Source organism: Rattus rattus, chromosome 7 (genome assembly GCF_011064425.1).
Source record: "Rattus rattus isolate New Zealand chromosome 7, Rrattus_CSIRO_v1, whole genome shotgun sequence".
Lineage (NCBI taxonomy): Eukaryota > Metazoa > Chordata > Mammalia > Rodentia > Muridae > Rattus > Rattus rattus.
The window spans coordinates 121,163,391-121,235,479 of NC_046160.1; the positions used below are offsets into that span (position 1 = coordinate 121,163,391).

A 72,089-nucleotide genomic window follows, 5' to 3' on the forward strand; every position below is an offset into this window, starting at 1 on the left:
GATTTATCATGAGCTCATACTTTTCCTAATGACTTTTTCCTAGTAACTTCATTGTCCAGAGATTTATGGAAAAACAGCATTATGGGACAGAATAGGGACACAGATTATCTCTGAAGTAAACAAAGACAAAAACACATGAATAAGTGGACTTACATCACATTCTCCAATATAGTATAGAAAGGTGCATTTATTTCTATGATAATCCCTTCCAAATTTTTGTACCCACAATGGAAATATCAGACAAACCCAAGAGGAGAGCTACTGTGAATAATGTCTGAAAAATATTCTCCTAACAATCAGAGTATCAGAACTAGAGGAACGCAGCACTAATACTGTTAATGACCATTAAATGGATGGCTTCTACCTAATGTGACTGGTCTACACCACAGCTGCTCACAGTACAAAGACTCTGGACAAAGTAATAAGAAAAAATTGCAGGGACTCCAAGGTCAAGTAATAGATCCACATTTTCAGATTCCTAGTGAAGAGATTGGGACAGCTCTGCACTTCTCTTCCCTGGTGTTTCCATTACCAATTCATGAGGAGAAGCTCTCCAGTCTCTTACTCTCTATGGTGATCAACACCTCAACGCACAAGGTCCCTCATGTTCATGCCTGCCCTCTGCTCCACTTTGTCTCATCACTCAGTGATCTCTGGATTACCCTTTACTTCAATTCACATAACAACCTGGTGTCAGTCTACTGATTTTTATGAATTGTTATAAACAGTTGACCTTCCCTTCACTCACCAATGCATAATCATATTTAGTACACATTGTTTATGTGCTACAAGCTGAAACAAGAGACAAACAGAGAGCTGTAAAAGTACATTGATACAGAGAAACTGATATAAATCAAGAGGTGCAAAGTCTAGGTCCCAACTACACTGCCCCTAAAGAGGAAGATTATGTCACTCAGCCAACTTACATAGGACCACACCAGTTTCTTCTGTTGACTCTCAGATAAACGTTTGAAACAAAATGGACTAAATATTTGTGAACTGCTTCCTTAAAAGGTATTTCTTCAGAAGTGATGAGACTAAGGTGAGTCCACAGAAAGTGTTTTTTAAACAGTTGATTCCTCATATATAAAAAAGTATAAATATGTAGTTGGAAAACAATTTCATGACTATTCCCTAAGTAATAATTATACTGATTTTTGCACACAATTGAATAATCCTCACTTCTACATTTTATACTAAAATAAATGCAAATACTATGTACTTATACTACTGATATTTGTGGTTGTCAATTTCTGTGCAGATAACTTGAAAATCAATTGCAATACAGGGCTATTTAACGTCTGTGGTTTTGCCTCCTCATTCCCAAACAACCCGGTTTAAAGAGGTGCCACTAATGCTGTTCTGAAGGGAATAATGAAATATAAAAAGCTAAAAAAATAATAAAAACTAATCCAAGAGAAAAAAATTCTGGGAAAAGACAATCACCAATTCCATCCTACATCCTCTAGTGCAATTTACAATGATATACAATTGCATTGAAGATAAGGTAACCTGTTCTACTTGTAGTGCATGAATAAAGATTCACCTAGATAAACCTCCTATATCCCCTCCCTCCCTTTTTTTTCTTTGTGCAATGTGACTAATTTCTTTTTTTTAAAATTGGAATTGGAAATCCAAACATTACTAGGGAAAAGTTCCTGAATTTTCAGCTCCATTTTTTTTTCTAAGCACAAAGGTACTCTCAGGCACATGGAGAGGAAACTAGAAATGCTGCCCTGCACTTCCTTTTATATTCTCAGGATCCTCCCCCAATGCAAAGTAGCCCTCAGGCTCAGAATGAAAGCCCAGGCCTAGCTGAGGAGCCACATCTCCTTCTCACTAGAGCCTCCATCACAGCATGGCTGTCCTGGTGCTGTTGCTCTGCCTGGTGACATTTCCAAGCTGTAAGTGTTTCAGAGTTTCAGGAGAGGGACTCAGGCACTTAATCTATAGGATGAATGACTAATGGTGATGTTGCTTGTCCCCAGGTGTCCTGTCCCAGGTGCAGCTGAAGGAGTCAGGACCTGGCCTGGTGCAGCCCTCACAGACCCTGTCCCTCACCTGCACTGTCTCTGGGTTCTCACTTACCAGCTATGATGTACACTGGATTCGACAGACTCTAGGAAAAGGGCTGGAGTGGATTGGAGCAATAGCGAGTGGTGGAAGCACACATTATAATTCAGGTCTCAAATCCCGACTGAGCATCAGCAGGGACACCGCCAAGAGCCAACATTTCTTAAAAATGAACAGTCTGCAAACTGATGACACAGCCATCTACTTCTGTGCCAAAGACACAGTGAGAGTGGCCCAGTGTGAACTTGCACAAAATCTTCCCTACGGGGATTCTCAGGACCAGCAGAGGGCAATGAGGATCAACAAGTCCTTTCAAAGATCACTTCAGAATCTAGGAAATTCTGGTCTATGCTGTTTGAGCATGGGTTTTTAGTGTTAAAAGACAAGATGGACTCTTCTTCCAGGTTGACATGGAATGTATTCTCTAGAACATCATTTTCAGTGTCATATTCTATTAAACTTCTTGTTTCTTCAACAATAGAAAGAATCAATAAAGGACTGGTTCTATAATTGAGACCCCATATAAAATAAGAACAAATTATTGAGTTAATGACCATTTATCCAGAAGAAAACTCAGTGGAAACACTGTGGTTGAAGGAACCACAGTGAGATTTTTGGTAATGTATTGTTTTTCTCATGACTGCAGTTTTAGGGGATGTTTCTACTTTTTTCTTAAATGATAAGTTTGAAAAAAATTGCAAAAAAAAAAAGATTCCTTTCTCTAACATAACAGTTTTCAAAATTTCATGTCCAATAAATTTAATGATAATCTAATAATATAAAATTAGCATTTTTATAAAAAAGCTAACTCATCAGTATCTTCTTTGTTTCTTCATATATAAAACACATAATACATGGCTATTAACAAATACATGTCCATAATTTAATGATGAAAACATCCATACATATTATTTTTGAAATAATCCTTTTCTTCTAATTGACTAGTCTTCTCATTCTACACTGTCCATCTAATTGACTATGATCTACCCCATCTACTGGATCTGGCTGTGGGCAATGAGAGAAAATCTTGTAAGGTTGAGTTAAGGCTAGAAACCCCAGAGATCCTGAAGGGATGGTAGGAGCTTTTTTTGCTCCTAGCATCAGTTCCCTGTCACTAAACCATAGCCTTTCCCAGCCACACCCACACCACCACCCCCACCCCCAGAGAGTTTTGTGGCCATCAGTCACTTAGAGACAACACTCAAGCCCTTCCCCATGTAGATGAGACATCCCCAAACCTCTCAGACAAAGCCAATCAGAAGCACCCACTGTCAGACCCCAATCCCACCCCAGAAATTTATACAGAGATCCATCCAGAAAGAATAAAAGGTGTGTGAGAATTACTTTGTCTTCTGAGAGATTCTGTCATAAGAGCTGTAACATCACCACCAAGGGAAGAGAACTTCTCTCAAAACACTGCCAGGAGCTCCCTGCAACCCAGTGCAGCATCTTGGAAAACAGCAGCTACAGACGCAGTGGAGAGCAGCAGCAGCAGAGGCATGGAGCCCAAGGAGGCTGTTCCCCCCCCTGCTCATGCAGTTTCCCTTTGTTTGAACCCTCCCATCTGCCTGGCTGGAAATCTCTGTGGAGAGCCTCCAGTACACAGGCCCACAATCAGCCTGACTTAGTTTTATTTTGCTTCAGATCAGTTTGGGGTTTCCATTTGACAAGATGTTTTGTTCCCGTGAAGCTACTACACCTGGTGATTTTTCCAAGTTGTAAGTGTTTCAGGCTTTCAGTAGAGGAAAGACATGCTTGACTCCTATGACATGTATGACTGCTGGTGATGTTATACGATATGGGTGCCCTGTAGAGATTCAACTGAAGTAGTCAGGACCTGACCTGCTGCAACCCTCAGAGAGCCTGTCTCTCAACTGCCCTCTCTCTGACTTCTCATTAACCATCAATGATGTAAACTGGGTCCTCCAGCCTCTAGGAAAGGGTCTGCAGTGGATGCTAGCAATATGAAGTAATGAAATCACATTATATAATTCAGTTCTCAAAACCTGAATCAGAGTCACCAGGGATATATCAAAAAGTCATGTTTTCTTGAAACTGAACAAAGTTCGAACTTAGGACACAGCCATCTATCTCTTTGCCAGAGAAACACTGAGAGAAATTCAGTATGAACCTAAACAATATTCCTCTCTATGAAAAATGTTGTATCAAACAATTTGACAAAAGCTTGAAATGGCAAACACTACCTCTTTCTTTCATATGCAGAAAAATCATTAAATTTCAGGGGCTCCAGCTAAGATTCCATTTACACGCAGGCAAATTACTAGACCAAAACCCAAAGTCATAGCACATGCTGACAAGGACTTGGAGCAAGAAGAAGACTCTCCATTTCAGGTGGTAGTGAAAACTAGTACAACCTCTCTCAAATTACATTTGATTGTTTTACAAAATCTGGGAATAATTATAACTCAATACCGAGCTATAACATCCCTGGGCATATACCCCAAAACTACCCACTATACCACAGGGACACTTGCTCAAGAATGTTCATAGCAACTTTATTCATAATAGCCAGAAACTTGAAACAGCATAGGTGTCCCTCCACTGAAAAATGGATAGGAAATGTGAAAAATCTAGATAGTGGAATACTATTCCTATTAAAAACAAAGACATCGTGAAATTTGCAGGCAAATTATTGGAACTTGAAAATATAGTGCTGAATAAGGTAACACAGAACCATAAAGCATATATGGTATGTACTCACTTATAAGTATACACTAGTCATAATGTGCAGGACAATCACACCACAATCCAAAAGCACAAATAACTGGATAGTAAGTTAGTCCCAAGGGATGATGCATGAATCTCACTAAGAATGGGAAATTAAATACTCCGTGGAGGTAGACAGAGAGAGGGAACTGGGTAGAGAGAATAGAGGAGGAGGGGACAGAGGATGCCAATCAGTTTTAGGAAGATAGAGGCAAGAGATGGCTGAGAATGAGAATTAAAATATGCACAGTGGTGTTGGGGGCATCTTTTTTTTCCTAACTAGAGCCCTAGGACAGAAGATCACATGGGAAGTCTATGATGGTAACCCCAGCTGAGATTCCTACCAGCCAGGATATAGTGACTGAAGTGGCCACCTCTTGTATCATGACAGGACTTCAAAAGGAAGGATGGAGACTTCATTAACCCATAAAAATTCTCTTTCCATTAAGATTACAAAATTGTTTCCTGAGAGGCTTCCTCCAGCTGGATATTGAGGCAGATGCAAGGCCAAACAGACTGGGCAACCAACAACAGAGCAAGCAGGAGACAGACCTAGACCCTCTAAATATCTGTAGCAAATGCACAGTTTGGTCCTCATGTGGGTCCCCTAACAAGTGGAAGAGTCACTGTTATGGTCTCTATTCTCTATCATTGGATTCCTTTCCCCACACCCGAACTGCCTTGTTGAGCCTAGGGAGGAGAAGATGTGTCAAGTCCTGCAGAGATAAGGCACTCTATGTTGGGGTAGTATCCCAGGGTGACTCCCCTTATCAGAGGAGAAGGGGGAATGACCATGTGTGGAGAGATTTCTAAAGCAAGACTTGGAAGAGGGGAAAAGGGGGGCTGTGATTGAGATGTAAAGTGAAAATAAATAAATAAGCAAGTAAACAATCAAATAAATAATGCAGACAGCGATGCTTGTCTGTAGTAGAATAGAAGAGCCAATAGAATGGAGATGCCCTCAAAATTCTCTTCTCTTAAATATGTCATGTGATTATATTTTATTTGAAAAACTGAAAGTACTCTAACACAGTAGTTGTGTTTATAAAAGATAAAGGGTGAGAGAAGGAATATGTTTTGGTGGATGAATGGTAACGTATAGGGTAAGGGGGTAACACCTCAGGCAAATACTGAGGCATTCTTTCCCTCTGAGGGACAGCCAAATAAGGCATAGTATAGAATAGAATTAATTCAGGGCATGGGGTGGGTACTAAAAGAGGGTAGTAGAAACAAAAAGTCAGAGAGAGAGAGAGAGAGAGAGAGAGAGAGAGAGAGAGAGAGAGAGACAGAGAGAGAGACAGAGAGACAGAGAGACAGAGAGAGAGACAGAGAGAGACAGACAGACAGACAGACAGACACAGAGACACAGAAACAGAGACACACAGAGAGAGTAGAAGAATGGAGGAGTAAAGGATGGCCTTGAGCACTGGAAAGGAGGGTGCTAAGCGACGAGAAAATGGGGTGGATTAGAAGGACAGAGTGGGAGGAAGAAGTCAACAGCAAGAGAGAGCAGAGTGGGCAAGCAGCCCCTTTTACAGTGATTCAGGCATACCTGGCCGTTATCAGGTAACTCTATGGCAGAGCTTAGACAAACTGCCAACAGTTGTCATATTTTTCTTTTAAAGAAAAACTGATTTTTATCCCTTTTCTGAGATGTGAATCTCCAGGATAAAACATAGACTACAAAAAGCAGAAGACAGACATAATATTTTCTTGGGCATACAACTTTCTGCTTTCTTTCCTCCTGTAAATAACTGGGATCCTTCCTTTTAGTCAGTAAATGTGGACAAAAGAGGTTTCATAAAGTCAACATCTCCAATTACAACAGAAATGGAATTTAAATTCTAAATGAAACACTTCTGATAACCAATGATATGAGAACATTTCAAAAAAATTAATGAAAAGAAGAGTTGCCTGCTTGGAGAGAAAGGGGCCCCTGTTCCCTATGAACATGAGCATGATCCTGTTCAACTTTGGCATTTAATATGCAGGATCCCATGGATTTAGAAATAGCGATCACATGACCCAGAAATCTCCTGTATATTTGTACACTGATGGCAGGTAGTGACATTTTCATTTGAAATAAATTTTTACATGTCAGGGTTGATGTCTTGATCTCACAGTTGCACTGTCTCTCTGTCAGGAATCTCTGTCAGGAGGCATGAGGTGTGAAGTCATAGGAAGACACTCTCACTGAATGTTGCTTGTAGCTCACACATGCCTATCTTCCTCTTCCTATGTGATATTGGCATAGAACATTATGATCAGAAGCAACGGGGGAAGGAAAGAGTTTCTGCCATCTTTATTCTTATGAAATATCACAGAGGAAAATTAGAACATGAAGTCAAGGAAAGAACTTGAAAGTGAGAACTGAATGAGACACCGTGAAGAAACTCATCTGAACAACTGTGTCTCCATGGTGGTTCTACATCCTTTCTAAGACAACTCAGGAACACAGTACCACAGTGGCACCAACCACATCTGCCTGGGATTTCCCTTATTGTCATTTATAAGAATACCTCCACAGACTTGCCTGTAGACCAGTCTGATGGATAGGTTGGTTGTTTTGTTGTTGTTGTTGTTGTTGTTGTTTGTTTGTTTTGTTTTGTTTTTTCAATTGAGGTTCCTTGTTTGCTGATGACTATAGTTTGTATTGGATTGATAAAATCCTAGTCACCACAAAAACAAAAACAGTCTGGTATTGTCCTAGCAACATAACCAAATAAATGATTATCGATGTAAACATGTGACTAAAGGAAGACATCAGCAAGGATCCAACTCTGAAATTTAAGACGATTACAAATAGTGTGTGGCTTTATAATGAACTCAGGCTTTTGCTAACGACTTTTTCCTAGTAACTTTATTGTAGGTAGATTTATGGAAAGCAGCATTGTGGGACAGAATAGGGACACAGATTATCTCTGAAGTAACCAAAGACAAAAACACATAAATACGTGGACTTACATCACATTCTCCAATATAGTATAGAAAGGTGCATTTATTTCTATGATCCTCCTTTCCCAACTTTTGTAACCACAATGAAACTATCAGACAAACCCAAGATGAGATCTACTGAGAATAATGTCTGAAAAATATCCTCCTAACACTCAGAGTATCAGAACAAGAGGAACACATCACTGATACTGTTAATGACCATTAAATGGATGACTTTCTCCCTAATGGGACTGGTCTGCACCACAGCTGCTCACAGTACAAAGATTATGCACAGAGAAATAAGAAAAACAAAATGTGGGGACTCCAAGGCCAAGTAATAGATCCACATTCTTGGAGTCCTAGCTAAGAGATTGTGATAGCTCTGTACTTCTCTTCCCTGGTGTTTCCATTACCAAGGCATGAGGAGAAGCTGTCCAGTCTCATACTCTCTATGCTGATCAACACCCCAAGGCACAAGATTCCTCATTTTCATGCCTGCCCTCTGCTCCACTTTGTCTCATCACTCAATGATCTCTGGATTAACTTTCACTTCAGTTAACATAACAAGCTGGTGTCATGCTACTGATTTTTATGAGTTGTTATGAACAGTTAATGTTCCCTACATTCACCAATGGATAATCATGTTTAGAACATGTTTATGTGCTACAAGCTGAAACAAGAGACAAACAGAGATATATAAATGTACATTGATACAGAAAAACTGACGTAAATTAAGAGATACAAAGACTAGGTCCCAACTACAGTGTCCCTAAAGAGGAAGGCTAAGACACTCAGCCAAATGACATAAACACACATCAGTCACTTGGATCTACTCTCAGATAAACCTTTGAAACAAAATGGACTAAATTTTGTGAACTGCTTTCTTAAAAATTATTTCTTCTTCTTCAGAAGTGATAAGACTAAGAATGGTCCACAGAAAGTGTTTTCTTTTTTAAAACATTTGATACCTCATATATCAAAAAGTATAAATATATAGTTGGAAAACAATTTGATGACTATTTGTCAGGTAATAATCATACAGTTTTTGCACACAATTAAATAATCATCACTTCTATATTTTTATACTAAAAAATCAAATAATACGTACTTATCATACCGATATTTATCGTTGTCAACTTATGTGAAGATAACTTGAAAAGCAATCACAATAAAAGACTATTTAAAGTCTGTGGTTTTGTATCTTTATTCTCAAACCACCTGGTGAAGCAGGTGTCATTAATGCTGTTCTGAAGGCAATAATGAAATATAAAAATCTAAAATAAAAAGAAAGAAATGAATCCAAGGGAAAGAATTCCTGAGGGAAAAAACAAACCCCAAATACATCCTACATCCTCTACTGCAACTTACAATAATATACGATTGCATTGAAGATAAAGTAACCAGTTTTACTTGTACTGTACGAAAAAGGATTCACCCATAAACCTACCCATCTCCCTGCCCCTTTCATTGCTTCCAAGGCCTGCACAATGTGACTAATACTTTCTGTCTTTTATTTAGAATTGGAAATCCAAACATTAACAGGGAAAAATTCCTGAGTTTTTAGCTCCATTTTTTCTAAGCACAAAGGTAATCTCAAGCACATGGAGAGGAAACTAGAAATTCTGCCCTGCACTTCCTTTTATATTTTCAGGATCCTCCCTCAATGCAAAGCAGCCCTCAGGCTCAGACTGAAAGCCCAGGCCTAGCTGAGGAGCCACATCTCCTTCTCACTAGAGCCTCCTTCACAGCATGGCTGTCCTGGTGCTGTTGCTCTGCCTGGTGACATTTCCAAGCTGTAAGTGTTTCAGAGTTTCAGGAGAGGGACTCAGGCACTTAATCTATAGGATGAATGACTAATGGTGATGTTGCTTGTCCCCAGGTGCCCTGTCCCAGGTACAGCTGAAGGAGTCAGGACCTGGCCTGGTGCAGCCCTCACAGACCCTGTCCCTCACCTGCACTGTCTCTGGATTCTCATTAACCAGCAATAGTGTACACTGGGTTCGCCAGCCTCCAGGAAAGGGTCTGGAGTGGATGGGAAGAATGTGGAGTGATGGAAGCACAGCATATAATTCAGCTCTCAAATCCAGACTGAGCATCAGCAGGGACACCTCCAAGAACCAAGTTTTCTTAAAAATGAACAGTCTGCAAACTGATGACACAGGCACTTACTACTGTGCCAAACACACAGTGAGGGAAGTCCAGTGTGAACTTGCACAAAAACTTCCTACAGGGATTCTTAGGACCAGCAGGGGGCGCAGAGGATCAACAAGTTCTTTCCAGGATCACTTCAGAATCTAGGAAGCTCTGCCCTATGATGTCTAAGCATGGCTTTTAGGGTTAAAGATATGACTCTTCTTCCAGCCATGGAAATTCTCTAGAACATGATCTTCAGTGTCATATTCTATTAAACTTCTTGTTTCTTCACACAATAGAAGAATCACTAAGTGGTTCTATAATCTAGCAGTGTAAAATAAGAACAAATTATTAAGTTGATGTTTTGAAGAAACTCAGTAAAACACTGTGGATGAGAAAAGCCAGTGAGATTTGGTAATGTATTGTTTCTCCTATGACTTCAGTTTTAGTAACATTTGTACTGTTTACTTAAATGATATTTGAAAACAATTGCCTTCTTCTTCTCTAACATAAAGTTTTCAAGTACATGTCCAAAATTTAGAGATGATACAATTAGCATTTTTAATACTAACTGACAGTATCTTCTTTCCATACATAAGGAACATAATACATGGCTATTAAATGTGGCCAACATCCATACATATTATTATTGAGATTATCCTTTTCTTCTGATTGACTAGTCTTCTCATTCTACACTGTCTGAGCTATGATCTACTGCATGGCTGTGGGCACTGAGAGAAAATCTGCTAAGGTTGAGTTAAGGTTAGCAGCTACGGATGGTAGGAGCTTTCCTTGTTCCTAGAACCAGGCCCCCTTCACTTACCTGCATCCTTCCACATCCCCCTCCCCATAGGGATATTTGGAGCAGTCAGTCACTTAGAGGCAATACCTCCAAGCACTTCCCCAGGTAAATGAGACACCACAAACATCTCAGACCAAGCCAATCAGAAGTACCCACTGTCAGACCCCAGTCCACCCCGGAAAGGTACACAAAGATCCTATCCAGAAAAAATAAACTGTGTGAGAATTACTTTGTCTTTTGAGAGATTCTGTCATAAGAGTTGTAACATCACCACCAAGAAAGAGAATTTCTCTCCTAAAATGCCGGCAGGAGCTCCCCTGCACTACAGTGTCCAGTGCAGCATCTTGGAACAACAGCAGCTACAGTAGCAGTGGAGACAGCAGCAGCAGAGACCACAGAGTCCAAATAGGCTGTTCCCCTTCCTTGCTCAGGAAATTTCACCTGTGCTTGAACCCTTCCATCTGGCATGGCTGGAAATCTCTGTGGAGAGCCTCCAGTACACAGGCACATAATCAGCCTGCCTTAGTTTTATTTTTCCTCAGATCAGTTTGGGGGTTCCATTTGAAAAGATGTTTTACTCTCTTGCAGCTCCTGTACCTGCTGACTTTTCCAAGTTGTGTTTCAGGCTTTCAGGAGAGGAAAACATGATTGACCCCTTTGACATGTATGACTGCTGGTGATGTTATACAACCCTGGGTGCCCTGTAGAGATTCAACTGAAGTAGTCAGGACCCGACTTGCTACATCCCTCACAGAGCCTGTCTCTCAACTGCCCTATCTCTGACTTCTCATTAACCATCAAAGATGTAAACTGGGCCATCCAGCCTCTAGGAAAGGTCTGCAGTGGATGCTAGCAATGTGAAGTAATGAAATCACATTATATAATTCAGATCTCAAATCCTGAATCAGCATCATCAGGGAAACAACAAATAGTCAAGTTTTACTTGAAACTGAACAAAGTTTAAACTTAGGACACAGCCATCTATCTCTTTGCCAGAGAAACACTGAGTGGACTTCAGTATGAGCCTAAACAAAAAATCTCCTCTCTATGGAAAATGTTGTATCAAACAATTTGACAAAAGCTTGAAATGGCAAACACTACCTCTTTCTTTCATATGCAGAAAAATCATTAAATTTCAGGGGCTCTAGCTAAGATTCCATTTATACACAGGCAAATTACTAAGACCAAATCCCAAAGTGATAGCACATGCTGACAAGGACTTGGAGCAAGAAGAAGACTCTCCAATTCAGGTGGGAGTGAAAACATGCAATCATGTGACCTAGAAATCTCCTGTATGGTTGTACACTGATGACAGGTAGTAATATTTTCATTTGAAATATATTTTTGCATTTCAAAGATCATTTCTTGATCTCTCAGTCGCACTGTGTCTCACTGCTAGAATCTCTGTCAAGAGGCATGAGGTGTGAAGTCAAAGAAAGACACTCTCACTGAATGGTGCTTGTATCTCACCTATACCTATGGTCCTCTTCCTATGTGATATTGTCATAGAACTAGTCCTTGAGGGACAGAAGTTACCTCAGTCAGATTGTTAAAGATTATTTAATGAGGTACTATGTGAATTCAAGGATGTCTATTTACTAGCATGTATTTTATTGGTTTTATTTTATGAGTTTACATGTGGGCAAACGTGAGGAAACCACTATACTGCAAGAGAGAAAAACATTCATTGCTTTCCTGAAGTTCCTGTCAAGGGGTTGAGGATTTAGCTCAGTGGTAGAGCACTTGCCTACCAAGTGCAAGGCCCTGGGTTCGGTCCTCAGCCCCATAAAAAAAATGAAAAATAAAAAAATAAAAAAAAACCATTAGGCTGAAGTTCCTGTCAATATTTCCATATGTGATCATGTGACTCTGTATGCAGAAAAGATACTGACAATCTTTATTTATTTATTATATGTCAGGATGAGTTCTCCTGACATTTTCCCCTGACCTAGGATAGAGGTTGAATGTATTTTTCTAATGGAAGAAAAACTTTCTTGTTTCTTTGTTTTCTAAACTCAAGATTTATTGCCTCATACCTTTGATTTCAGAAGGCCTGTGTCTTCAAGGTTTGGGAATACATGGTATGTAACGTCTTTGTATCCTACAACCTTTAATAATTAAAAGATTTTAACACATGCACTTGAGAAAAACAGTTATGGTTGTTGTTATCTTCCCCAACAGAAATCCTACAATTGTCCTATAGCCCTTTAAAACCCAGTGAATGCCCTGGATCCTCTTCAGTAGCTGTACCAATAGTGGTTCCCGAAATCTTCATTCAATGTCTGCTCAGTGTCTTCTATTTCTGTTCCTGGTCCCCATTCATTTAGGAATCCAGATCACATACAGACATTGTCAAAGGTCCTCTACTTATCCCACTAATCCAGGAAACACAAAATAAAAGACCTTGGTCTTTAGCTCCCAGCACTTTTTCTCTAAGGTTCTCACACAGCCCCACGTACCACAGCCACACATGCCAAAGCTGCACATACCACACCCCAATATTCTGTACCTTATTTCACAACCCTTCTCTGTTTAGAGTATCTGTAGTTATGTTTTCACCATTCAGGGACCCTTCACTTGCCCCTTGGGGTGAGAAAATCCAAGAGGTAAATTGGCACCTCCTCCTGGTTCCTATCCTGTTCTCCAAAACAAGAAATGAACCCAACTACTACCTACACCTCTTACACTGGTTCATTATTGTTCCTTGGCATGTTCACAAAAACCATATACAACCTCAGGTCTCTGTACCTCTTTTTCCAGACACTCTCTCTCTCTCTCTCTCTCTCTCTCTCTCTCTCTCTCTCTCTCTCTCTCTCTCTCTCTCTTTGTTTGTATATGTGCAACTGCAATGTTGGTTCTATTATCATGGTTTCAAACTGTTCCTTGAAATGTGGTGTAATAAAATTTAAAAAAGAAAAAAGAAAACCTTCTTTAACATTGCCTTTACTGAGGGTTGCCTTACCTATCCAACCTTATATTTTGCAGCATATATCTTAAAATTTTCTTTGGGGATTTATTGTCTTTAGACAATTCAGCCATCTAGTAGGCACCTTTTTTCTAAATTTTGAAGAATTGTATACTCCACGTGTATAAGTTTAATATGTTTATGTCTCTATCCTATTTTCCCCTTCAACATCCCCATATCTTTGCCAACAGCATATCTCAACTCAACCACTCTCAACATCATGGCATTTTTCTCCCAAAAATGCTGCCCATATGTGCATGTGTGTAAAGGCAAGCATTGCAGCATAGAAAATCGACCAATGACCACATTGTGCTCTTCTCCATGAAATATCTATATAAAGCAGTGCCTCACTAAGACAGAAGACCTGGAAAATACTTACAAAGTCTATATTAGGTTATGATTGGCTTGGTTTCAGGTGGGGCTTACACAGAAAACAGTCATCATCAGTGCATGGATTGATAGGCAGGTCCTGTTCACAAGACATTATTTCACAGTACTCAACCCAAAGTTTCACATGTTTCATTTTCTCTACGTCCTCCTAATTCATGTCCTCTTAGCCTTGGAGGAATTCAAGTGTGACTGTAAAATTTACCTCAAACAATAAAACAAAGCCTTGAGAAGACAAAAACAGCCTGTTTCATATTCAAAACATTCTTTGGGTGCCTGCAGTTGTGAATTACATTTTGTAGCATTTGGAACTAGAAACCTAAGAAAGGGACACATCTTATGCATAGGACATGGATGACCAAGGACAAGGGAATATTGGTGATATGAAAGCAAAATTGAAGTGTGGTATGCGGAACCGAATTGGGAGGACTGAAACAAGAGAACTGATTAAATATGAAAAAGGCACCCTAAAAGATAATTAAAAGCCACAGGTATATGGAGTATGCTAACTGGAGAAAATAAAAACTAATATAATACAATATAAAACAGTCACACATTAACTGGTATACAGATGCAGAGAGAAAATGTTGGAGGGGGGACTTTAAATGAATAAATTAATAACTTCAGAATGAAAAATTAGTGAGTTTGCTGCAAATATACATCTGTCTACATGGCCAATTTTGAGTCTTAGACAGTCTCCACAATGTCTATTTTACAAATATATATATATAAAGTCTAAGAACAGTATTCTATCATGAAGAAGTAACTTTCAGAAAAAACCCAGTGTTCTTGTCACAAAAACAAGTTCTGCTACCTTACAAGAGTAACTGTTTCCAAAAATCACAGTTGGGAGAAGCCATGTCCTGCTCAGGTATTGGAAAAGACTGAGCACATATGTAGAAACACAAGTATGTATGGTGCTGTTTAGTTACATATTTATACTAAAGAATCCTGACTATGAAAACAAAACTTCTGTGCACAAGGACAAAAGAAAACTAAATGTAATATGGTGAATCTTTAGAAAAAAAATTTGAATATGAAACCACAACACTTAGTCAAACTCTGCAACTGACATCCATATCCTTAATATCATATATCTGCTAAGAGCACTGTTTTCAGCTCAGGTGTAATGCCATAGCATGTTTTAGCAGTAAGATATGCAAATAATTCTTCTCTATGCCCATGAAAACCAGCCTGTCCTGACCCTGCAGCTCTGACGGAGGAGCCCAGTCCTGGACTCTGAGGTTCTCCACTCAGCAATCAGTACTGCAGCACTGCACAGATCCTCACCATGGACATCAGGCTCAGCTTGGCTTTCCTTGTCCTTTTCATAAAAGGTAATTGATAAAATGTGATTATCTCTGTTGTGTGCACATGAGAATAAGAAAGTTTATTTTGTTTTGTTGTGTTAGTGATGGTTTTCTAACCAGTATTCTCTGTTTGCAGGTGTCCAGTGTGAGGTGCAGCTGGTGGAGTCTGGGGGAGGCTTAGTGCAGCCTGGAAGGTCCCTGAAACTCTCCTGTGCAGCCTCAGGATTCACTTTCAGTAACTATGCCATGGCCTGGGTCTGCCAGGCTCCAAAGAAGGGTCTGGAGTGGGTCGCATCCATTAATACTGGTGGTGGTAACACTTACTATCCAGACTCCGTGAAGGGCCGATTCACTATCTCCAGAGATAATGCAAAAAGCACCCTATACCTGCAAATGGACAGTCTGAGATCTGAGGACACGGCCACTTATTACTGTACAAGAGACACAGTGAGTGAATGTTACTGTGAGCTTAAACACAAACCTCTTGCAGGATATTAGTGACCAGCAGGGGGCACAAGGAGCACAGAAAGCATCCAGTTACTGAGTGTTAGTTTATGTAGAAAGACCTGGAACAAAGTAAGGCTGGGACTCCTTAGTGTCTAAGTTTGCCTCTCTACAAGGATTCTCTCTCCAAGTGATCTTGTAATAACCCTTGTAGTAGACAAATGTTTATTTGATTTTTTTGTTACCCTGTTTAATATGTGCTTTGTATTCATTGTATTCATTTATTTATATGTTATTTAGTTTCTTTGTCTCTGTTTTCCTCTCTGTCTCTTCAAGGCTCTGTTCATGTATTTCTGATGCTTCTCTCTCTCTCTCTCTCTCTCTCTCTCTCTCTCTCTCTCTCTCTCTCTCTGTGTGTGTGTGTGTGTGTGTGTGTGTGTGTGTGTGTGTGTTGAGATGTTGAAATGTCTTTTTCTCTCCATCCACACAATAACATTGAAATAAAGTCCATCACTAAGCTTGTATTTCATCACTAGACATGGATTACAGTATATAGCTAGACTGCTTGGTTACGGAGTCCCAATATCACACAGTCTTCACATCTGAGAAGTAGGCTTTCTGATTGGCTACCTGCCAAACTGAACTATTTTGTAGTTATGGAGACTAAACACAAATCTTCCTGCTGGTGTGGTAAGAACTTAAAGCACAAAATTATACCTATACTCCCATTAAAGATGACTTTCAATGTAGGATAAACTGTGGCTTGAACAAAAGGCAGAACATCACGTAAGGAAGACAAGAATCTGTTTGAGGACCCTGGTTCAGATCCCCAAAAAATAAGGAACACATGAGAGTGTGGAAATAGAGAGTCTGTAACATTCCCTTCACAGTACACTATGTGGTCTTCAAGATAGAGTCAACATGGGAAACAAACAGGGCCTGTGACCATGAAGAAGATGACTTTGTGTCTCTCCATAAATATCACAAATATCATATGACACGGACCCAACACAGACCCAGCTTGTGGTGTCAGTAATAAAAATGTGTGTGAGGCTCCAGAATTGAGACATGAGGTCAATGTAAATAGTAATACTTACTGAGCTTCAGAAAGTTCTACACAGGTCCTATTCCACCCAAAGAGTAACATTTCTTAGTTCTTTCTCTGTACTTGTTACAGGTTGGTTTGTATAGTTCACCAAGAATTTAATAGAACAGATAATTTTTTGTGTTTAACACATTAATCTACTCTCCTTCCCTCAGGTTTCTAAGGATTTTCTTTTATGCTATTGTCCAAGAAACATGATGTAAATGACGATTGGTTCATTCTGAGTTGGTTTTCCTCATCAGAAGTCAGGTGTGGCATTTAGAATCTAAATATAACATACTTGTCAATGGCATTCTGGTCATATGCTTGGTGTCACCATAAAAGAAAAGTAGGTTCTGTGGTCATACCACCCTGAAACATTAGATCCCTGAGAGAGTAGGAAAGCATTAGACACCAGGGAATGATTATTGTTCTTGTCCAGACAAGACAAAACCTTTTTCATACTAAGGAGATAGAATATATATTAAATTAAGTTCTATGAACATGCACAAGAGAAAAGGAAATGCAGTGTGTTGTATGCTTAACAAAGAAAATGTGACTATGAAACTGCGGTACTGTGTTAAATTCTGTAACTGTCATCATTTTATTTGATATTTTATATCTTCTCTGAGCAGTGTGTCCTGCCAACCATCCAACTGTAGAACTTGCAATAGAAAGAGCAAGAAGACAGGTAAATATCACTTCCCTGAGTCCATGAAAACCAGCCCTGCCCTAACGCTGCTTGAGGAGAGAGGCCCAGGCCTAGGTAACCATCTCTTGACATTCCCTGATCAGCATTGAACACAGATTATTCTCTGTGTACATGGTGCTCTGCTTGATTTTCCTTGTATTTATTTTATGGTTATTTAAATGTACTTGACGGAGATGAGATTTTGTATTGTATTGTCAGGAAAAAGGCAAAAATTGCTTTTCATGACAGTTTTCTGACCAGCGTTCTGTGTGTTTGCAGGTAGTGTAAATTGCAGTCAGAGGAGTATGGGGAGGCTTAGTGAACAAAAAAAGACCCTCAACCTCTACTGTGCTACATCTGGTTTCACCTTTGGGGACTGCAATTGGCTGTCTGCATACCTGATGTGATCAGCAGGGATCTGAAGAGCTCTGGCTCAGATACAGCAGCCAAAGAGTGGCTCTAATGCAGCCGCCACTGTCAGGCAGCAAGATGCAGTGGGCAGCTAAGAGCCAAGGCCAACTTCACTGAGCAGGAAGTGGCTGCAGTAGGCTTGAGCAACTTCTAGCAACAAAAGCTTCAGGAGACAATAGTCTTCCCTGGAGTGGTACAGTTCGATAAGACAAACACTCTCAAACAATCTTTGGTGAAATGACCAGTATACTTTCTTCCTTGTAGAGAAGATCTTTTAAGCCTTTGGTGTAGATTGGGATCTTAAAGCAGATGTTTCCTGGAGGCTTTGTATTAGATGTTATGGATGATGCATCATCATGTGGAAGGACGTCAGATATTGTCCCGATGTGACTGATTGTCTCATTCCTCTCCTTGGGGTGTAGAGGTCATCTGTTCTAAGACAGGGACCTAGACAGGTATATGTTTTAATGCTTACAATCCTCAATTATGATAATTGCTGGAGTTCCTGAATTCACTCAACGTTACCAGGTTTTCTGTCTTGTGACACAGTCCACTGCCCCACATGACATGGCCTGGGTCCTCCAAGGTCCAGGAAAGGGCTGGGATGTGAAACATACATTAATAGTACTAGTACTTGCATCAACTATGCCAGAAACCTTGAAGGGACACTATCCCCAAGAAGCACTGCCAAGAACACCTTGTATCTGGAAATTAGCAGTCTGAGATTTGATGACATGGCCATGTATTATTGTGTGAGAGACATAGTGAGTGAATGTCACTGAGAATCTAGAAACAGACCTCCCTGCAGGGAGCTCAGGATGGGCAGGAGCCTCCGAGAGCACGTCGAGTGTTGCTGTAACCTCCCCAATCTGAATATGTCCATGCAAAGAAAATACAACTTGATTACTATGAATACTAGCTCATGCCTAGACTGGGAAGATCTCCCACTACACTATCCTATTCCCGAGCTGTGAAATCCCTCATAACTTGCGGTTTCTTTATGCTATGTGCTTCAGCTCCATCTTTCCTCCTTCTCAGAACTCCTCTCTCCCTCCTCTCCTGCTTCCCTGCCCCTGCCCAATCACTGACTCTCGTGTTTATTTTACAAATTAAGTGGGGAGAATGTTCTGATGAGGTCACCTGAGTCCTGAATAGAGACTAGGCAGCCATCCTCCTTACAGCAGAATTACCATCAAAATACAGATAACTCCTGGGCAAACCACACAGCCGAACTCTGAGTTACAGAAAGTTCGAAGTTCAGACAGGCATTAAAGAATGGACTCCTTTGTTTCTGGATTCACTCTACACATACACTGTGCAGTATTCCTGGAAGTATCTAAAATCTTATTGAAATATGCATTTTTCAACTGTGGTATACATTTTCATATTAATTCATTATACTGCCTTTTTTTTAGAGCCTCCCTTTCCCCCTCAGTGTGTATGTGTGTATGGGTATTTGTGCACACTCTGTCCATCTGCACCATATATTTTAAGACAAGTTCTATCACTGAGCCTGAAAAATCACACACTGACTAGGATAGTGGGACAGCAAGCTCCTGTGATTGCTCTGTCCTCACACGTCATGGATTGGATAACTGGTTGGCTGCCACACCCAACTCTTTGTGTAGGCATAGAGAACTAAGTTCAAAGATAAGATCCCATGCAATGTTCCTTGTTTAACAAGAACTTGAACCATGGATATTTTCACAGCTCCATTATACTTGATTTTAACTATAAGATGTGCTCTGACATGAACAAAATGGAGATCATCACACAGGTCAGAGGTGATTCCATGATGTGACCAGCATCAGTTCCAGAAGAAGCAAAAGAAACCAGAGATGGTAAACCCTAAACACAGAGCTGCTCAAACACACATCAGTCTGCAGGACAAAGTGCCCTCTGTTTGATTCCTCATTCAGTACTGGGAGTTAGGCTAATGGTAGAGCTCTTGTGTAGCATTGGTAAGACCTTAATTCAAATGGTAATGTTGCAAAAATGCATCTCTCATTTTAATTGATAAATATAACTTTAGAAAAATCACTACTCTATGTTAAAGATGAGGCCTCTGTTTCATCCAAGAGATCAGGCTATTTTTCATATCCATAGACTTAAATGAGTTGATCTCATGGCATGAGAGGGAATAGCTGTCCCTAGGTTAGGAAGTACAGATATAAAGTGTTTGAGATGAAACAAAGTGAGATGGATCACAAGAGTCCAGATCATGTGATAAACCATCCCACCAGCTTCTCAGCTAAGTGCTGAAGGTCAATTCAGATACTCATTCTAGGAGCAGGTGCCATACACCTGAGTTAACATCAACCTTAGATTTTATTATTACACCTTGTACCTACTAATAAGAATTGTAATCTATAACACAAATATATACATTATAATGATTTTTATAACTGAAAATGTACTGACCATTACAGATTTTTAAATCTCTCTTTGTCAATATGAATGAATGCCATGAAACTAATCCCTTGAATATTTATAAAAGAGTGTAGGTTAAGTAATTGAGCAAGTTTGGGGAGAGGAAGGATTTGGGAAGGGATGAAGAAAGCAAAAATTATGATCACAACGTATTGTATAAAAAGTTATCCTTAAATTTATTTAATTTTTTGTTAATTGTGATTAATTTTATTCTTTTGTTTTTGTAACAATTACATTTATTTTTTATCTTTATTAACTTGAGTATTTCTTATTTACATTTCAATTATTATTCTGCTTCCCGGTTTCTGGGCCAACATCCCCCTAACACCTACCTCTCCCCTCCAATATGGGCATGCCCTCCCCATCCTCCCCCCATTATCAACCTCCTCCCAACAATTACATTCACTGGGGGTTCAGTCTTGGCAGAACCAAGGCATTACCCTTCCACTGGTGCTCTTACTAGGCTGTTCATTGCTACCTATGAGGTTGGAGCCCAGGGTCAGTCCATGTATAGTCTTTAGGTAGTGGCTTAGTCCCTGGAAGCTCTGGTTGGTTGGCATTGTTGTTCATATGAGGTCTCGAGCCCCTTCAAGCTCTTCCAGACCTTTCTCTGATTCCTTCAACGGGGGTCCTATTCTCAGTTCAGTGATTTGCTGCTGGAATTCGCCTATGAATTTGCTGTATTCTGGCTGTGTCTCTCAGGAGAGAGATCTACATCCGATTCCTGTCAGCCTGCACTTCTTTGCTTCATCCATCTTATCTAATTGGGTGGCTGTAAATGTATGGGCCACTTGTGGGGCAGGCTCTGAATGGGTGTACCTTCTGCCTCTGTTCTAAACTTTGCCACCCTATTGCCTGGCAAGGGTTTCTTGTTCCCCTTTTAAAGAAGGAGTGAAGCATTCACATTTTGGTCATCCTTCTTTAGTTTCATGTGTTCTGTGCATCTAGGCTAATTCAAGCATTTAGGCTACTAGCCACTTATAAATGAGTGCATACCATGTGTGTTTTTCTGTGACTGGTTTACCTCATTCAGGATGATATTTTCCAGTTTCATCCATTTGCCTATGAATTTCATAAAGTCATTGTATTTGATAGGTGAATAATAATCCACTGTGTAGATATACCACATTTTCTGTATCCATTCCTTTGTTGAAGGGCATCGGGGTTCTTTCAAGGTTCTGGCTATTATAAATAAGGCTGCTATGAACATATTGGAGCATATGTCTTTGTTATATGTTGGAGACTTTTGGGTATATGCCCAAGAGAGGTATAGCTGGGTCCTCACATAGTTCAATGTCCAATTTTCTGAGGAACCTCCAGACTGATTTGCAGAATGGTTGTACCAGTTTGCAATCCCACCAGCAATGGAGGAGTGTTGCTTTTTCTCCTCATCCTCGCAAGCATTTGCTGTCATGTGAGTTTTTGATCTTAGCCATTCTCACTGGTGTGAGGTGAAATCCCAGGGTTGTTTTGATTTGCATTTCCCTATGACTAAAGATGTTGAACATTTCTTTAGGTGTTTCTCAGCCATATGGCTTTCCTCAGCTGTGAATTTTCTGTTTAGCTCTGAACCCCATTTTTAATAGGGTTATTTGTCTCCCTGCAGTCTAACTTCTTGAGTTCTTTGTATATTTTGTATATAAGCCCTCTATCTGTTGTCGGACTGGTAAAGATCTTTTCCCAATCTGTTGGTTTCCATTTTGTCCTAACAACAGTGTCCTTTGCCTTACAGAAGCTTTGCAGTTTTATGAGATCCCATTTGTCGATTCTTGATCTTAGAGCACAGGCCATTGGTGTTTTATTCAGGAAATTTTTTCCAGTGCCCATGTGTTCCAGATGCTTCCCTAGTTTTTCTTCTATTAGTTTGAGTGCATCTGGTTTGATGCAGAGGTCCTTGATCCACTTGGACTTAAGCTTTGTACAGTGTAATAAGCATGGATCGATCTGCATTCTTCTACATGTTGACCTCCTGTTGAACCAGCACCATTTGCTGAAAATGCTATCTTTTTTCCATTGGATGGTTTAAGCTCCTCTGTCAAAAATCAAGTGACCATAGGTGTGTGGGTTCATGTCTGGGCCTTTAATTCTATTCCACTGGTCTATCTGTCGGTCTCTGTACCAATACCATGCAGTTTTTATCACTATTGCTCTGCAATATTGCTTGAGTTCAGGGATAGTGATTCCCCCAGAAGTCCTTTTATTGTTGAGGATAGTTTTAGCTATCCTGGGATTTTTTTTATTCCAGATGAATTTGCAAAATGTTCTGTCTAGCCTCCAAAGAATTGGATTGGTATTTTGATGGGGATTGCATTGAATCTGTAGATCGCTTTTGGTAAATGGCCATTTTTACTATATTAATCCTGCCAATCCATGAGCATGGGAGATCTTTCAATCTTCTGAGTTCTTCTTCAATTTCTTTCTTCAGGGGCTTGAAGTTCTTATCATACAGATCTTTTACTTGCTTGGTTAAAGTCACACCGAGGTATTTGATATTATTTGGGACTATTATGAAGGGTGTCGTTTCACTAATTTATTTCTCGGCTTGTTTCTCTTTTTCGTAGAAGGCTACTTACTTATTTGAGTTAATTTTATACCCAGCCAATTTGCTGAAGTTGTTTACAGGTTTAATAGTTCTCTGGTGGAACTTTTGGGATCGCTTAAATATACTATCATATCATCTGCAAATAGTGATATTTTGACTTCTTATTTTCCACTCTGTATTCCGTTGATCTCCTTTTGTTGTCTGATTGCTCTGGCTAGAACTTCAAGAACTATATTGAATAAGTAGGGAGAGAGTGGGCAGCTTTGTCTAGTCCCGATTTTAGTGGGATTGCTTCAAGTTTCTCTCCATTTAGTTTAATGTTAGCTACCGGTTTGCTGTATAAGGCTTTTACTATATTTTGGTATGGGCCTTCAATTGCTATTCTTTCCAGGACTTTTATCATGAAGGGATGTTGAATTTTGTCAAATGCTTTCTCAGCATCTAATGAAATGATCATGTGGTTTTGTTCTTTCAGTTTGTTTATATAGTGAATCACGTTGATGGTTTTCCATATATTGAACCCTCCCTGCATGCCTGGGATGAAGCCCCCTTGATCATGGTGATAGATCATTTTCACGTGCTCTTGGATTCGGTTTGCCAGAATTTTATTGAGTATTTTTGCATCGATATTCATAAGGGAAATTGGTCTGAAGTTCTCTTTCTTTATTGGGTCTTTGTATGGTTTAGGTATAAGAGTAATTGTGGCTTCACAGAAGGAGTTCGGTAGCGCTCCATCTGTTTCAAAATGTGGAATAGTTTGGATAGTATTGGTATGAGGTCTTCTATGAAGGTCTGATAGAATTGTGCACTGAACCTTTCTGGACCTTGGCTCTCTTTGGTTGGGAGACCTTTAATGACTGCTTCTATTTCGTTAGGAGTTATGGGGTTGTTTAAATGGTTTATCCGTTCCTGATTTAACTTCGGTACCTGGTATCTTCCTAGGAAATTGTCCATTTCCTGCAGATTTTTAAGTTTTGTTGAATATAGGTTTTTGTAATAAGATCTGATGATTCTTTGAATTTCCTCTAATTCTGCAGTTATGTCTCCCTTTTCATTTCTGATTTCGTTAATTTGGACACACACTCTGTGTCCTCTTGTTAGTCTGGCTAAGGGTTTATCTATCTTGTTGATTTTCTCAAAGAACCAACTTTTGGTTCTGTTGATTCTTTCTATGGTCCTTTTTGTTTCTACTTGGTTGATTTCAGCTCTGAGTTTGATTATTTCCTGCCTTCTACTCCTCCTGGGTGTATTTGGGTGTATTTGCTTCTTTTTGTTCTAGAGCCTTTAGGTGTGCTGTCAAGCTGCTGATATATGCTTTCTCCTGTTTCTTTCTGCAGGCACTCAGAGCTATGAGTTTTCCTCTTAGCACAGCTTTCATTTTTTCCCATATTTTTGGGTATGTTGTACCTTCATTTTCATTAAATTCTAAGAAGTCTTTAATTTCTTTCTTTATTTCTTCCTTGACCAGGGTATCATTGAGTACATCATTTTCAACTTCCATTTATATGTGGGCGTTCTTCCCTTATTATTATTGAAGACCAGCTTTAGTCCGTGGTGGTCTGACAGGACGCATGGAATTATTTCTATCTTTCTGTATTTGTTGAGGCCTGTTTTATGACCAATTATATGGCCAATTTTGGAGAAAGAACCATGAGGTGGTTAGACGATGGTATAACATTTTGTTTTAGGATATAATGTTATATAAATACCTCTTAAGTCCATTTGGTTCATGATTTCTCTGAGTCTGTTTATGTCTCTGTTTAATTTCTTTTTCCATGATCTGTCCATTGATGAGAGTGGGGTGTAGAAATCTCCTACTATTATTGTGTGAGGTGCAATATGTGCTTTGAGCTTTAGTAAGGTTTCTTTTATGTAGGTGCCCTTGTATTTGGAGCACAGATATTTAGGATTGAGAGATCATCTTGGTGGATTTTTCCTTTGATGAATATGAAGTAACCTTCCTTATCTTTTTTGATGACTTTTAGTTGAAAATCGATTTTATTCAGTATTAGAATGGCTACTCCAGCTTGCTTCTTCAGACCATTTGCTTGGAATGTTGTTTTCCAGCCTTTCACTCTGAGGTAGTGTCTGTCTTTGTCTCTGAGGTGTATTTCCTGTAGGCAGCAGAATGCAGGGTCCTCATTGCATATCCAGTTTGTTAATCTATGTCTTTTTATTGGGGAGTTGAGACCATTGATGTCGAGAGATATTAAGGAATAGTGATTATTGCTTCCTGGTATATTCATATTTGGATGTGAGATTATGTTTGTGTGCTTTTCTTCTCTTTGTTTTGTTGTGAAGACGATTAGTTTCTTGCTTTTTCTAGGGTGTAGCTTGCCTCCTTATGTTGGGCTTTACCATTTATTATCCTTTGTAGCTCTGGATTTGTAGAAAGATATTGTGTTAATTTGTTTTTGTCATGGAATATCTTGGTTTCTCCATCTATGTTAATTGAGAGTTTTGCAGGTTATAGTAACCTGGGCTGGCATTTGTGTTCTCTTAGGGTCTGTATGACATCTGTCCAGGATCTTCTGGCTTTCATAGTCTCCGGCGAGAAGTCTAGTGTGATTCTGATAGCTCTGCCTTTATATGTAACTTGACCATTTTCCCTTACTGCTTTTATTCTTCTTTGTTTAGTTGTTGCATTTGCTGTTTTTATTATTATGTTGCGGGAGGAGTTTCTTTTCTGGTCCAATCTATTTGGAGTTCTGTTGCCTACTTGTATGTTTATGTCTTTTCTTTAGGTTAGGAAGCTTTCTTCTATGATTTTGTTGAAGATATTTACTGGTCCTTTGAGCTGGGAGTCTTCACTCTTTCTATACCTATTATCCTTAGGTTTGGTCTTCTCATTGAGTCCTGGATTTCCTGTATGTTTTGGGCCAGTAGCTTTTTCCGTTTTACATTATCTTTGAAAGTTGTGTCAATGATTTCTATGGAATCTTCTTCTCCTGAGATTCTCTCTTCTATCTCTTGTATTCTGTTTGTGATGCTCGTATCTATGGCTCCTTTCTATTCCTTTGGTTTTCTATATTCAGCGTTGTTTCCCTTCCTTTCTTTATTGTTTCTATTTCCATTTTTAACTCCTTCACCTGTTTGATTATGTTTTCCTGGAATTCCTTCAGGGATTTTTGTGATCCCTCTCTTTAGGCTTCTACTTGTTTATTTATGTTTTCCTGTGTTTCTCTAAGGGAGTTCTTCATGTCTTTCTTGAAGTCCTCCAGCATCATGATCAAATATGATTTTAAATCTAGATCATGCTTTTCTGGTGTGTTTGGATATTCAGTGTTTGCTTTGGTGGGAGAATTGGGCTCTGATGATGCCATGTAGTCTTGGTTTCTGTTGCTTGGTTCCTGTGCTTGCCTCTCGCCATCAGGTTGTCTCTGGTGTTACCTTGTTCTGCTATTTCTGACAGTGGCTAGACAGTCCTATAGGCCTTTATGTCAGGAGTGCTGCAGTCCTGTTTTCCTGTTTTCTTTCAGCCAATTATGGGAACAGAGTGTCTTGTTTTTGGCGTGTAGTCTTTCCTGTCTACTGGTCTTCAGCTGTTCCTGTGTTCCTGTGTCCTGAGTCCACCAAGCAGGTTGCTTGGAGCAGAAAAGTTGGTCTTACCTGTGGTCCTGCAGCTCAAGTTGCTCATGAGGGGCTGCTTTTGAGCTCTTGGTGAGGGCAGCAACCAGGATGGTCTGCTCCACCTTTTCGCAGAGCCCTGGTTCACCAGGGTCCCAGATGTTGTTAGGTGTTTTCCTCTGGAGTCAGAAATGTTGTCAGAGTGTAGTCTCTTCTGGGTTCCCTGGCTTGTCTTTCCCTCTGAATGTTTAGCTGTCCCTCCCATGGGATTTGGGTGCAGAGAACTGTTGCCTGATTCCCTTCAAGTCCGGGCATTGTCTGGACTGCAGGGGGTCTGCCATAAGAGTGCCCCTATTTTCCGGTTCCCAGAGGCCTTATACAGTTTACTCTTGGGCCAGGGATGTGGGCAGGGGTGGGCAGTATTGGTGGTCTCTCCCGCTCTGCAGTCTCAGGAGTGCCCACCTGTCCAGGCCATGAGCTCTCTCTCCCAAGGGGTTTGGGAGCAGTGAGCTGTGGGCTGGGATCCTTAAATTTATTTTTAATTCATTTTATTTTCATAATTAATTTTTCAAAGCACCTACATGTAATGGTAAGGAATAGTGATGCACACCTTTAATTCAGTCAATAGGGAGAAAATGACAGTACAATCAATGTCTGATAGTTTAATACCAGCTTGGTCTACATAATGAGCCCAGAACAATGACATTACCCCTGTCTAAAGAAATGATTTAAGAAAGCAATGCCCTCTGTCTATGAAGATGTATTTCTGTCTGAGAATGTGATGCTCTGTGTGTGTATCGTAATGTATTCCTGTATCTGTAATTGTGACTGTGTGTGTCACTATAGTTGCAGCTGTGCAGAATGTCAAGTTCCCTATACCCATTTTTCAATCAGAAGAATTTCAATTGTCCTAGTTCGCTATTTTTATGTGATCAATATTATGACTAAAAGCAACTGAGGAAGGAGAGAGATTCTGCCAGCTTAATTCTCACAAAACATCCCAGAGCAAAATCAGGACATGAAGTCAAGGAAAGAACTTAAAAGTGGGACCTGAATCAAAACATTAAGAAAATCATCTGACCAACTGTGTCTCCATAGTGGTCCTACATCCTTTCTAAGACAACTCAGGAACACAGGACCACGGATGACATCAGCCATATCTACCTGGCATATAATGTTTGTCATTATTTAAATGAATACCTCCACAGATTTGCCTGCAGACCAATCTGATGGATATGTTGGGTTTTTTTGTTTCTTTGTTTGTTTTGTTTTGTTTTTAAATTTAGTTTCCTTGTTTGCTGATTACTGTAGTTTGTATTATGTTGATAAAATCCTAGCCAGCACACAAATGGACAGTCTGGTATTGTCCTAGCAACATGACAAATTAAGTGAGTATCCATCTGTGAACTACATATAAGTAGCAAATGAATGAAGAAAGACATTAGTAAGGATCCACCTCTAGAAATTAAGACGATTATAAATAAAGTATGAATTTATCATGAACTCGTGCTTTTCCTAATGACTTTTTCCTAGTAACTTTATTGTAGAGAAATTTATGGAAAGCAGCATTATGGGACAGAATAGGGACACAGGTTATCTCTGAAGTAACCAAAGACAAAAACACATGAATAAGTAGACTTGTATCACATTCCCCAATATAGTATAAAAAGGTGAATTTATTTCTATGATACTCCTTTCCACAATGAAAACACAATGGAAATATCAGACAAACCCAAGATGAGACCTACTGAGAATAATGTCTGAAAAATATCCTCCTAACCCTCAGAGTATCAGAACAAGAGGAACACAACACTAATACTGTTAATGACCATTAAATGGATGGCTTTCTCCCTAATGTGAATGGTCTGCAACCACAGCTGCTCAAAGTTCAAAGATAATGCACAATGAAATAAGAAAAACAAAATGTTGGGACTACAAGGCCAAGTAATAGATCCACATTCTCGGAGTCCTAGCAAAGAGATTGTGATAGCTCTGTACTTCTCTTCCATGCTGTTTCCATTACCACGGTATGGGGAGAAGCTCCCCACACTCTTACTCTCTATGGTGATCAACACCTCAAGTCGCAAGGTTCCTCATGTTCATGCCCGCCCTCTGCCTCACTTTGCCTCATCACTCAGTGATCTCTGGCTTACCTTTTACTTCAATTAACATAACAACCTGGTGTCAGTCTACTGATTTTTATGAATTGTTATGAACAGCTGACTTTCCCTTCACTCACCAATACACAATCCTATTTAGAACACATTATTTATGTGCTACAAGCTGAAACAAGAAACAAACAGAGATGTATTTAAAAAAAAAGTACATTGGTACAGAGAAACTGACATAAATCAAGAGGTGTGAAGACTAGGTCCCAACTACAGTGTCCCTAAATAGGAAGGCTAATTCACTCAACCTACTGACATAGGACCCACATGAGTCCCTTGGACCTACTCTCAGATAAAACTCTGAAACAAAATGTGCTAAATATTTGTGAACTGCTTTCTTAAATGTTATTTCTTCAGAAGTGATGAGACTAAAGTGAGTCTACAGTAAGTGTATTTTAAAACAGCTGGTCACTCATATATAAAAAAGTATAAATATAGTTGGAAAACAATTTGATTACTATTTGCTAAGTAAAAATTATACAGATTTTTGCACACAATTGAGTAATCATCACTTCTATACTTTTATACTGAAACAAATGCAAATAATACATAGTTATCCTACTGATATTTATGGTTGTCAATTTATGTGAAGATAACTTGAAAATCAATTGCAATATAAGGCTATTTATTGTCTGTGGATTTGCATCTTTATACTCAAACCAACTGGTGAAGGAGGTGCCACTAATGCTGTTCTGAAAAGAATAATAAATATAAAAATCTAAAAAAAAAATAATAGAAAAGAATCGAAGAGAATTACTTTCCGGGCAAAAAATTCCCATTCCATCTTACACGTTCTAGAGCAATTTGCAATAATATACGATTGCATTGAAGATAAGGTAACCTGTTCTACTTTTATTGCATGAATAAAGAGTCACCTACTATAAAGCTCCCTATCCCCTCCCCCTTTTTTTGCTTCCAAGGCCTGCACAATGTGACTAATACATTTTTATTTAGAATTGTAAATCCAAACACTAACAGGAAAAGTTCCTGAATTTTCAGCTCCATTTTTTCTAAGCACAAAGTTATCATAGGCACATGGAGAGGAAACTAGAAATTCTGTCCTGCACTTCCTTTTATCTTCTCAGGATCCTCCCTCAATGCAAAGTAGCCCTCAGGCCCAGACTGAAAGCCCAGGCCTAGCTGAGGAGCCACATCTCCTTCTCACTAGAGCCTCCTTCACAGCATGGCTGTCCTGGTGCTGTTGCTCTGCCTGGTGACATTTCCAAGCTGTAAGTGTTTCAGAGTTTCAGGAGAGAGATTCAGGCACTTATTCTATAGGACGAATGACTAATGGTGATGTTAATTGTCCGCAGGTGTCCTGTCACAGGTGCAGCTGAAGGAGTCAGGACCTGGCCTGGTGAAGCCCTCAGAGACCCTGTCTCTCACCTGCACTGTCTCTGGGTTCTCATTAACCAGCTATTATGTAAGCTGGGTTCGACAGCCTCCAGGAAAAGGTCTGGAGTGGATGGGAGTAATGTGGAGTGGTGGAGGCACAGATTATAATTCAGCTCTCAAATCCCGACTGAGCATCAGCAGGGACACCTCCAAGAGCCAAGTTTTCTTAAAAATGAACAGTCTGCAAACTGAAGACACAGCCACTTACTACTGTGCCAGAGACACAGTGAGAGAAGTCCAGTGTGAACTTGCACAAAAACTTCCCTACAGGGATTCTTAGGACCAGCAGGGGGCGCTGAGGATCAACAAGTTCTTTCCAGGATCACTTCAGAATATAGAAAGCTCTGGCTTATGATGTTTAAGCATGGGTTTTAGTATTAAAGATATGGACTCTTCTTCCAGCCATGGAAATTCTCTAGCACATACTCTTCAGTGTCATATTCTATTAAACTTCTTGTTTCTTCACACAATAGAAGAATCATTAAGTGGTTCTATAATCTAACAGTGTAAAATAAGAACAAATTATTGAGTTGATATTTATGAAGATGACTCAGTGAAACACTGTGGATGAGGAAAGCCAGTGAGATTTGTTAATGTATTGTTTCTCTCATGACTGCAGTTTTGGTAACATTTCTACTGCTTACTTAAATGATATTTGAAAACAATTGCATTCCTCTTCTCTAACATAAATTTTCAAGTCCACAATTTAATGATGGCACAATTAGCAGGTTTAATACTAACAAATAGTATCTTCTTTCCATACATAAGGAACATAATACATGGCTATTAACTGTGGCCAACATCCATACATATTATTATTGAGATTATCCTTTTCTTCTAATTGACTAGTCTTCCCATTCTACACTGTCTGAGCTATGATCTACTGTAAGGCTTTGGGCAGTGAGAGAAAATCTGATAAGGTTGAGTTAAGGCTAGCAGCTAGGGATGGTAGGAGCTTTTTTAGAACCAGGCCCTTTCACATACCTGCATCCTTTCACATCCCCCTCCCCATAGGGATATTTGTAGCAGTCAGTCACTTAGAGGCAATAGCTCCAAGCACTTCCCCAGGTAAATGAGGCACCCCAAACATCTCAGACCAAGCCAATCTGAAGTACCCACTGTCAGACCCCAATCCACCCCAGAAAGGTATACAAAGATCCTGTCCAGAAGAAATAAAGGTGTGTGAGAATAACTTAGTCTTCTGAGAGATTCTGTAATAAGAGTTGTAACATCACCACCAAGAAAGAGAATTTCTCTCCTAAAATGCTGCCAGGAGCTCCCCTGCACTACAGTGGCCAGTGCAGCATCTTGGAACTACAGCAGTGGAGACAGCAGCAGCAGAGGCCATGGAGCCCAAGGAGGCTGTTCCTCTTCCCTGCTCATGAACTTTCACCTGTGCTTGAGCATCTGACCTGGCTGGAAATCTCTGTGGAGAGCCTCCAGTACACAGGCCCACAATCAGCCTGACTTAGTTTTACTTTCCCTCAGATCAGTTTGGGGTTCCATTTGAGTAGATGTTTTGTTCTCTTGGAGCTCCTGTACCTGCTGACTTTTCCAAGTTGTAAGTGTTTCAGGCTTTCAGGAGAGGAAAACATGCTTGACACCTATGACATGTATGACTGCTGGTGATGTTATACAACCCTGGGTGCCCTGTAGAGATTCAACTGAGGTAGTCTGGACTCATCCTGCTACATCCCTCACAGAGCCTGTCTCTCAACTACCCTATCTCTGACTTCTCATTAACCATCAACGATGTAAACTGGGCCCTCCAGCCTCTAGCAAAGGTTCTGCAGTGGATGCTAGCAATGTGAAGTAATGAAATCACATTATATAATTCAGATCTCAAATCCTGGATCAGCATCATCAGAGAAACAACAAATAGTCAAGTTTTACTTGAAACTGAACAAAGTTCAAACTTAGGACACAGACATCTATCTCTTGGCTAGAGAAACACTGAAGGGACTTCAGTATGAACCTAAACAAAAAATCTCCTCTCTATGGAAAATGTTGTATCAAACAGTTTGACAAAAGCTTGAAATGGCAAACACTACCTCTTTCTTTCATATGCAGAAAAATCATTAAATTTCAGGGGCTCTAGCTAAGATTCCATTTACACGCAGGCAAATTACTAAGACCAAAACCCAAAGTGATAGCACATGCTGACAAGGACTTGGAGCAAGAAGAAGACACTCCATTTCAGGTGGGAGTGAAAACTAGTACAACCTCTCTCAAATTACATTTGGTTGTTTTACAAAAATCTGGGAATACTTATAACTCAATACCAAGCTATATCATCCCTGGGCATATATCCAAAGACCACCCACTATACCACAGGGACACTTGTTCAAGAATGTTCATAGCAGATTAATTCATAATAGCCAGAAACTTGAAACAACATAGGTGTCCCTCCACTGAAGAATGGATAGGAAATGTGAAACATCTAGACAGTGTAATACTATTCCTATTAAAAACAAGGACCTCATGAATTTTGCAGGCAAATTATTGGAACTTGAGTATATCATGCTGAATAAGGTAACACAGAACCATAAAGCACTTATGATATGTACTCACTAGTTTACACTAGTCATAATGTGCAGGACAATCATGCTACAATCTAAAAGCACAAGTAACTGGATAGTAAGTTAGTCTCAAGGGATGATGCATGGACATCACTAAGAAGGGGAAATGAAATACTCAGTGGAGGTAGACAGAGAGAGGGAACTGGGTAGAGAGAACAGATGAGGAGTGGGCAGAGGATGCCAATCAGTTCCAGGGAGATAGAGGCAAGAGGTGGGTGGGAATGAGAATTGAAATATACACAATGGTGTTGGGGGCATCATTGTTTCCTAACTAGAGCTGTAGGACAGGAGAGTACATGGCAAGGCTATGACTCTAACCCCAGCTGAGATTCCAACCAGCCGGGATATAGAGACTGAAGTGTCCACCTCTTGTATCATGACAGGATTTTAAAAGGAAGGATGGGTACTTCGTTAACCCATAAAAATTGTCTTCCCATTGAGATTAACACAATTGTCTCCTGAGAGGCTTCCTCCAGCTGGATATTGAGGCATATGCAAGGCCAAACAGGCTGGGCAACCAAAAACAGAGCATGCAGGAGACAGACCTAGACCCTCTAAATATCTGTAGCAAATGCACAGTTTGGTCCTCATGTGGGTCCCCTAACAAGTGGAAGAGTCACTGTTATGGTCTCTATTCTCTATCATTGGATTCCTTTCCCCACACCCGAACTGCCTTGTTGAGCCTAGGTAGGAGAAGATGTGTCAAGTCCTGCAGAGATAAGGCACTCTATGTTGGGGTAGTATCCCAGGGTGACTCCCCTTATCAGAGGAGAAGGGGGAATGACCATGTGTGGAGGGATTTCTAAAGCAAGACTTGGAAGAGGGGAAAAAGGGGGCTGTGATTGGGATGTAAAGTGAAAATAAATAAATAAGCAAGTAAACAATCAAATAAATAATGCATACAGGGATTCTTGTCTGTAGTAGAATAGAAGAGCCAATAGAATGGAGATGCCCTCAAAATTCCCTTCTCTTAAATATATCATGTGATTATATTTTATTTCACAAATTGACGTATTCTAACACAGTAGTTGTTGTGTTTATAAAAAGACGAAGGGTGAGAGAAGGAATATGTTTTGGTGGATGAATGGTAAGGTATAGGGTAAGGGGGTAACACCTCAGGCACATACTGAGGCATTCTTTCCCTTCGAGGGAGCAGTCACAATAAGGCATAGTATAGAAGTGAATTAATTCAGGGCATAGAGTCGGTACTAAAGAGGGTAGTAGAAACCACGAAAGTCAAAGAGAGAGAGAGAGAGACAGAGACAGAGAGAGAGAGACAGAGAGACAGAGACAGAGACAGACACACAGAGAGAGACAGAGAGAGACAGAGACAGAGAGAAAAACAGACAGAGACAGAGAAAGACAGACAGACACAGAAACAGACACAGAGAGAGAGTAGAAGAATGGAGCAGTAAAGATGGCCTTGAGCACTGGAGAGGAGGGGACTAAATGAGGAGAGAAGGGGAATGGAGAAGGAAGACAGAGTGGGAGCAAGAAGACAAGAGCAAGAGAGAGCAGAGTGGGCAAGCAGCCCCTTTTACAGTGATTCAGGCATACCTGGCCGTTATCAGGTAACTCTATGGCGGAGCTTAGACAAACTGCCAAGACTTGTCATATTTTTCTTTTAAAGAAAAACTGATTTTTAATCCCTTTTCTGAGATGTGAATCTCCAGGATAAAACATAGACTACAAAAAGCAGAAGACAGACATAGTATTTTCTTGGGCACACAACTTTCTGCTCTCTCCTCCTGTAAATAACTGGGGTCCTTCCTTTTAGTCAGTGAATGTGGACAAAAGAGGTTTCATAAAGTCAACATCTCCAATTACAACAGAAATGGAATTTAAATTCTAAATGAAACACTTCTGATAACCAATGATATGAGAACATTTCAAAAAATTAATGAAAAGAAGAGGTGCCTGCTTGGAGAGAAAGGGGCCCCTGTTCCCTATGAACATGACCATGATCCTGTTCAACTTTGGCATTTAATATGCAGGATCCCATGGATTTAGAAATAGCGATCACATGACCCAGAAATCTCATGTACATTTGTACACTGATGGCAGGTAGTGACATTTTCATTTGAAATAAATTTTTACATGTCAGGGTTGATGTCTTGATCTCACAGTTGCACTGTCTCTCTGTCAGGAATCTCTGTCAGGAGGCATGATGTGTGAAGTCATAGGAAGACACTCTCACTGAATGTTGCTTGTAGCTCGCACATGCCTATCTTCCTCTTCCCATGTGATATTGGCATAGAACATTATGATCAGAAGCAACGGGGGAAGGAACGAGTTTCTGCCATCTTTATTCTTATAAAATATCACAGAGGAAAATTAGAACATGAAGTCAAGGAAAGAACTTGAAAGTGAGAACTGAATGAGACACCATGAAAAAACTCATCTGAATAATTGTGTCTCCATGGTGGTTCTACATCCTTTCTAAGACAACACAGGAACACAGTACCACAGTGGCACCAAACACATCTGCCTGGGATTTCCCTTATTGTCATTTAAAAGAATACCTCCACAGATTTGCATGTAGACCAGTCTGATGGATAGGTTGTTTTGTTTTGTTGTTGTTGTTGTTGTTGTTGTTTGGTATTTTTGTTTCATTTTTTTCAATTGAGGTTCCTTTTTTGCTGATGACTATAGTTTGTATTGCATTGATAAAATCCTAGTCACCACACAAACAAACAGTCTGGTATTGTCCTAGCAACATAACCAAATAAATGATTATCGATGTAAATAAACATGTGACCAAAGAAAGACATCAGCAAGGATCCAACTCTGAAATTTAAGACGATTACAAATAATGTGTGGCTTTATCATGAACTCATGCTTTTGCTAATGACTTTTTCCTAGTAACTTTATTGTAGGTAGATTTATGGAAAGCAGCATTGTGGGACAGAATAGGGACACAGATTATCTCTGAAGTAACCAAAGACAAAAACACATGAATACGTGGACTTACATCACATTCTCCAATATAGTATAGAAAGGTGCATTTATTTCTATGATACTCCTTTCCCCACTTTTGTAACCACAATGAAACTATCAGACAAACCCAAGATGAGATCTACTGAGAATAATGTCTGAAAAATATCCTCCTAACACTCAGAGGATCAGAAAAAGAGGAACACAGCACTAATACTGTTTGTTAATGACCATTAAATGGATGAGTTTCTCCCTAATGTGAATGGTCTGGACCACACCTGCTCAGAGTACAAATATCATGCACAAAAAATAAGAAAAACACAATGTGGGGACACCAAGGCCAAGTAATAGATCTACATTCTTGGAGTCCTAGCAAACAAATTGTGATAGCTCTGTGCTTCTCTTCCCTGGTGTTTCCATTACCAAGGCATGAGGAGAAGATCTCCAGTCTCATACTCTCTATGGTGATCAACACCCCAAGGCACAAGGTTCCTCATGTTCATGCCTGCCCTCTGCTCCACTTTGTCTCATCACTCAGTGATCTCTGGCTTAACTTTCACTTCAGTTAACATAACAAGCTGGTGTCATGCTACTGATTTTTATGAGTTGTTATGAACAGTTAATGTTCCCTACATTCACCAATGGATAATCATGTTTAGAACATGTTTATATGCTACAATCTGAAACAAGATACAAACATACATATATGAATGTACACTAATACAGAGAAACTTACATAAATTAAGAGTTTCAAAGACTATGTCCCAACTACAGTGTCCCTAAGGAAGGCTAAGACACTCAGCCAAATGACATAACACACATCAGTCTGATGAGTTCTCCTGACATTTTCCCCTGACCTAGGATAGAGGTTGATTGAATTTTTCTAATGGAAGAAAAACTTCCTTGTTTCTTTGTTTTCTAAACTCAAGATTTATTGCCTCATACCTTTGATTTCAGAAGGCCTGTGTCTTCAAGGGTTGGGAATACATGGTATGTAACATCTTTGTAACGTACAACCTTGAATAATTAAAAGATTTTAACACATGCACTTCAGAAAAACAGTTATGGTAGTTGTTATCTTCCCCAACAGAAATCCTACAATTGTCCTATAGCCCTTTAAAACCCAGTGAATGCCGTGGATCCTCTTCAGTAGCTGTACCAATAGTGGTTCCCGAAATCTTCATTCAATGTCTGCTCAGTGTCTTCTATTTCTGTTCCTGGTCACCATTCATTTAGGAATCCAGATCACATACAGACATTGTCAAAGGTCCCCCACTTATCCCACTAATCCAGGAAACAGCAAAATAAAAGACCTTGGTCTTTAGCTCCCAGCACTTTTTCTCTAAGGTTCTCACACAGCCCCATGTACCACAGCCACACATGCCAAAGCTGCACATACCACACCCCCAATATTCTGTACCTTATTTCACAACCCTTCTCTGTTTAGAGTATCTGTAGTTATGTTTTCACCATTCAGGGACCCTTCACTTGCCCCTTGGGGTGAGAAAATCCAAGAGGTAAATTGGCACCTCCTCTGGGTTCCTATCCTGTTCTCCAAAATAAGCAATGAACCCAACTGTTACCTAAACCTCTTCCACTGGTTCATTATTGTTCCCTTTCACAAAAACCATATACAACCTCAGGTCTCTGTACCTCTTTTTCCAGACACCTGCTCTCTCTCTCTCTCTCTCTCTCTCTCTCTCTCTCTCTCTCTCTCTCTCTCTCTGTCTCTCTCCCCATGTTTGTATATGTGCAACTGCAATGTTGGTTCTATTATCATGGTTTCAAACTGCTCCTTGGAATATGGTGTAGTAAAATTTAAAAAAGAAAAAAGAAAACCTCCTTTACCATTGCCTTTACTGAGGGTTGCCTTACCTATCCACCCTTATATTTTGCAGCATATATCTTAACATTTTCTTTGGGGATTTATTGTCTTTAGACAATTCAGCCATCTAGTAGGCACCTTTTTTCTAAGTTTTGAAGAATTGTATACTCCACGTGTATAAGTTTAATATGTTTATGTCTCTATCCTATTTTCCCCTTCAACATCCCCATATCTTTGCCAACCACATATCTCAACTCAACCACTCTCAACATCATGGCATTTTTATCCCAAAAATGCTGCCCATATGTGCATGTGTGTAAAGGCAAGCATTGCAGCATAGAAAATCGACCAATGACCACATTGTGCTCTTCTCCATGAAATATCTATATAAAGCAGTGCCTCACTAAGACAGAAGACCTGGAAAATACTTACAAAGTCTATATTAGGTTATGATTGGCTTGGTTTCAGGTGGGGCTTACACAGAAAACAGCCATCATCAGTGCATGGATTGGATAGGCAGGTCCTGTTCACAAGACATTATTTCACAGTACTCAACCCCAAGTTTCACATGTTTAATTTTCTCTAAGTCCTCTTAATTCATGCCCTCTGAGCCTTGGAGGAATTTAAAGGTGACTGTAAAATATTACCTCAAACAATAAAACAAAGCCTTGAGAAGACAAAAACAGTCTGTTTCATATGCAAAACATTCTTTGGGTGCCTGCAGTTGTGAATTCTATTTTGTAGCATTAGGAACTAGAAATGTAAAAAAGGGCCACAGCTTATGCATAGGACACGGATGACCAAGGACAAGGGAATATTGGTGATGTGAAAGCAAAATTGAAGTGTGGTACGTGGAACCGAATTGGGAGGACTGAAACAAGAGAACTGATTAAATATGACAAAGGCACCCTAAAAGATAATTAAAAGCCACAGGTATATGGAGTATGCTAACTGGAGAAAATAAAAACTAATATAAAACAACATAAAACAGTCACATGTTAAATGATATACACATGCAGAGAGAAAATGTTGGAGGGGGGACTTTAAAGGAATAAATTAATAACTTCAGAATGAAAAATGAGTGAGTTTGCTGCAAATATGCATCTGTCTCCATGACCAATTTTGAGTCTTAGACAGTCTCCACAATGTCTAATTTAGAAATATATATATAAAGTCTAAGGACAGTATTCTATCATGAAGAAGTAACTTTCAGAAAAAACCCAGTGTTCTTGTCACAAAAATGAGTTCTGCTACCATAACCTTACAGGAGTAACTGTTTCCAAAAATCACAGTTGGGAGAAGCCATGTCCTGCTCAGGTATTGGAAAAGACTGAGCACATATGTAGAAACACAAGTATGTATGGTGCTGTTTAATTACATATTTATACTAAAGAATCCTGACTATGAAAACAAAACTTCTGTGCACAAGGACAAAAGAAAACTAAATGTAATATGGTGAATCTTTACCAAAAAAAAATGTGAATATGAAACCACGACACTTAGTCAAACTCTGTAACTGACATCCATATCTTTGATGTCATATATCTGCTATGAGCACTGTTTTCAGCTCAGGTGTAATGCCATAGCATGTTTTAGCAGTAAGATATGCAAATAATTCTTCTCTATGCCCATGAAAACCAGCCTGTCCTGACCCTGCAGCTCTGACGGAGGAGCCCAGTCCTGGACTCTGAGGTTCTCCCACTCAGTAATCAGTACTGCAGCACTGCACAGACTACTCACCATGGACATCAGGCTCAGCTTGGTTTTCCTTGTCCTTTTCATAAAAGGTAATTGATAAACGTGTGATTATCTCTGTTGTGTGCACATGAGAATAAGAAATTTTATTTTGTTTTGTTGTGTTAGTGATGGTTTTCTAACCAGTATTCTCTGTTTGCAGGTGTCCAGTGTGAGGTGCAGCTGGTGGAGTCTGGGGGAGGCTTAGTGCAGCCTGGAAGGTCCCTGAAACTCTCCTGTGCAGCCTCAGGATTCACTTTCAGTGACTATGACATGGCCTGGGTCCGCCAGGCTCCAAAGAAGGGTCTGGAGTGGGTCGCATACATTAGTAATGGTGGTGTTAGCACTTACTATCCAGACTCCGTGAAGGGCCGATTCACTATCTCCAGAGATAATGCAAAAAACACCCTATACCTGCAAATGGACAGTCTGAGGTCTGAGGACACGGCCATTTATTACTGTACAAGAGACACAGTGAGTGAATGTTACTGTGAGCTTAAACACAAACCTCTTGCGGGATACTAGTGACCAGCAGGGGGCACAAGGAGCACAGAAAGCATCCAGTTACTGAGTGTTAGTTTATGTAGAAAGACCTGGAAGAAAGTAAGGCTGGGACTCCTTAGTGTCTAGGTTGCCTCTCTACATGGATTCTCTCTCCAAGTGATCTTGTAATAACCCTTGAAGTAGACAAATGTTTATTTGATTTTCAGTTTTCCTGTTTAATATGTGCTTTGTATTCATTGTATTCATTTATTTATATGTTATGGAGTTTTTTGTTTGTTTGTTTGTTTTCTTTGTCTCTGTTTGCCTCTCTGTCTCTTCAAGGCTCTGTTCATGGATTTCTGATGCCTCTCTCTCTCTCTCTCTCTCTCTCTCTCTCTCTCTCTCTGTGTGTGTGTGTGTGTGTGTGTGTGTGTGTGTGTGTGTGTGTGTTGAGATGGTTGAGATGTCTTTTTCTATCCATCTACACAATAACATTGAAATAAAGTCCATCACTAAGCCTGTATTTCATCACTAGACATGGATCACAGTATATTGCTAGACTGCTTGGTTACAGAGTCCCAATATCACACTGTCTTCACATCTGAGAAGTAGGCTTTCTGATTGGCTACCTACCAAACTGAACTATTTTGTAGTTATGGAGACTAAACACAAATCTTCCTGCTGGTGTGGTGAGAACTTAAAGCACAAAATTATACCTATACTCCCATTAAAGATGACTTTCAATGTAGGATAAACTGTGACTTGAACAAAAGGCAGAACATCACGTAAGGAAGACAAGAATCTGTTTGAGGACCCTGGTTCAGATCCCCAAAAAATAAGGAACACATGAGAGTGTGGAAATAGAGAGTCCGTAACATTCCCTTCACAGTACACTGTATGGTCTTCAAGATAGAGTCAACATGGGAAACAAACAGGGCCTGTGACCATGAAGAAGATGACTTTGTGTCTCTCCATAAATATCACAAATATCATATGACACGGACCCAACACAGACCCAGCTTGTGGTGTCAGTAATAAAAATGTGTGTGAGGCTCCAGAATTGAGACATGAGGTCAATGTAAATAGTAATACTTACTGAGCTTCAGAAAGTTCTACACAGGTCCTATTCCACCCAAAGAGTAACATTTCTTAGTTCTTTCTCTGTACTTGTTACAGTTTAGTTTGTTTAGTTCGCCAAGAATTTAATAGAGCAGATAATTTTTTGTGTTTAACACATTAATCTACTCTCCTTCCCTCAGGTTTCTAAGGATTTTCTTTTACTCTTTTGTCGAAGAAACATGATGTAAATGACAATTGGTTCATTCTCAGTTGGTTTTCCTCATCAGAAGTCAGGTGTGGCATTTAGAATCTAAATATAACATACTTGTCAATGGCATTCTGGTCATATGCTTGGTGTCACCATAAAAGAAAAGTAGGTTCTGTGGTCATACCACCCTGAAACATTAGATCCCTGAGAGAGTAGGAAAGTATTAGACACCAGGGAATGATTATTGTTCAAAACATGAGGTAACCTGGGAAACTGTGTATGATTGTCAGATTGTCATTGAGTTGTAATGCCTGTGATAGTGGCATAGCTGGGAATGCAACACATTGGTTTCCTGTGAGTTCTGTAGAAATAAAAGAAATAGTCTCTATTTCCTGGTTTACCAAATTAGCATAGACTAGAAGATGCTGTCAGGTACCACCACAGGTGCCTCAACAGAGTGATTCTACATTCTCTGTCCTGCTCTGCCACCATCAATTCCATTCACCTGTGTGATGACAGTTTCTGAAAGGGAGATGAGGCTTTAACATCATGTCCACAAGGAACTCACAGCTACAACTACAGTAGTGAATGACTGGATAACTACAAACTGTGGTCCAGACTGGCCAATGACGCTTGAGACTGACAAGTTTTCTGATTTCATCTCAATTTCCAACACAACTTGATTAGCAGTTTGTAAATTTCTTTGGTTATTGAAGTCTTCTCAGAGCCAAATGCCAAAGTTCTTATAATTTCTGTACATTTGTAAAGTAAGTGTATATATGTGCACAACAATGCAGAGGAAGTGGCCATGGGAACCACAGAACACAGGGTAAAATATTCCAGCACTTAAGCAAATGAAGAGAGGAGATAAATGTCACTGAACCCCTGAATTTCTACAAATGCTATAGCAATAGGGCTGAGCTGTCTAAAATATATAAAATATCACCACTGCCCCCAAAACACTGCCTGGAATATGTCCCTTTCAATCTTATTCACTGGCCATAGGATTGCTAGAATGTGGGTTCATCGCAAATGTTTAATTCACTGCTATTTTTCAAGTTGTTACATCACTTCACTCTGGGTTACTTTTCAGAACATTCTATTTTCACACAGGGGAAGCATCAACATAGTGACATGTCATGAGAGTCTTTAAATGTATATACATCACCTAAGTGAGGAGTGCAAGAATTTGTGTTGCTTGCTTTCAGATCTGTGATTGATGAACTAAATACAGAATAATTTTTGTTGTTTCTTCATGCTCTGTGCACACCCAGACAAAATGAGAAACATGTATCTGATGAGGAAGGAGGCTCTTGAAGTGGCCACACTCTGAGATCACCTGCTGCCAAATAACTTTGAAAATACCAGGTTCAATATATTGTCAGACATCTATGAGTACTGTATGCAACAATTCAGGAATACAACTGTCAGGACCACTAGGATGTAACACTGAAGTCCATCCAACATTAGTCACACAGATTTTCCTGTGCTTTCAGTAAGAGAACATATTTGGACACCATCTTTACTTCTATGCTGATCCTATGCACTGCCTCTTGTCTTTAGTTTCCTGCCCTATCTGTTTTCCAGTTCTGATTTCTTTTTCTAATGAACAGGAATGTAGAAGGGTTGCCCAAATGAACATTTTCACTTCAAGTTTATTTTTCGCAGTGTTTCATCACCACAATTTTAATCCCCAGTAAAAGCAGGGATTCTCCTGCAGATATAGAATGTCCAACTTTTGATAAAATATCAGACTCAAGCCTTTAGCAGGCCATTATCCTGGTTAGTTCATATACAGTGATAGAATATAATACTCATTTTCAACAATTTTATTAAGCTACTTCATACTAGGATCTTCAAAAGAAAAAAATGAAACCTATGTGAAACGTCTGTCTTATGTAAGGAAAATATGAATAATCTAGGTAAATGAAATAAAGAGAAGAGAAAGTTGGGTCATGGAAGACCGGCTGATGAATGTGGATCAGAGTCAAACATCTCTAAGCTTTCTTGTTTCACCATCAGTGAGGTACATAGAGAGGCAGATGCTCACAAACAACCATTGAACTAGGTTCAAATTGGAGGAGATAGATAAGGGACTGAGGTAACTAAGGGGGTTGCAACTCCATAGGAAGAACAACAATATCAACATACCAGACAACCCAGAAGAGAAGGCCTTGTTAAGCATCAAACGGAAGAGAGGCCCTTGGTCCTGTGAGGTGTGATTCCCCAGTACAGGAGAATGCAAAGGCATAGAGGCAAAAGGTATTTGGTGGATGTGTTGGGGAGCAAACTCAAGGAGGCAGGGTTTGGAGGCATGAGACAGATTTTTCTGGAGGGAAAACCAGGAAAGGGAATAATATTTAAAATATGAAAAAAAATGTCCACTAAAGGAAAGAAAAAAGGGGAACAGTAAGCATTAAAAAGAAATTTTCAAGAGAGGAATACTGAATGTTCAAGAATCCCTTAAAGAAATATTTAACATCCTTAGTCATCAGAAAAATGCAATGCAACATACCATGAGATTACATGTTACCCTCATCAGAATTGCTAAGATTGAAAACTCAAATGATAACACATACTGGTAAGGATTCAGAGCAAGAGGAAAAATCATCCTTTGCTAGTGGGAATGTAACAAGTACAAAATTTTTTGAAAATATATTTGATGGTTTCATAGAAATCTTGGAATAGTTCTACATCAAGATCATGCTATACCATTCCTGGGTATAATCCCAAAACATCCCCCACTGTAGGGACATTTGTTCAGCTATATTCACAACGACATTATTTGTAATAGCCAGAAAACTTGAAACAAATAGATATAGATGCCCTTGAACTGAAGAATAGATAAAAAATGTTTAATAGCTATAAATAGAATACTGTTCAGGTATTACAAAGACATCATGAAATTTGCAGGAAAATGGATGGGACTTAAGAATCATGCTGAGTGGTGTAGTCCAGAACCAAAAACACCTATATAATATGTATGCATTTATAAGTATACATTAGTCAAAAAGTACAGGACAACCATTCCACAATCAAAAGACCCAAAGTAGTTGAATATTAAACAGGTCCCACAGGAGGATTCATGAATCTCACTCAAAATGTAAATTAGTCAGCTGAGGTGAATGGAGAGGATGAAGTGTGTAGGAGAGGAGGAGAGAAGGGATTTGGCAATGGCAATCAAGTGTGAGAAGGAGGAGGCTAGAGAGATGGCTGGAAATTAGAATAAAAATCTGCCGTAGTGGAAGGGTGCCTCTCTAGTAACTAGCTAGAGGTCTGGGCCAGAATAGTGTATGTGAAGTCTATGGGGGTGATCTAGCTGAGATTCCTACCATAAGGGGGTATAGAAACTAAAGTGGATAACCCTTGTAGCCTGGCAGTACTTACAGAAGGGGGATGGGCACATTACTTCAACCACAAAATCTCCCACCCATATTTTGACTTGCCTACAAGATGTGCAGGGGCCATAGCAAAACTGCCTCCTGAGTGGCTTCATCCAGCAGTAGATGGAGGCAGATGGACAGCCAAACACAATGCAGATCCCAGGGGCTCTTGCCATAGAGTGAGGGATAGAAATGAGCAAGTTGGAAGTGTCCAGACTCCACAGGAAAACGAATAGAGTCAAATATCATGGGACCATTTGGGGGTCTACACAGCCTGGGCCACCAACCAGGGGGCATGCAGGAGCCAAACGTAGACCCCATAAATATTTGAGCAAATGTGCAGCTCTGTCCTCATAAGGGTACCCTAAGAAGTTCAACAGGTTGTGTCCTGGTCTCTGCTCTCTGCTATTGAATCCCTTTCTCCTTATTCAAACTGCCTTGTTGGGGCTCATTGTGAGGCTTCCTGAGACGAGATGCTACAGGGTGGAGTGGTACCCTTACAGTCAGATAAAGGAAAATGGCAATTTGGGAAGGGATTTGTAAGGGTGAAACTGGGAAGAGGAGAGAAATGGGGACTGTGACTGAGTTGTAAATTCAAAATAAATAAATAAATACATGAATAAATATTCAATAAATAAGAAAAATAGTGCAGATAAGGATGCTCTTCTGAAGAAGAGAAATACCAATAATATGGAGTTGGCATCAAAATTCTCTTGACTTAAACATGCTCTGTGATTATATTTCATATGAAAAATTGAAGTTCTTCAACACAGTCATCTCATTTTTCTTCTAAAGAACAAATAATTTTTATCACTTTTCTGAGATGTCAGTTGTTAGTTTTAGTAGGTTGACTGGCTAGAAGAAGGAACAGAGAGATAACTGGCGAGCTTGGATTTAGGCAAAAGGAAATAGAGGCTCCCCACTTAGCTAGAAGATCCTTTTCCAATAAGGGTACAGTACATGTTGGCACTTCCAAAAAGAAATGGGTGAGAGGTACACACCCTAAAAATGCAACTAAGTGGTGGGGTCTGGTGAGGAAGGTAAGGTTGTCCTCCTACCTTGACAATAGGAAAAAAGATGAAGTGGGCCCCAAAACTCCATAAGGACTGTGTAAGTGGCCCCAGTATCAAGAAAAAAAAGATGGGCCACTCACATACCATGATGGCTACCCAGAGCTCCCTAGTGATGGCAGTGGTCATGTCAAGCAAGCTCAGGCCCCTTAAGTTGCCCATAGCTAAGCCTAGGAGATCAGCTGGAGCATTATCTGGGAGTAATGTCCCTCTGTCCTGCCCAACATGAGGGCAATCGACAGCCCAATGTCCCTCCTGATGGCACCTAGGACATGGTTCCCTTGGCTTGCAGAAGTTAGGACAAGCCTTCACCAAATGACTTTGTTGACCACATTTGTAGCAGGAGCCCGGTGGTCCCTGAGCCTGAAAAGACAAGGAGTCCATGACAATAGCTTGGGCTTATCACAGAGCTTATGCCAACATATGGTATTTTTGTCTCATATCCTCCTTATCTCTCTGATGGTACACTGTGAGGGCCAGGGCCAAAACTTTTGTCTGTGGAGTTAGGGGTCCCCTCTCCAGGTTTCTAAGCTGGGGTTGCTCTGGGAAAAGAAGTAGGTCATCAGAGGTTGCTAACCTTCTGGGTTTTCAGAATCCAGATTAGTGTATTATAATAAAGCCTTTGTGAGGCATTAGGAAAATTGAGATGGGTTTTCCTGTTTTTCCTGGATGACCTCTTGGAGATTTTCACATTTTACTGGATGTAAGGCTGCCCTATGGAAACTGCCAGGAGGCAGGTTACCAATCTATCTCTGGCTAAAATGTCACCTTCAGAATTATAATTCTATTCGGGGTCTTGGTCAGTTACCACCACAAATGCAGTTGGATATGTTCCATCTGTTTGATGCACCTGGTCTGCATGTATTCTCACCTGCTCCAAAACTCACCTGCCTTTGTCAGGAAGTAAACTATTGGTAAGGAGTATATGTACATTGTGGAAAGACAAGCTATAAGATTAAGGTTCTGAACCTTCTTTAGTAAAGGCACAGGAGTTAGAGGTATAGGAACCCATTCTTCTTTCTATCTGAGAAAGTTCATTAATGAGAAAGGAACATGTACTCTGACAGGGCCATCTTTCAGCTCTTTCCTTAAAGGAAAGAACAGTGCTTGGTCAGGTGTCCCTGGCAATGAAGGATTTGGGGGTTTGGCTGCAGCCTTGGAGCAGCTGATGGGAGGGGTAAAGAAAGGTACCAATTCAGGGCACCTGCATTGTAGTTGCCTGAAGCTGTCACAGGAGGAGGGGATGCATCTGGAGAGGTTGAGCAAGGAGGTTCTTGGGTAGCATGGTGAGAATGAAAAACTGAGGTGGTGCTTTGGGTTATTCAAGGTGTGGATACAGGCCTGCTGCAGAAAGGAGGCAGTTTGTTAGCTGGATTGAGAGTTGTAGCTTCATCTGGTGGAGGTTCCATGGCTAAGAGAAGTTGGGTTGGGGAAACAAGAGGAACACAGGAAGGGGTTGGAACAAAGATAGTTAAATGACTGCTCACAGATGACCTCTTTCCATTTACCAGACCACTGGTAGTATATATGAGTGCCCTCTCTTTGATTTCTCATTCAGTACTGGGAGTTAGGCCAATGGTGGAGCTCTTGTGTAGCATTGGTAAGACCTTAATTCAAAGGGTAATGTTGCAAAAATGCATCCCTCATTTTAATTAATAAATATAACTTTAGAAAAATCACTAGTCGCTGTTAAAGATGAGGCCTCTGTTTCATCTAAGAGATCAGCTCATTTTTCACGTTCATACACTAAAATGAGTTAATCTCATGTCATGAGAGGGAATAGCTGTCCCTAGGTTAGGAAGTACAGATATAAAGTGGTTGAGATGAAACAAAGCCTCAATGGATCACAAGAGTTCAGATCATGTGATAAAACATCCCACCTGCTTCTCAGCTAAGTGCTGAAGGTCAACTGAGATACTCATTCGAGGAGCAGGTGCCATATACCTGAGTAATATTCAGTCTTATATTTTATTACTACACCTTGTAGATACTTATAAATATTGCAATCTATAACACAAATATATACATTATATAGTGATTTTCAAGAGTGAAAATTTACTGACCATAACAGATTTTTTTTTTGGAGTTAACCCTTTCTTTTTTTCTTTTTCTTTTTTTTTTATCTTTATTAACTTGAGTATTTCTTATTTACATTTCCATTGTTAGTCCCCTTCCTGGTACCAGGCCAACAATCCCCTAACCCCGCCCCCTGCCCTTCTATATGGGCTTCCCTTCCCCATCCTCACCCCATTACCACCCTCCCCCATTAATCACGTTCACTAGGTGTTGAGTCTTGGCAGGACCAAGGGCTTCCCCTTCCACTGGTGCTCTTACTAGGCTATTCATTGCTACCTATGATTTGGAGCCCAGGGTCAGCCCATGTATAGTCTTTGGGTAGTGGCTTAGTCCCTGGAAGCTCTGGTTGGTTGGCATTGTTGTTCACATGGGGTCTTGAGCCCCTTCAAGCTCTTCCAGTCCTTTCTCTGATTCCTTCAACAGCAGTCCCGTTCTCAGTTCAGTGGTTTGATGCTGGCATTCGCCTATGTATTTGCTGTATTCTGGCTCTGTCTCTCAGGAGAGATCTACATTTGGTTCCTGTCCGCATGTACTTCTTTGCTTCATCCATCTTATCTGGTTTGGTGGCTGTATATGTATTGGCCACATGTGAGGCAGGCTCTGAATGGGTGTACCTTCTGCCTCTGTTCTAAACTGTGTCTCCCTATTCCCTCCCAAGGGTATTGTTGTTCCCCTTTTAAAGGAGTGAAGAATTCGAATTTTGGTCATCCTTCTTGAGTTTCATGTGTTCTGTGCATCTACGGTAATTCAAGCATTTTGCCTACGAGCCAATTATCAATGAGTGCATACCATGTGTGTACTTCTCGGATTGGGTTACCTCACTCAGGATGATATTTTCCAGTTCCATCCATTTGCCTATGAATTTCAGATAGTCATTGTTTTTGATAGCTGAGTAATATTCCATTGTGTAGATGTAACACAATTTCTGTATCCATTCCTCTGTCGAAGGGCTTCTGGGTTCTTTCCAGCTTCTGGCTATTATAAATAAGGCTGCTATGAACATAGTGGAGCTCGTGTCTTGGTTATGTGTTGGGGCATCTTTTGGGTATATGCCCAAGAGCTTTATAGCTGGTTCCTCAGGTAGGTCAATGTCCAAATTTCTGAGGAACATCCAGACTGATTTCCAGAATTATTGTACCAGTCTGCAACCCCACCAATAATGGAGGAGTGTTCCTCTTTCTCCACATCCTTGCCAGCATTTGCTGTCACGTGAGTTTTTGATCTTAGCCATTCTCACTGGTGTGAGGTGAAATCTCAGGGTTGTTTTGATTTGCATTTCCCTGATGACTAAAGATGTTGAACATTTCTTTTGGTATTTCTCAGCCATTCGGCATTCCTCAGCTGTGAATTCTTTGTTTAACTCTGAACCCCATTTTTAATAGGGTTATTTGTCTCCCTGTGGTCTAACTTCTTGAGTTCTTTGTATATTTTGGATATAAGCCCTCTATCAGTTGTAGGATTGGTAAAGATCTTTTCCCAATCTGTTCGTTGTCGTTTTGTCCTAACAACAGTGTCCTTTGCCTTACAGAAGCTTTGCAGTTTTATGAGATCACACGTGTCAATTCTTGATCTTAGAGCATAAGCCATTGGTGTTTTGTTCAGGAAATTTTCTCCAGTGCCCATGTGTTCGTGATGCTTCCCAACTTTTTCTTCTATTAGTTTCAGTGTATGTGGTTTGATGTGGAGGTAGTTGATCCACTTGGACTTAAGCTTTGTACAGGGTGATAAGCATGGATCGATCTGCATTCTTCTACATGCTGACCACCAGTTGAACCAGCATCATTTGCTGAAAATGCTCTCTTTTTTCCATTTGATGGTTTTGGCTCATTTGTCAAAAATCAAGTGACCATAGGTGTGTCTGTTTATTTCTGCGTCTTCAATTCTATTCTGCTGGTCTATCTGTCTGTCTCTGTACCAATACCATGCAGTTTTTATCACTATTGCTCTGTAATACTGCTTGAGTTCAGGGATAGTTACTCCCCCAGATGTCCTTTTATTGTTGAGGATAGTTTTAGATATCCTGAGTTTTTTGTTATTCCAGATGAATTTGCAAATTGTTCTGTCTACCTCTCTGAAGAATTGGATTGGTATTTTGATGGAGATTGCATTGAATCTGTAGATCACGTTTGGAAAAATGGCCATTTTTATTATATTAATCCTGCCAATCCATGAGCATGGGAGATCTTTCCATCTTCTGAGGTCTTCTTCAATTTCTTTCTAAAGAGGCTTGACGTTCTTATCATACAGATCTTTAATTTGATTGGGTAAAGTCACACCAAGGTATTTTATATTATTTGGGGCTATTATGAAGGGTGTCATTTCCCTAATTTCTTTCTCGGCTTGTTTCTCTTTAGTGTAGAGGAAGGCTACTGATTTATTTTAGTTAATTTTATACCCAGCCACTTTGATGAAGGTGTTTATCAAGTTTAGTAGTTCTCTGGTGGAACTTTTGGGATCACATAAATGTACTATCATATCATCTGCAAATAGTGATATTTTGACTTCTTCTTTTCCAATCTGTATCCCTTGATCTCCTTTTGTTGTCTGATTGTTCTGGCTAGAACTTCAAGAACTATATTGAATGAGTAGGGAGAGAGTGGGCAGCCTTCTCTAGTCCCTGATTTTAGTGGGATTGCTTCAAGCTTCTCTCCATTTAGTTTAATGTTAGCTACTGGTTTGCTGTATATGGCTTTTACTATGTTTAGGTATGGGCCTTGAATTCCTATTCTTTCCAGGTCTTTTATCATGAAGCGGTGTTCAATTTTGTCAAATGCTTTCTCAGCATCTAATGAAATGATCATGTGTTTATAGTTTGTTTATATAATGGATTACGTTGACGGTTTTCCGTATATTAAACCATCCCTGCATGCCTGGGATGAAGCCTACTTGATCATGGTGGATGATTGTTTAGATGTGCTCTTGGATTCTATTTGCCTGAATTTTATTGAGTATTTTTGCGTCAATATTCATAAGGGAAATTGGTCTGAAGTTCTCTTTCTTTGTTGGGTCTTTGTGTGGTTTAGGTATAAGAGTAATTGTGGCTTCATAGAAGGAATTCGGTAGTCCTCCATCTGTTTCAATTTTGTGGAATAGTTTGGATAGTATTCGTATGAGGTCTTCTATGAAGGTCTGATAGAATTCTGCACTGAACCCATCTAGACCTGGATTCTTTTTGGGTGGGAGACCATTAATGACTGCATCTATTTCGTTAGGAGTTATGGGGTTGTTTAAATGGTTTACCTGTTCCTGATTTAACTTCAGTACCTGGTATCTGTCTAGGAAATTGTCCATTTCCTGCAGATTTTCAAGTTTTGTTGAATATAGGCTTTTGTAGTAGGATCTGATGTTCTTTTGAATTTCCTCTGATTCTGTAGTTATGTCTTCCTTTTCATTTCTGATTTTGTTAATTTGGACAGACTCTCTGTGTCCTCTTGTTTGTCTGGCTAAGGGTTTATCTGTCTTGTTGAGTTTCACAAAGAACCAACTTTTGGTTCTGTTGATTCTTTGTATTGTCCTTTTTGTTTCTACTTGATTGATTTCAGCTCTGAGTTTGATTATTTCCTGGCGTCTAATACTCCTGGGTGTATTTGCTTTTTTTGTTCTAGAGATTTTAGGTGTGCCTTCAATGTTGCTCATATATGCTCTCTCATCTTTCTTTCTGCAGGCACTCAGAGCTATGAGTTTTCCTCTTAGCACAGCTCTCATTGTGTTCCATAAGTTTGGATATGTTGTACATTAATTTTCATTAAATTCTAAGAAGTCTTTAATTTCTTTCTTTATTTCTTCCTTGACCAGGTTATCCTTGAGTAGAGCATTGTTCAACTTCCATGTATATGTGGGTGTTCTTTCCTTATTGTTATTGAAGACCAGCTTTATCCCGTGGTGTTCTGATAGGAGGCATGGGATTATTTCTTTCTTTCTGTATCTGTTGAGGCCTGTTTTATGACTTATTATATGGTCAATTTTGGAAAAAGTACCATGAGGTAGTGAGAAGAAGGTATATCCTTTTGTTTTAAGATAGAATGTAGAAATATCTGTTAAGTCCATTTGGTTCATGACTTCTCTTAGTCTGTCTATGTCTCTCTTTAATTTCTGTTTCCATGATCTCTCCATTGTTGAGAGTGGGGTGTTGAAATCTCCTACCATTATTGTGTGAGGTGCAATGTGTGCTTTGAGCTTTAGTAAGGTTTCTTTTATGTATGTAGGTGCCCTTGTATTTGGAACATAGATATTTAGGATTGAGAGTTCATCTTGGTGGATTTTTCCTTTGAAGAATATGAAGTGTCCTTCCTTATCTTTTTTGATGTCTTTTAGTTGAAAATCAATTTTATTTGATATGAGAATGGCTACTCCAGCTTGCTTCTTCAGACCATTTGCTTGGAAAGTTGTTCTGCAGCCTTTCACTCTGTGATAGTGTCTGTCTTTGTCTCTGAGGTGTGTTTCCTGTAGGCAGCAGAATGCAGGGTCCTCATTGCGTATCCAGTTTGTTAATCTATGTCTGTTTATTGGGGAGTTGAGACCATTGATGTTGAGAGATATTAAGGAATAGTGATTATTGCTTCCTGTTATATTCATATTTGGATGTGAGATTATGTTTGTGTGCTTTTCTTCTCTTTGTTTTGTTGCAATATGATTAGTTTCTTGCTTTTTCTAGGGTGTAGCTTGCCTCCTTATGTTGGGCTTTACCATTTATTAACCTTTGTAGGGCTGGATTTGTAGAAAGATATTGTGTAAATTTGGTTTTGTCATGGAATATCTTGGTTTCTCCATCTATGTTTTTTGAGAGTTTTGCTGCATACAGTAACCTGGGCTGGCATTTGTGTTCTCTTGGGGTCTGTATGACATCTGTCCAGGATCTTCTGGCTTTCATAGGCTTTGTTGAGAAGTCTGGTGTTATTCTGATAGGTCTGCATTTATATGTTACTTGACCTTTTTCCCTTACTGCTTTTAATATTCTTTCTTTGTATTGTGTATTTGGTGTTTTGACTATTACGTGACAGGAGGAGTTTCTTTTCTGGTCCATTCTATTTGGAGTTCTGTAGACTTCTTGTATGTTTATGGGCATCTCTTTCTTTAGGTTAGGGAAGTTTTGTTCTATGATTTTGTTGAAGATATTACTGGTCCTTTGAGCTGGGAGTCTTCACTCTCTTCTCTACCTATTATCCTTAGGTTTGATCTTCTCATTGAGTCCTGGATTTCCTGCATGTTTGAACCATTAGCTTTTTCTGTTTTACATTATCTTTGACAGTTGTGTTGATGATTTCTATGGAATCTTCTGCTCCTGAGATTCTCTCATCTTTCTCTTGTATTCTGTTGGTGTTGCTTGTATCTGCGGCTCCTTGTCTCTTCCTTTAGTTTTCTATATCCATGGTTATCTCCCTTTGTGCTTTCTTTATTGCTTCTATTTCCATTTTTAATTCCTTCACCTGTTTGATTGTGTTTTCCTGGAATTCTTTCAGGGATTTTTGTGATTGCTCTCTATAGGCTTCTACTTGTTTATTTATGTTTTCCTGTGTTTCTCTAAGGGAGTTCTTCATGTCTTTCTTGAAATCCTCCAGCATCATGATCAAATATAATTTTAAATCTACATCTTGCTTTTCTGGTGTGTTTAGATATTCAGTGTTTTCTTTGCTGGGAGAATTGGGCTCCAATGATGCCATGTAGTCTTGGTTCAGTTGCTTGGGTTCCTGCACTTGCCTCTTGCCATCAGGTTGTCTCTGGTGTTAAGTTGTTCTGCTATTTCTGACAGTGGCTAGACCTTTCCTATAGGCCTGTGTGTCAGTAGTGCTGTAGACCTGTTTTCCTGTTTTCTTTCAGCCAGTTATGGGAACAGAGTGTTCTGCTTTCGGGCGTGTCGTCTTTCGGGCCTACTGGTCTTCAGCTGTTCCTGTGGGACTGTATCCTGAGTCCACCAGGCAGGTTGCTTGGAGCAGAAAAGTTGGTCTTACCTGTGGTCCCACAGCTCAACTTGCTCGTGGGGGCTGCTTTTGAGCTCTCTTTGAGGGTGGCAACCCGGAGGGCCTGCACCGCCTTTTCCCGGAGATCCTGTGCATGGGGGTCACAGATAGCATTAGGTGTTTTCCTCTGGAGTCAGAAATGTGGGCATAGTGTAGTCTCTTCTAGCCTCCCAGGTGTGTCTGCCCCTCTGAAGGTTTAGCTGTCCCTCCCACGGGATTTGGGTGCAGAGAGCTGTTGATTGGTCATGATTACAGATTTTTACATCTCTCTATGTCAATATGAATGAATACCATGAGACCAATCACTTGAATATTCATAAAGGGCTGTAGGTTATGTAATTTACCAAGTTTAGAAAGAGGGAGGATTCATGGAGGAATGAGGAAAGCAAAAATAATGAACAGTATATATTGTATAAAAATATGCTTAAGTTTATTTTTAATTAATTTTATTTTCATAATTAATTTTTAAAAGCACAGATAAAGAGAGAATTTAAGAAAGTCATTTGATGGTCATGAATAGTGTAATTGTGAATGTGTGTGTGTTTCACTGTGGTTGCAGTTGTGCAGAATGTCAAGTCCCCTGTACCCATCTTTCCATCAGAATTTCAATTGTCCTAGTTTGTTATAGTTTAGGTGATAAACATTATGACCAAAAGCACCAGGGTAAGTAGAGAGTTTCTGGAATCTTAATCCTTACAACACATCACAGAGGAATATCAGGACATGAAGGCAAGGAAAGAACTTGAAAGTGGGAACTGAATCAGAAGTCATGAAAAAAACTCATCTGACCAACTGTGTCTCCATGGTGGTTCTCCATCCTTTCTAAGACAACTCAGGAATGCAGAACCAAGGATGGCACCAGCCACATCTGCCAGGGATATCACATATTTTCAGTATTTAAAAGAATACCTCCACAGATTTACCTGTAAACCAATGTGATGGATACATTGGGGGTTTTTTGTTTGCTTGTTTGTTTTGTTCCTTGTTTGCTGATGACCATACTTTGTATTGTGTTGATAAAATCCTAGCCACCACACAAATGGACAGTCTGCTATTGTCCTAGCAACATGACCAATTAAGTGAGTATCAACCTGTAAACTACATTTAAGTAAACAAATGGCAGAAGAAAGATATTAGTAAGGATCCAACTCTTGAATTTCAGACAATAATAAATAATGTGTGGATTTATCATGAACCCATGCTTTTGTTAATGACTTTTTCCTAGTAATTTTATTGTAGAGAGGTTTATCTAAAAGCAGCATTATGGGACAGAATAGGGACAGAGATTATCTCTGAAGAAACTAAAGACAAAAACACATGAATAAATGGACTTACATCACATTCTCCAATATAGTATAGAAAGGTGCATTTATTTCTATGATAATCCTTTCCAAAGTTTTTTAACCACAATGAAAATATCAGACAAACCTTAGATGAAACTTACTGTGAACAATGTCTGAAAAATATCCTGCAGGTAACCCTCAGAGTATCAGAACAAGAGGAACACAGCACTAATACTGTTAATGACCATTAAATGGATGACTTTCTCCCTAATGGGACTGGTCTGCAACCACAGCTGCTCACAGTACAAAGATTATGTGCAATGAAATAAGAAGGCCAAAATGTAGGGATACCAAGGACAAGTAATAGATCAACATACTCAGAGTCCTAGCAAACAGATTGTGATAGCTCTGTACTTCTCTTCTCTTCTTTTTCCATTACCAATGCATGAGGAGAAGCTCTCCAGTCTCTTACTCTCTATGGTGATCAACACCTCAACTCACAAGGTTCCTATGTTCATGCCTGCCCTCTCTTCCACTTTGCCTCATCACTCAGTGATCTGTGGCTTACCTTTCACTTCAGTTAGCAAACAACATGGTATTAGGCTACTGATTTTTATGAATTGTTATGAACTGATGTTCCCTTCACTCACCAATGCATAATCATATTTAGAACACATTGTTTATGTGCCACAAGCTGAAACAAGAGACAAAGAGAGGTATATAAAACTACATTGACACAGAGAAACTGTCATAAATCAAGAGGTGCAAAGACTAGGTTCCAACTACAGAAACCCTAAATAGGAAAGCTAAGTCACTCAGCCTACTGACATAGGACCCACATCACTCTCTTGGATCTACTCTCAGATAAAACTTTGAAACAAAATGGACTAAATATTTGGGAAATTTTTTCTTAAAAGTTATTTCTTCAGGAGTGATGAGACTGAGATGAGTCCACAGACAGTGTTTTTTTTAAAACAGTTGATTCCTCATTTATACAAGGCTATTTAATATTTATAAAATACTAAATATTTATAAAATATTTATATTAAATATTTAGAAAAGTATAAATATATAGTTGGAAAACAATTTGATGACCATTTGCTAAGTAATAATTATGAATTTTTTTGCAAACAAGTGAATAATCATTCCTTCTGTACTTTATACTAAAACAAATGCAAATAATACATACTTATCCTACAGATATTACTGGTTGTCAATTTATGAGAAGATAACTTGAAAATCAATTGCAATACAAGGCTATTTATTGTCTGCAGTTTTGTACCTTTATTCTCATGGCAACTGGTGATGCAGGTGCCACTACAACTGTTCTGAAGGGAATAATGAAATATAAAAATCTAAAAAATAATAATAGAAAAGAATCCAAGAGAAAGAATTTCTGGAGGGAAAATATCCCCAATTCCATCCTAAGTCCTCTAGTGCAATTTACAAAGATATACAATTGCATTGAAGATAAGGTAATCTGTTCTACTTCTATTGCATGAATAAGGATTCACCTACTATAAACATCCCTATCTCCCTGACCCTTTTTTTTTTACCTCCAAGGCCTGCACAATGTGACTACTACTTTCTATCTTTTATTTAGAATTGGAAATCAAAACATTAACAAGGAAAAGTTCATGAATTTTCAGCTCCATTTTTTCTAAGCACAAAGGTAATCTCAAGCACACGGAGAAGAAGCTAGAAATTCTGCCTTGCACTTCCTTTTATCTTCTCAGGATCCTCCCTCAATGCAAAGCAGCCCTCAGGCTCACAATGAAAGCCCAGGCCTAGCTGAGGAGCCACATCTCCTTCTCACTAGAGCCTCCATCACAGCATGGCTGTCCTGGTGCTGTTGCTCTGCCTGGTGACATTTCCAAGCTGTAAGTGTTTCAGAGTTTCAGGAGAGGGCCTCAGGCACTTATTCTATAGGATGAATGACTAATGGTGATGTTGCTTGTCCTCAGGTGTCCTGTCCCAGGTGCAGCTGAAGGAGTCAGGACCTGGCCTGGTGCAGCCCTCACAGACTCTGTCCCTCACCTGCACTGCCTCTGGGTTCTCACTAACCAACTCTCATATACACTGGGTTCGACAGCCTCCAGGAAAGGGTCTGGAGTGGATGGGAGTAATCTGGAATAGTGGAGGCACAGAGTATAATTCAGCTCTCAAATCCCGACTGAGCATTAGCAGGGACACCTCCAAGAGCCAAGTTTTCTTAAAAATGAACAGTCTGCAAACAGAAGACACAGCCACTTACTATTGTGCCAGAGACACAGTGAGAGAAGTCCAGTGTGAACTTGCACAAAAAACTACCCTACAGGGATTCTTAGGACCAGCAAGGGGCGCTGATGAACAACAAGTTCTTTCCAGGATCACCTCAAAATCTAGAAATTTGTGCCCTATGCTCTTTGAACATGGGTTTTAGTGTTAAAGAAATGGACACTTCTTCCAGCCATGGAAATTCTCTAGAACATGCTCTTCAGTGTCATACCCTATTAAACTTCTTGTTTCTTCACACAATATAAGAATAATTAAGTGGTTCTATAATCTAACAGTGTAAAATAAGAACAAATCATTCAATTGATATTTATGAAGAAAACTCAGTGAAACGCTGTGGTTGAGGACAGTCTCAAGATTAGGTAATATATTGTTTCTCTCATGACTGCAGTTTTAATAACATTTCCAATGTTTACTTAAATGATATTTGAAGACAATTGCATTCATCTTCTCTAACACAAAGTTTTCAAATATATGCTCAAAATTCAATGATGAAACAATTAGCACATTGAGTGCTAACCTGTGGTATCTTCTTTCAGTATATAAAGAACACAATACATTGTTATTAACTGTGGCCAGCATCCATAAATATTATTACTGAAAGAATCCTTTCCATCTAACGGACTAGTCTCCTAGGTAGCAATGGACAGCTTAGTAAGAGCACCAGTGGAAGGGGAAGCCCTTGGTCCTGCCAAGACTGAACCCCCAGTGAACGGGAGGTGAACCCCCTCCTCAGGGAGGGTGGAAATAGGGGGAGGATGAGGAGGGGAACACCCATACAGAAGGAGAGGGTGGGTTAGGGGGATGTTGGCCTGGACAGCAGACACCGGGAAGGGGAATAACCATCAAAATGTAAATAAGAAACCATCAAAGTGATCCATTATATAAACAAACTGAAAGAACAAAACCACACGATCATCACATTAGATGCTGAGAAAGCATTTGACAAAATTCAACACCCCTTCATGATAAAAGTCCTGGAAAGAATAGAAATTCAAGGCCCATACCTAAACATAGTAAAAGCCATATACAGCAAACCAGTCGCTAACATTAAACTAAATGGAGAGAAACTTGAAGCAATACCACTAAAGTCAGGGACTAGACAAGGCTGCCCACTCTCTCCCTACTTATTCAATATAGTTCTTGAAGTACTAGCCAGAGCAATCAGACAACAAAAGGAGATAAAAGGGATACAGATTGGAAAAGAAGAAGCCAAAATATCACTATTTGCAGATGATATGATAGTATATTTAAGTGATCCCAAAAGTTCCACCAGAGAACTACTAAAGCTGATAAACAACTTCAACAAAGTGGCTGGGTATAAAATTAACTCAAAGAAATCAGTAGCCTTCCTCTACACAAAAGAGAAACAAGCCGAGAAAGAAATTAGGGAAACGACACCCTTCATAATAGTCCCAAATAATATAAAATACCTCGGTGGGACATTAACTAAGCAAGTAAGATCTGTACAATAAGAATTTCAAGACTCTGAAGAAAGAAATTGAAGACGATCTCAGAAGGTGGAAAGATCTCCCATGCTCATGGATTGGCAGGATTAATATAGTAAAAATGGCCATTTTACCAAAAGCGATCTACAGATTCAATGCAATCCCCATCAAAATACCAATACAATTCTTCAAAGAGTTAGACAGAACAATTTGCAAATTCATCTGGAATAACAAAAAACCCAGGATAGCTAAAACTATCCTCAACAATAAAAGGACTTCCGGGGGAATCACTAGGAATCCCTGAACTCAAGCAGTATTACATAGCAATAGTGATAAAAACTGCATGGTATTGGTACAGAGACAGACAGATAGACCAATGGAACAGAATTGAAGACCCAGAAATGAACCCACACACCTATGGTCACTTGATTTTTGACAAAGGAGACAAAACCATTCAATGGAAAAAAGATAGCATTTTCAGCAAATGGGGCTGGTTCAACTGGAGGTCAACATGTAGAAAAATGCAGATCGATCCATGCTTATCACCCTGTACAAAGCTTAAGTCCAAGTGGATCAAGGACCTCCACATCAAACAAGACACACTCAAACTAATAGAAGAAAAACTAGGGAAGCATCTGGAACACATGGGCACTGGAAAAAATTTCCTGAACAAAACACCAATGGCTTATGCTCTAAGATCAAGAATCGACAAATGGGATCTCATAAAACTGCAAAGCTTGTGTAAGGCAAAGGACACTGTGGTTAGGACAAAACAACAACCAACAGATTGGGAAAAGATCTTTACCAATCCTACAACAGATAGAAGGCTTATATCCAAAATATAAAAAGAACTCAAGAAACCTATTAAAGAATGGGGTTCAGAGCTAAACAAAGAATTCACAGCTGAGGAATGCCTAATGGCTGAGAAACACCTAAAGAAATGTTCAACATCTTTCATCATAAGGGAAATGCAAATCAAAACAACCCTGAGATTTCACCTCACACCAGTGAGAATGGCTAACATCAAAAACTCACGTGACAGCAAATTCTGGTGAGGATGTGGAGAAAGAGAAACACTCCTCCATTATTGGTGGGGTTGCAGACTGGTTCAACAATTCTGGAAATCAGTCTGGAGGTTCTTCAGAAAATTGGACATTGAACTACCTGAGGACCCAGCTATACCTCTCTTGGGCATATACACAAAAGATGTCCCAACACATAACCAAGACACATGCTCCACTATGTTCATAGCAGCCTTATTTATAATAGCCAGAAGCTGGAAAGAACCCAGATGCCCTTCAACCGAGGAATGGATACAGAAAATGTGGTACATCTACACAATGGAATATTACTCAGCTCTCAAAAACAATGACTTTATGAAATTCATAGGCAAATGGATGGAACTGGAAAATATCATCCTGAGTGAGCTAACCCAATCCCAGAAATACACACATAGTATGCACTCATTAATAATTGGCTATTAAGGAAAATGCTTGAATTATCCCAGATGCACAGAATACATGAAACTCAAGACGGATGATCAAAATGCGAATGCTTCTCTCCTTCTTTAAAAGGAGAACAAGAATACCCTTGGCAGGGAATAGGGAGGCAAAGATTAAAACAGAGGCAGAAGGAACACCCATTCAGAGCCTGCCCCACATGTGGCCCATACATATACAGCCATCCAATTAGACAAAATGGATGAAGCAAAGAAGTGCAGGCCGACAGGAACGGATGTAGATCTCTCTGAGACACACAGCCAGAATGCAGCAAATACATAGGCGAATGCCAGCAGCAAACCACTGAACTGAGAATAGGACCCCCGTTGAAGGAATCAGAGAAAGGACTGGAAGAGCTTGAAGGGGCTCGAGACCCCATATGACCAACAATGCCTACCAACCAGAGCTTCCAGGGACTAAGCCACTAAGACTATACATGGACTGACCCTGGACTCTGACCTCATAGTTAGCAATGAATATCCTAGTAAGAGCACCAGTGGAAGGGGAAGCCCTGGGTCCTGCTAAGACTGAACCCCCAGTGAACGTGATTGTTCGGGGGAGGGCGGTAATGGGGAGAGGATGGGGAGGGGAATACCCATATTAAGGGGAGGGAAGGGGTTGGGGGATGTTGGCCTGGAAACCGGGAAAGGGAATAACATTCGAAATATAAATAAGAAATACTCAAATAAATAAAAAATAAAAAGAAGTAATAAATGTTTTTCTCCTTAAAAAAATACTCATTAATAAAGATGGGGAAAAAAGATCTTGTGTGCTCATACACTAGGAGAATTTTACATGATTCTTTAATAAAACAGTATTTAATGAGAACAAGTTGTTGAGCTGATATTTACTAAGAAAACTCAATTGAGCATTGTGTGGGTTAGAATAACTAGGGTGATTTGTTAATAGATTGTTTTTAACATGATGACTCAGTAACATTTCTACTGTTTACATAAATAATGTCGGAAATTGATTGTTTTCTTCTTTTCTAACATGAAGTTTTGACATACATTCCACAATTCTATGATGACACAGTTATCATCCTGAATGCTAAGTCACAGGATCTCCAATCCATATGTGCGGAATATAATATGCTGAAATTGATGTGCCAACACACATATCTTCTATTATTATTATTATTATTATTATTATTATTATTATTATTATTGAAATAATCCTTTATAACTACCTATCTAGTCTTCTCTTTCTACACTACCCAAGCTCTGATCAGCCTCCCATTATTCCCTTTCCCTCAGATCAGTTTGTTTGTGTTCCAGTTAATATGAGGGTGATATGAAATGGGACTCCAGAGAATCAAATAACAATATTAAAAATGGGAAGCAGAGGGAAATAAAGAATTATCAACAGAGAAATATAGAATGGTCAAGCAGCACCTAAAGAAATATTTTTCATCATTATCATAAGGGAAAGTCAAATGAAAACAATGCCGTGATTCAACCTAACATCGGTCAGAATGGCTAAGGCCAAAAACTCAGGTGACAGCATATGCTGGTGAGTATGTGGTGAAAGAGGAAAACTCCTCCATTGTTGGTGGGATTCCAAGTAGAAATCTATCTGGCAGTTCCTTGGAAAATTGGGCATGACATTACCTGAGGACCCAGCTGCACAACACCTGTATGTACCCAAAAGATGTTCAAACATATAATAAGCACACATGCTCACTATGTTCATATCAGCCTTCTTTTATTAGCCAGAAGCTAGGAAGAACCCAGACTTCCTTCAGCAAAGGAAAGGATAGAGAAAATGTGGTACATTTACACAATGAAATAATACTCAGCTTTTAAAAACAATGACTTCATGAAATCCTTAGGCAAATGGCAGGAATTAGAAAACATCATTCTGCCTGAAGTAACCCAATCACCAAACAACACTCATGGTATGTTCTCCCTAATGAGTGGATATTAGGATAAAAGCTCAGATACAATTTACAGAACACATGAGGCTCAAGAAAATGGACGACAAAAGTATGGATACTTCAGTCCTCTTAGAAGGGGGAGCAAATAACTCACAGGCAAAGTGTGGAGCAGAGACAGAAGGAAAGGCCAGGCAGAGACTGCCCAAACTGGGAATCCATCCCATATATAGTCGCCAAACCTAGACACCTCGAGGCATTTTATCTGGCTCCTTTCAGTAAGCACTTCTGGGCACCCTCAATAGCATCTTGGTCTGATGCATATATATGTAGGAAGAAGGGGTTGCATAAAGCTAACATCTCTAATCACAAAAAGATAGAAATTAAACCCAAAATCTATATTCCCCTTAACAATGTTGTGAAAGACTTTACTAAAAGAAATAATAAAAACAATGGTTGTGAAGATGGAGTGAAATCAGACCCAGTTCCATGTAATGGGAGCATGGCTTTACAATATTTGAAAAGAGTTTAGAGCACATGCAACATTTAACACTCAACAGACCATGTGACATTATAAGAGAAAAGTAACATTTCACATAAATTTTACTTTTTCTATTCCATTTCCTCATTCCACTATTCTGTTGTCTCTCAGTAAGTCTCTCCGAGGAGGCCTGCACTCTGAACTCTTACAAGGTTACCCTCATTGATTTGTGTTTCTAGGCCTCACATCCCCATGGTCCTTCTCCCATGTATTCCCAGCCTAAACTTGTACATGAGAATTATGAAAATAGAGGAATGTGAGTCATTTTTTTAAAGTATTAAGGTAAACTGGATGCCCTGTCAGGTTCTTTGTCAACTTTAGACAAACTAGAATCATCTGAGAAAGGAAGCCTCAGTTGATAAAATACCTTCATAAGATCTGGCTGTCAACAAGCCTGTGAATCACTTTCCTCAATAGAGATTAAGATGGAAGGGCTTAGTCCACTATGCGTGTGGAAAACCCTTGGGCTTTTATAAGAAAAACAAAACATGGATTCTATAAGAAAGCAAGATGAACAGGAAAACCAAAGGAAAAACTTCCTTGTTCCAAGTTCTTACAAAAGTTTCCAGCAGAAACCATGGCCCAGATTAGATCTGATTAAAAATGTGGTGAAATGTGACTTCTTTCCTCAAATACCCAGATGAGAAAAATATCTTCTTACATTAAATTAAGTAGAATCCCTTAACAGGTGTTTTCTCCAGTTTTAGTTTTTAGTCAAATTGACAACATAAAGTGGCCATAAAATGTGGGCATAAAATAATCTCCACATAATAATGTATATATCTTTGTGAATTTCCAGCTTAGTAAATAGCCACAAAATCACTGTAGTGTAAGATAATAAAACATTTCTTGCTTCCCAAAGCCGGTGTATACTCTCCTTATCTGTTTGTTTCAGCCATTTGAGGTCATATGTACTGACAATGACAATGCCTATGCCTTTTGGAATAGTTCACGAATTTGCTCATGGGATATTGGCTGTTTTTCTTAGGAAAGAGGTTGACTACGTTTTCTAACAGAAGAAACACCCAAACCCGAGGTTTCTACACTAATGGATTGTTTTCCCCCAGGATCTCTCTTTCAGCTGCTCATTACTTCAAGTGTGGAGAATTTCTATTATGCAGCATCATTGTATATCCTACTGTCTTATAACTCAGCAGTTACTTTGCATTTTAAGTAAATTTATTGCTTGCAGATAAAAGAAAGGTAAATATCATATATGGTACCACCCTCAAACTGTCAGGCACCTTCCAAAATCCTATAGGCTACAGAGGCTCAGATAACACCCTTACAGTTTCTCAGTACTCCTCACCAAAAAGGAATCCCCAAATCCTCATCTACCCTTCTAGCTAGTATCTCACTCTTCTTTCCCTTGTGCATTTTCCTTAGTACTAGCCAAATTCTGACCACAGATTTTCAGGGCCCTCCATTGCCCTACAAATTAGGGAGACCAATATAATGAATGATCTTGCCCATTTAATTCCCAGAAAAACTCCCGTAAAATATAACCCAGAACTACCCCAGTATTTCGTGGATCCTCCCCCTTCCCTATTAGTTAGCACTCTCTACTGTTATACTTTCTGCATGTATAGGAACTTCCAGTTGACCCATCTATACAGAAGGTCCAACTAGTGACTTTGAAGCTTTGAAGACTTTGTGTCTCTGCATCAGTTTTTGTGAATCCATGTATGGACCCTCTCAGAGAACAGTTATGCTAGGCTCATGTCAGCAAGCATAACATTATCACTATTAGTATCAGGGATTCATTTTGACCATGGTATGGGTCTCAGTTTAGGGAGTTGTGTGTCAGCCATTGCTTCAATCTTTGCTCATCTTTCTTCCAGTCTAACACCCTCTAAATATCCGTTTGGAGATTCTCTATACAGATAGAATGTGTAGCAATCATTGATGAGTCCACATATTTATTCAAATTTTTGCTTTTCATATGACTTTCATTTGTGTGTTTGTTTATTTCAGTGTGTGTGTGTGTGTGTGTGTGTGTGTGTGTGTGTGTGTGTGTGCTTGGCGTTATCTCTTTGTGTATATGTTGACAAAAGATGCCTTCCTCTGTCAATCAGTACCATATTTTCAGACATGATCTGTTACTGGGCATTACTTTACAAGCTGGTTCTCCTGTTTTTCCAGTGAAGCATTGTGATCATATTTCCAATGTAAGAAAACTAGAAGGGGGTGGAGGAATTCTAAAATGAGGTAGAAACCAGGGGTAAAGGAAATTCTGAGAGATGTTTAAGGGTAACCCTAGGTAAGACTCTGATCAATAGGTGAAATGGAATCTAAAGCAACTTCCTCCTGTAACAAGTCATAAGGATGAAGACACCAACCCATATACAAAACCTTAGACAAACTATTTGTTCTACATACAGGGTGTTCAGAATAAAGTTGTAGAAGACTCTGAAGGAATGGTCAGCAAAAATTGGCCCAAATTGAGACACATGCCATGAGAGAGAGTCCACCCCTGACACTATTAATAATATTCTTTTATAATTGCAGAGAGGAGTGTAGCATAATTGTCATAGCAGATGTTTCTCCCAGCATCTTATGAAGACCAACATAGAGACCCACATCCAAACCTTAGGTTTTGTGTAGAAATCAATTGAAGAATCCTTTGCAAGGGGGGGAAGATTTTTAAGACACAAGAAATTTCAAAGACATTCTAAGAAAATGTACAGAAAAAACTAACATCAGGCCACAGGGAATCATAGAGACTTAACCATCAACTGTAGAGCATACATGCCATAGAGATAGAACCCCTACAAATGTAAAACATCTGGGGCTCTCTCTGATTCTATTGTCTTCCCTGGAATGCTGTTCTCTAACTTGTCTGTTTTTCTAGCCTCATTGAGGAAGATAAGCCTAATAGTACTATTACAAGTTGATAGGGCAAGGCAATTTGATATCTATGGGAGGACTCCCATTGTCTAAGGAGAGTAGGAGGAAAGACTGGAGGAATTGAAATAAGAGGGAGACACAGGGAGGAAAAGAAATATGGAAAGAATTCATCAGAATTAAGTAAATAATTTAATGAACAATATAAACTATAAATATTATTACCAATAAAAAATGACCAATTATATGAGTGTCAACATGTACAGTAAATGAAATTTAATGACTGGTGAAACACATAAGAATAAATACCTCTCAAATAGAACTATGAACAACTATACAACAACTATAAATATCATAGGAGTTCATCATGAACACCCTCCTTTAGTAAAATATAAGTCTCTTGGCGACTACTATCTACACAGTTTCATGGAAAAGGAAATTCTAAATGGCATGAGACTACAACATACTACACAAACAATCTCAAACCAGGAAAAATTACATGAGTAAGGAGAATCATATCAACATCCCCAATGCGCTATGAGAAAAAGACATTTATTCCATTGAGCCTCTTTCCTAAAGTTTGTAAGGACAACGAAAATATCAGACAAACACAAGTAGAATAGAGTGACCACCCTGTCTGAAAAATATTCCGTCAAACCAAACAGAATGAGTAGAACACTCACTGTGGTGTGTACCCATCAGAAGTTGCACACGATGGCTTTCTCCACAACGTCAACACCTGTCTCTATGACTGCCACCCACAGTACAAAGATTATGCACAAAGTAATAACAGACATAAAACTTCATGTCCCCAAATGCCAATAAGACTGACAGACAATTTCAAGTTGCTGAATGAACAGGTTTTATTCCAGCTCTTCAATTTTAGCCTCTGATGGTGTATATTACAAATGGAGAAAAGCACTAAAAACACTGATTCTCTGATCATCAACACCTCAAGGGACAATGTCCCCATGTTCATTCCAGTCCTTTGTTCCATTTGTGGTCATCAGTTATGGGTCACTGGTTTATTCCTTAAATCATCAACATAAATCCTCAAGCCTGGCCACATAGACCATGATGATCTGTTATAAACAGCAGAATTTTCAATCCTATACCAATACAGAAATATATTTAGAAATCTTAGTTTTTTTGAGCTACATGCTGTCCAGAGAATAAAAAAGACATATAAAAGTACACGCAGATCAACCAATAAATCACATATACTAAACGTTCTAAGAGCTCCCTACAAGTTATATTTTCTAGATCAGGGATAAAAATAAGACTCACTATTCTGAAGCCAAAGCCAAAAAATTGTACATAATTCCTTGACAGGATTTCCAAGAATAAGAAGTAATGACATCCTAAACTGTCTCCTAACATTTACAGAACTATACAGAGTCATGAAGGTTATGATACCTGCTTCTCCCTACACTGCATGAATGTGAACTCATCTCATATAAACATCTCAGTGATTACTTCCAAGGCCTAAAAGATGGGAATTATTAAATTTTCTGCTTATTTGGACTTGGAAATCCAGACTGAACCAGAAACAATCTTCATGAGAATACCTTTCCATTTCCCCTAAAAAGCACAAGGAAAGTCTCAATTACTTGGGGGCAAAGAATGGAAACCTTGCAGGGTGCTTCCTTTTATCCCCTCAAGAACCTCCATCAATGCAAAGCGGCTCTTGGGCTCAGAATGAAAACCCAGACCTGCTGAGAATCCTCATCTCCTTCTGCCTACTGTCTCCATTATAGCATGGCTCTCCTGGTGCTGCTCCTCTGCCTGGTGACATTTCTAAACTGTAACTGTTCCAGAGTTACAGGAGAGTGGCTCAGAAATGACATGTATGGAATGTATGACTAATGGTGATGTTGCTTTCCCCCAGGTGTCCTGTCCCAAGTGCAGTTGAAGGAGTCATGTCCTGACTTGGTGCAGCCCTCACAGACCCTGTCCCTCACCTGCACTGTCTCCGGGTTCTCACTAGCCGAATATGATGTACAGTGGGTTCGACCGCGTCCAGGAAATGGACTGGAGTGGATGGGAGGAATATGGGGTGATGGAAGCACAGCATATAATTCATTTCTTACATCCCAACTGAGCATCAGCAGGGACACCTCCAAGAGCCTAGTTTTCTTAAAAATGAACAGTCTGAAAACTGAAGGCACAGCCATGTACTACTGTGCCAGAGAGGGAAGTCCACTGTGAACTTGCACAAAATCCTTCCTGCAGGGATTCTCAGGACCAGCAGGGAGGGAGGCAACGAGGACCAAATGAGACTTCCAAGGACCACTTCTAGAATCTAGAAAGTTCAATTCTAGTCTGTTTGAGCAAGTGTTTTAATGTTAGAGATGTGGATTCTCTTTCCAGAGAGAAAATTCATTAGAGCATGCTCTTCAGTATCCTATTACATTAAACATGATTGTTCACACACTGGGAGAATCTTTTAAATTATTCTCTGATCTAATAGCATGAAAAACAAACAAATTTTTGAGTTGATATTTATGAAGAAAATTCAGTGGAAAACTGCATTGGTGAGGACAGGGAGATTTTGTAATATATTGCTCATCACATGACTGCATTTTTACTAACTTTTCTGCTATTTACTGTACTTTATTGATGTTTCAGATCAATTATATTCATCTTATCAAACATGGAGATTTCAAACACATTTGCCCAATTTAATGATGACACAGTTGTCATTCTGAGTGATAACTAATAAGACCTACACTCAATATAATAAGATCATTTTATGTTATCTTTAACTGTGGCCAACCTCCATATGTACTATTATTATTACTGAAATATTACTTCTCATCTGATTCATTAGTCTTATTATTCTACACTGCTCAATCTATAATCAGCTTGCCCTAATTTTATTTTTTCTCACATGAGATTTTGTGTTCTTGATATGAAAGTGCCTAATTGTCATTGAAAAATGTCCTCCTGGTTCACACAGATTAATGTGATTTCAGTTCACAGTGAGCATAGCTGCAGCAAAAATGAAAGTGAATGTTATCATTGGTACTCCAGGTGCAGTAGAAACAGACAGTGGTTAAGAGAAAATATTGGTCTGGGGGGGTCAAAATTAATTTTCTGATACCCACAATGTGCACCTTATAACCACGTGTACATACAGAAGCATTGGTATAAATTTAGCCTCCATGAGGACTATACTGCTCCCACAAACATATATACACATAATTAAAGAAATAATTTTAGTGTTTCTTGTTCATTCAATGAACAAGAGACGCTAACTGTTAAACTTGATTTTAGACTTTGTTTTCCTTGGTCTGAAAGACTCCCATTAGATCTTCCACATCTAAGACCTGTCCTTCATAAGGAAACATCAATTACCCCTTTATAAACTAAGTGTTAAGGATCCTATAAAAATATGGTCTAAATACTGCTAAAGGGAGCCACAGTACACATTATAAGGAAACCTTAAACCTGATAATGAAAAATTCAAAATTGATTACAGAATCTTTCGACTGAGAGTTCCCAGACTTTAATAATTAAAGGAATATGAGCTAAATCTGGCTGCTTTGATCAAGTGGAAAAGTGAGAGCAGAGCCAAGTCTTCCTTCAGCCTAGAGGAGAAGACCACAGTGGTACATCTAACCATCTCCTGTGCTGGAGACCATCAGGAAGTAAATTCTTCAGTCCACACATTCACCCCACACTTCTCTTGAGTTCTTTTGAAAACACATCCTTGGACTTCAGAAAAGATGGACAACCCCAAAAACCACAACTACTACTAATGCCAATTTTATTTTATTATGGACAATTCATAGCCAGATAAAATTTTATTCCCAACACAATCAAACTTTCAATCTTATAGTTGCTTACTATTTCTGAGCCAAGTATAGGAAGCTACCGAATTCAATTTTTCTTTGTGATTTTATTTTGTGGTTCTAGCTTGTTGGAATATTTGTGAAAGGTGATACTTCTTCGCACCGAACATAATTTTTCAATCTACCCAAGGTTTGTGTCACCTAAATATGAGCAAGTCACATCTCTAATGTACAGACCTGGTCAGAAAGCTAAATCTATGAAGGGGCACATGCAAGTTATTACACTTTTAACACCATGTGACATATACAAGGAAAGTAACATTTCATCTAAATGATACTTTTGCTATTCCACATCCTCACTAATTAAACCCAGTGTCTCTCAGTGAGTCTCTATGTGGAGGTCTGCACTCTGAACTCTTATAAGAATACCCTCATTAAGTTGTATTTCAAGCTCTCACATTCCTATGGTCTTTCTCCTATGTGTTGCAAGCCTGGACTTGTCCAGGCAAATTGTAAAAATAAACTAAAATAACTCATTTTAAAAGACCAACTGCATAGGGAGCAATGAATAGTCTAGTAAGGGCACCAGTGGAAGGGGAAACCCTTGGTCCTGCCAAGGCTGGACCCCCAGTGAACAGAATTCTTGTGGGTAGAGTGGTAACAGGGGAGGGAGGGGAGGGGATTAGGGGGGATGTTGGCCTGGAAACCAGGAAAGAAAATAACATTTGAAATGTAAATAAGAAATACCCAATTTAATAAAGATAGAAAAAAAGAATAAAATATGGACGTAAATTGGATGTCCTCGCAGGTTCTTTGTCAACTTTAAACAAACTGGAATCATCTGACGGAGGAATCCTCAGTTGAGAAAATACCTTCATGAGATCTGACTACACACAAGCCTGTGAGGTAGTTTCTTCAATAGTGATTAAGATGGAAGGGCTTGCCCCATTATAGATGTGGCAAACTACTGGGCTTTTATAAGAAAAGCATCTGGATTGTGTAAAACAGCAAGAAGAGCAGGCCTTGCAGAGGAAACACTTCATTGTGCCAAGTTCTTATACAAGTTTCCAGCAGAAAGCAGGGTCCAGATTAGCTCTAGAATAATAATAGAATAGATTAGCTTCTTTCCTCAAATATGTAGGTGAAAAATTCATCTTCCCACATGAAATTAAACAAAAGCTTCTAACAAGATCTCTATTTTAGGTTGTTAGTCAAATTGACAGAAAGAAAGCCATTATAGTGGGTTTATAATGTTCTCCATATAGGGAGAGATTTTCCAGGTGAGTAAGTTGTCATAAAAACTGTAATATAAGATACTAAAGCATTTCTTGTTTCTCAAAGCCACTGTAACACTCACTTATTTGATTGAATCAGCCATTTGAGAGCATGTGTACTGACAATGCCTATGTGTTCTGTATCAGTTCACCCATTCCTCATGGATTACTGGCTGTTTCCCTTAGTAGAGAGGTTGACTAAGCTTTCTAACAGAAAGAGAATTGCCCAGGCTTGATGGCACAGCACTCATGGATTGTTTTCCTCCAGGGTCTCTCTTTCAACCTGCTTGTTATTCACATGTGGGGAATCTCTATTATGCAGCATCATTGTATATCCCACTGTATTAAATCACCAGAAAGTCTGTATTTAATTAAACTAATTTCTTACAGATAGATAAAAGGTAGTTATCATAAATGATGCCACCCTCCATCTATCAGGTACCATCCAAGTTCTCATAGACTAGAGAGGCTCAGGTAAAACCCTAACAATTCCTCAGTACTCTTCACCAATACGGAATCCCCAAATCTTCCTCTACACTTATAGCTAGTATCTTCTTCTTCTTCTGGGCCATTTCCTAAGTACTACCCAAATACAGACCACAGACTATCAGGAACTCTCCATTGTCCCACAAAGGGAGGAGACCAATATCATGATTTTACACATTTAACTCCCACTGAATGTCCCCTAAATGGCAAAAGCCCTCTTAGTCAGCACATTCTACTTTTGTGCTTTCTGCATGGCTGGACTTCCCAGTTGCCTGATCTGAACAGAAAATCCAAATAGTACCTTTGAGCCTTTGAAGACTTTTAGTCTCTGCATCTGTTTCGATCAGAAGCTGTGTGGTGCCTCTCAGAGGACAGTTATGCTAGGCTCCTGTCAGCAAGCATTGCACTATCATTATTAGAGTCAGGGATTGATTCTTGCCCATGGGATTGGTATCAGTTCAGGCCAGTTCTGGGTTAGCCATTTTTTTTCAATCTCTGCTCAGTCTTTGTCCTCTGAATCTGGGATGCGTCTAAAAAATCACATTCAGGAATCCCTGTAAAAATAAAGTGTGCAGTAATGTTTGATGATTCCTCAAATTTATTCAAATTTCTGCTTTCCATATGATATTCATTTATGTGTTTGTTTATTAGAGGGTATCTCTATCAACAGATGTGTGTGTGTGTGGAAATGTGCATGCATGTGTGTATCTGTGTTGTGCCTGTGTGTGTGTGTGTTTGTGTGTGTGTGTACATATTGACAGAAGATGCCTTCCTCTGTCAATCTATTTTTAGACATGTTCTGTCAATGACCCTTACTTTTCCTGTTGTTTAGATTGTTTATCTAGTGATACCTAGTGATCATATACCAGAGGAAGGAGGAGGGGGGGGGGGGGGGGGGGGGGCGGGGGGGATTCTGAGATGAACTAGAAACCAGTGAAAATGAAATTTCCCTGAAATCTACAATGGTAAACCTAGGTAAGACTCAGATAAATAGTTGATAAGGGATCCCAAGTATCTCCCCCTGTAAAAGGTATAATTTCTAGTTGAAGGATGGAGACATCAACCTAGCCTCAAAACCTTAGACCCAAACTTCTCCAACGTGTAATATGTTTACAGATAAAGTTAAATAAGAATCCAAGGCATGGCCAACCAATGACTGGCTCAAATTTAGTCACATGCCATGAGAAACAGACCACCCCTGACACTATTAATGACATTCATCTATAATTACAGAGTGTGTCTGTCATAAGTGTCAAGTCAGATGTTTGATGTAGAAGCTGATAAAAACCAAAGGAAAAACCCACAACCTAAAATTAGGAAGACATGGGGCAATCTGTTGCAAGGAGTGTGGGGCTGGATTTAAAGAGCAAGAAAGGTAAAAAAAAAACATCACAAGGAAAAG

The 72,089-nt window shown here is 39.4% G+C and overlaps 1 pseudogene and 6 gene segments (V, D, J or C); all 7 read left to right on the forward strand.

Moving 5' to 3' along the window:
- Positions 1-1,855: 1,855 nt before the first annotated feature.
- On the forward strand, positions 1,856-2,446 carry LOC116906201. The segment is given in 2 exon segments: positions 1,856-1,904; positions 1,989-2,446. Coding segments are annotated over 2 exon segments (504 nt in total).
- A 7,037-nt stretch (positions 2,447-9,483) lies between these two features.
- LOC116906202 lies at positions 9,484-10,032 on the forward strand. The segment is given in 2 exon segments: positions 9,484-9,529; positions 9,614-10,032. Coding segments are annotated over 2 exon segments (465 nt in total).
- A 5,249-nt stretch (positions 10,033-15,281) lies between these two features.
- LOC116906204 lies at positions 15,282-15,829 on the forward strand. The segment is given in 2 exon segments: positions 15,282-15,358; positions 15,468-15,829. Coding segments are annotated over 2 exon segments (408 nt in total).
- Positions 15,830-29,851: 14,022 nt separating this feature from the next.
- LOC116906205 lies at positions 29,852-30,343 on the forward strand. The segment is given in 2 exon segments: positions 29,852-29,897; positions 29,982-30,343. Coding segments are annotated over 2 exon segments (408 nt in total).
- Positions 30,344-39,087: 8,744 nt separating this feature from the next.
- LOC116906206 lies at positions 39,088-39,660 on the forward strand. The segment is given in 2 exon segments: positions 39,088-39,188; positions 39,299-39,660. Coding segments are annotated over 2 exon segments (408 nt in total).
- Positions 39,661-56,485: 16,825 nt separating this feature from the next.
- LOC116906207 lies at positions 56,486-57,076 on the forward strand. The segment is given in 2 exon segments: positions 56,486-56,534; positions 56,619-57,076. Coding segments are annotated over 2 exon segments (504 nt in total).
- Positions 57,077-66,888: 9,812 nt separating this feature from the next.
- LOC116906208 lies at positions 66,889-67,432 on the forward strand (annotated as a pseudogene).
- The last annotated feature ends 4,657 nt before the right edge of the window (positions 67,433-72,089 follow it).